Source organism: Urtica dioica, chromosome 11, assembly GCF_054948205.1.
Source record: "Urtica dioica subsp. dioica isolate 48M chromosome 11, U.dioica_male_clone48M_v1_H2, whole genome shotgun sequence".
Taxonomy (NCBI): domain Eukaryota; kingdom Viridiplantae; phylum Streptophyta; class Magnoliopsida; order Rosales; family Urticaceae; genus Urtica; species Urtica dioica.
In genome coordinates this window covers 16,740,601-16,808,216 of record NC_142766.1, presented here as the reverse complement: position 1 = coordinate 16,808,216, position 67,616 = coordinate 16,740,601, and the positions used below count along the sequence as shown (strand labels likewise).

At 37.8% G+C, this 67,616-nt stretch overlaps 11 protein-coding genes across 12 annotated transcripts in view; 6 read left to right on the top strand and 5 right to left on the bottom strand.

Annotated features, from left to right (window-relative positions):
• LOC149381763 (UDP-glycosyltransferase 71K1-like) overlaps positions 1-481 on the top strand; it is a 1,550-nt gene extending 1,069 nt beyond the window's left edge. Inside the window, exon 1 of the mRNA XM_089630815.1 lies at positions 1-481. This exon is cut by the window's left edge and continues 1,069 nt beyond it. Within this exon, the coding sequence (XP_089486941.1) occupies positions 1-414 (414 nt within the window). The 3' untranslated portion in view covers positions 415-481.
• Positions 482-562: 81 nt separating this feature from the next.
• Positions 563-1,356, bottom strand: LOC149381762 (uncharacterized). Its single transcript, XM_089630816.1, has 3 exons — positions 1,092-1,356; positions 909-990; positions 563-818 (listed from the first exon to the last, which is right to left on the bottom strand). The coding sequence occupies exons 1-3, from the start codon at positions 1,170-1,172 to the stop codon at positions 685-687; spliced, it is 297 nt and encodes a 98-aa protein (XP_089486942.1). The 5' UTR covers positions 1,173-1,356; the 3' UTR covers positions 563-684.
• A 6,851-nt stretch (positions 1,357-8,207) lies between these two features.
• Positions 8,208-10,843, top strand: OTP81 (Tetratricopeptide repeat (TPR)-like superfamily protein). The gene has a single exon (XM_089630399.1). The coding sequence runs from the start codon at positions 8,364-8,366 to the stop codon at positions 10,587-10,589; it is 2,226 nt and encodes a 741-aa protein (XP_089486525.1). The 5' UTR covers positions 8,208-8,363; the 3' UTR covers positions 10,590-10,843.
• Positions 10,822-14,330, bottom strand: LOC149381760 (RNA recognition motif (RRM)-containing protein). The gene is made up of 3 exons (XM_089630400.1): positions 13,855-14,330; positions 13,591-13,778; positions 10,822-11,666 (listed from the first exon to the last, which is right to left on the bottom strand). The coding sequence occupies exons 1-3, from the start codon at positions 14,135-14,137 to the stop codon at positions 11,022-11,024; spliced, it is 1,116 nt and encodes a 371-aa protein (XP_089486526.1). The 5' UTR covers positions 14,138-14,330; the 3' UTR covers positions 10,822-11,021.
• A 6,863-nt stretch (positions 14,331-21,193) lies between these two features.
• Positions 21,194-26,704, top strand: VLN1 (villin-like 1). Of its 2 annotated transcripts, XM_089630716.1 has the most exons (23): positions 21,194-21,416; positions 21,704-21,863; positions 21,959-22,058; positions 22,165-22,233; positions 22,321-22,557; positions 22,639-22,816; positions 22,890-23,022; positions 23,124-23,289; positions 23,442-23,592; positions 23,676-23,761; positions 23,845-24,000; positions 24,107-24,175; positions 24,277-24,345; positions 24,434-24,571; positions 24,652-24,780; positions 24,848-24,995; positions 25,106-25,116; positions 25,208-25,348; positions 25,429-25,554; positions 25,650-25,712; positions 25,812-26,028; positions 26,114-26,250; positions 26,341-26,704. In XM_089630716.1, the coding sequence occupies exons 2-23, from the start codon at positions 21,808-21,810 to the stop codon at positions 26,452-26,454; spliced, it is 2,694 nt and encodes an 897-aa protein (XP_089486842.1). In that variant the 5' UTR covers positions 21,194-21,416; positions 21,704-21,807; the 3' UTR covers positions 26,455-26,704. The 2 variants fall into 2 exon arrangements, with proteins under 2 accessions (XP_089486842.1, XP_089486843.1); XM_089630717.1 differs by lacking the exons at positions 26,114-26,250; positions 26,341-26,704 and having other exon boundaries at positions 25,794-26,027.
• A 300-nt stretch (positions 26,705-27,004) lies between these two features.
• NPC1 (non-specific phospholipase C1) lies at positions 27,005-29,612 on the top strand. The gene is made up of 3 exons (XM_089630719.1): positions 27,005-28,221; positions 28,648-28,824; positions 29,041-29,612. The coding sequence occupies exons 1-3, from the start codon at positions 27,123-27,125 to the stop codon at positions 29,355-29,357; spliced, it is 1,593 nt and encodes a 530-aa protein (XP_089486845.1). The 5' UTR covers positions 27,005-27,122; the 3' UTR covers positions 29,358-29,612.
• Positions 29,613-33,243: 3,631 nt separating this feature from the next.
• Positions 33,244-35,149, bottom strand: LOC149381757 (E3 ubiquitin-protein ligase AIRP2-like). Its single transcript, XM_089630720.1, has 5 exons — positions 34,804-35,149; positions 34,164-34,314; positions 34,006-34,072; positions 33,669-33,903; positions 33,244-33,540 (listed from the first exon to the last, which is right to left on the bottom strand). The coding sequence occupies exons 1-5, from the start codon at positions 34,866-34,868 to the stop codon at positions 33,330-33,332; spliced, it is 729 nt and encodes a 242-aa protein (XP_089486846.1). The 5' UTR covers positions 34,869-35,149; the 3' UTR covers positions 33,244-33,329.
• Positions 35,150-38,803: 3,654 nt separating this feature from the next.
• On the bottom strand, positions 38,804-41,533 carry CPT4 (Undecaprenyl pyrophosphate synthetase family protein). Its single transcript, XM_089601087.1, has 3 exons — positions 40,775-41,533; positions 40,627-40,694; positions 38,804-39,451 (listed from the first exon to the last, which is right to left on the bottom strand). Exons 1-3 carry the CDS (start codon positions 41,156-41,158, stop codon positions 39,004-39,006), a joined length of 900 nt encoding a protein of 299 aa, XP_089457213.1. The 5' UTR covers positions 41,159-41,533; the 3' UTR covers positions 38,804-39,003.
• Positions 41,534-48,151: 6,618 nt separating this feature from the next.
• On the top strand, positions 48,152-52,060 carry DDB2 (damaged DNA binding 2). The gene is made up of 11 exons (XM_089602182.1): positions 48,152-48,432; positions 48,536-48,626; positions 48,951-49,078; positions 49,523-49,645; positions 49,739-49,827; positions 49,906-50,026; positions 50,279-50,370; positions 50,540-50,669; positions 50,842-51,090; positions 51,174-51,370; positions 51,450-52,060. Exons 1-11 carry the CDS (start codon positions 48,184-48,186, stop codon positions 51,670-51,672), a joined length of 1,692 nt encoding a protein of 563 aa, XP_089458308.1. The 5' UTR covers positions 48,152-48,183; the 3' UTR covers positions 51,673-52,060.
• A 3,616-nt stretch (positions 52,061-55,676) lies between these two features.
• On the top strand, positions 55,677-63,547 carry ABCG31 (pleiotropic drug resistance 3). The gene is made up of 22 exons (XM_089629905.1): positions 55,677-55,987; positions 56,212-56,332; positions 56,433-56,521; positions 57,024-57,108; positions 57,872-58,034; positions 58,118-58,194; positions 58,289-58,735; positions 59,143-59,424; positions 59,506-59,822; positions 59,897-60,057; positions 60,144-60,247; positions 60,342-60,498; positions 60,580-60,740; positions 60,877-61,209; positions 61,441-61,731; positions 61,824-61,907; positions 61,998-62,131; positions 62,216-62,443; positions 62,538-62,709; positions 62,822-62,909; positions 62,991-63,157; positions 63,250-63,547. Exons 1-22 carry the CDS (start codon positions 55,677-55,679, stop codon positions 63,514-63,516), a joined length of 4,239 nt encoding a protein of 1,412 aa, XP_089486031.1. The 3' UTR covers positions 63,517-63,547.
• Positions 63,548-67,075: 3,528 nt separating this feature from the next.
• The window catches only part of LOC149381753 (NAD(P)-binding Rossmann-fold superfamily protein), a 2,159-nt gene continuing 1,618 nt past the window's right edge, over positions 67,076-67,616 (bottom strand). Inside the window, exon 2 of the mRNA XM_089601663.1 lies at positions 67,076-67,616. This exon is cut by the window's right edge and continues 260 nt beyond it. Within this exon, the coding sequence (XP_089457789.1) occupies positions 67,225-67,616 (392 nt within the window). The 3' untranslated portion in view covers positions 67,076-67,224.

Genomic DNA, 67,616 nt, shown 5'->3' with positions numbered 1-67,616 from the left:
ATGGTGTTCGAGGGGTGGGCCCCGCAGGCGGAGGTGCTGGGGCACGCGGCGGTCGGAGGGTTCGTGTCGCACTGCGGGTGGAACTCGGTGCTCGAGAGCCTATGGCACGGGGTTCCGGCGGTGGCTTGGCCTCTCTACGCGGAGCAGCGTTTGAACGCTTTCATGATGACGAGGGAGTTGGGGATGGCCGTGGAGTTCGGGGCCGGAGAGACCGCGGTGGTGACGGCCGAGCAGATTTGCGGGGCGGTCCGGCGGGTGATGGACGGTGAGAGCGCTGTGAGGGCGAGAGTTAGAGAGATGAGCTCGATGGCGAGGAAAGCCGTGGCCGATGGCGGGTCTTCCTTCGCTGCCGTCGATCGGCTGATCAGTGATCTCCTCGGAAGCAACGAGGCCATAACAAGTATTTCACTTTGATCTTTATAGGTTTCATAATTATGTTTGTGCTTCTTTTACTAGTGATAAACACTGGTTTTGTTGTTCCTTTGGTCTTGTGTTGATCTTATACACCAGTTGATACGAGGAAAATGACTGTTTTTGATGCGTAATTCAACATAAACTTGAGGAATAGGTCCTTGGTCTTGGATATACAAAATCACGAATAAGTATAGGGTTTCTTTCTATATACAACAAAAAAAATACAGATTCTTGAATACAGATTCATTGCGTTAGCATGTACATTAACAATTAATCAGTCCATCTGAAAACCCGTCGAAGTAACGCCTTTTTGTTGAGAGGCACAATATCAAAACGGGTATAACTTCTTCTACAAGTAACAATCACCTTCTTCTCCAATGAATTCACCACCACAGACTCTGTCACTGCCAACACACATATACATGAATTCAATCAAACACTTTCTTCCTTTATATATATATATATATATATACTTATTTCTTTTCTTTTCTCACCGCCCACTCTTGACATGATTTCAGATATTCTCTTCTGGCACTCGCTGCATTTCATATCCGCAGATATCACAATCTCCTGAACCTGCTTCCAACTGAAATTAGCAATCCTCTTCTTTTCTTTTCTTTTGTATTAAAATATATGAAAACAAAACAAGAATGAATTGAATAAAGAAGAAAGCTGACAAGAGGCAGAGATAGTGATTCAATGGAGGCAAGGCTCGTTGGGTGAAGCACAAGAACCGATCTTTTCTTTCCACCACCCATTCTCAATCCCACCTCATTATATTATCATCACCTTCATTCTTCAAGAAACAGAAACAAAACCCCAATTCTCCATATCTTTCTTTTTATTCCCATTCACATAATACATTTATAATCAGCTTTACGGAGTTGGTGGAGAGAGAGAGAGAGAGAGAGAGAGAGAGAGAGAGAGAGAGAGAGAGAGAGAGAGAGAGAGAGAGATACTATCTTTCTTCGATATCCACGTGGCAAAGCAAAGCAAGTGGAAATGGCTTCTTTTATAATCCACCTTTTGCAGAAAGATTCCTGTTTTTTGGCTAGACGGAGTAAAGTATTCATTTTTGGCCCCACAAAAAAAATGGTTTCTCATTTTCTTAGTGCAATAGTATATTATAATCAGACCATTGAGTTGGTTTATGATAGGTCGACAGATCAAGTCCTTCGACCAAGTCCTTTCTTATCCATCTTTTAATCTTTGCTGTCATTCTCAATATTACTTATTATCTACTACAAAGTCAAATTTATGTTAAAGTCTCAAGCTTGGTTTCCCAACTAAATACTCAACAACTCGATATTGGTCAGAAGTCTAAATTCCATAACATGAGTTTATATAGAAAACATCAAATGAATTTCATGGTTTATATGTGTCTACTAAATTAATCAATGCTTCTCTCTCTTCTCCTCCTCCTTCTTCTTAAAGTTATTAAATTACATAATATTAGTCAAATAAGCCACCGAAAATCTAAAAATTGTTAAATACCCATCATTTTGTAATTTTTTTTGTAAATAGTCACCTCAGCTTATTGTTATGCCGTTATTTTCACAAAATAAAAATACACTCCAAGAGCAAAAACGACAAAGCAGGCCTTTACATAAAGCTCAAGCCTGTAAGGCAAAGTACTTTGGTCAAACCTCGAGTCAATCTGAACTCTTGCATTCAACTTGCAATTTGCCTTCAAATTGTTGCTTGCCTTCAACCCGGGTCTTGCATTCAACTTGACTCTTACCTTGAATCCGAGTTTTATCTGCAACCTACCGCATGTCTTTAACTTGCCGTTTGCCTTCAACTCGAGTTTTACCTTAGCCTTACATTTTCTTTCAACCCGAGTTTTGCCTTCAACCTGGCAGGGCGTTCAACTCATTTTGGCCACCAAACATATTTTTCCGCCAACTCATATTGGCCACAAAAACATGTCTTGGCGCCAACCAATTTCGGTCATAAAACAAGTTTTGCCTTCAACTCATTTTGGCCACCAACCATGTTTTGCCGCCAACCCATATTGGCCACAAAACATGTCTTGTCGCCAACTCAATTTGGCCGCTAAACAAGATTTGCTTTCAACTCATTTTGGTCGCCAAATGAGCTTTGCCTTTAACTCATTTAGGTCACCAAATGAGCCTTGCCACCAACCCAATTGGCCACTAAATCAGGTTTTCCTTCAACTCATTTTGACAACCAAATGAACCTTTTCTTCAATCCATTTTGTCCATCAAATGAGCATTGCCGCCAACTCATTTTGGGCACAAAACAAGCTTTGCCTTAAACCCATATTGGCTATCAAACAAGCCGTTCTGCCAACACATTTTGGCATAAAACAAGCCTTACCATCAACTCCACCATGCCGCTATTTGATTTCCCGCTAACAAATCTAATTAATCTAGATGAAGGTGCGGTTAAAAACAATAAGACACAAATAAATAACGAGATAAAAAATCACTCACTAGATTTCCTGCTATTTGATTCTCTACGCCGGTAGACAGTCTTCGTGTTCTTCACGTTCGTCGCGTTCTTCGGGTTGGATCAACACCAAGTCTTTCAAGCCGTTTCTCCGAATGAGATAGAACCAAGGCATGGGCCAACTCTTTGTTCACTAATTATCCCAACAAGGTGTTGGAATAATTATTTATTTCTTTGGGAAGTGGTATGGACGAATTTCTCAACTCCGGGAGAGAAAAAATTCGACCACACCAAGGTGAGAGAGTGGCGCGATTCCAAGTTGTGAATGCACTACTTGCACGTTTTCCCTCAAACCTTAAGCCCATTATTTATAGCTTTCAAGCTTACCCAAATAGAATATGCACTTTCCTAATTTGATTTTATCTTATTCTATTTGATATGAGATATTTATTCTATGAATAGAACAAATCAAATATCTTGGAGATATTTTAATAAATAAAATATTCAGATCATATCTAATATTTATTTACTTATCATATTAGAATATATTATTCAGGTAACTCAATAATATAGAATATCTCCATGATATTCTTATTAAATAATATAATTAATATATTATATGTTTATCACAATAAGATATATTATGCTATAATTAGAATATTAGATAATATCTTCATGATACTCTCCTAAATAATTACTATATTAAATATTCACCAAATTAAATCATATTTAATATATAATATTTATAACTGAGAAAAGCCTCAATTCAATTCGGCTTTAATCAAACAAATCCAAAGCTCATGTATGATGTTGTACACGCATACTACGACTTTATTGGGCCTTGTGGGCTTATTTAAATGGCTCTTTTTAGGCTCATTTAAATCTTTGTGATATTATAAAGTTACTTAATATTTAGTAACTTATTCGTAAAGTACCTTATTACGAATGCGAAAGATATTGCAACCGAGTTGTAGCAATGAATGGGTAGTCAAATTCGCATATTTACTACAAATGTATTCTAACTCATTTTACCAGAGTTGACTCGGGGACTATGGACCTAATAACTCAAAGCTAGATAAACACGAGCGAGATCGTAAACATCGTTACCTCTCTTCTTTCGTTTCATCAAAGTTGGTGATATTCCAATAAAATCCCAATATTGAACCTCTCGAAGTTATCAGAATTATATTTATTTTATCCTTAAAGATAAGTGCCCATTGTTATAGTCAGTACGCAAGTATCTATCCTCTAAGTTCAGAGTGACACGAAAGGTCAAATATACCGTTATACACTCAATAATACAAATATTGGATTACACGACGGAGTTTAGACGACGGACTTCCAAAACCGTCGTCTAAAACCTCGATATCCGACATTACACGACAGACATTCATTCTGTCATTTAAAATGTGTTGCTGAGTGACCTTAGACGACGGTTATTCTTCCGTCGTAGGAAGAGTGTTGATGGGTGAGATTAAACGATCGAAATTAGCTCCACCATGGAAAACAAAATTGGTTGTAACTCGTCGCGACAAGAAGTATTTCGTCGTGACGAGTTTGGGTAAGGAGTGTATTCAACGACGAAAATTATGTCCGTTGTGGCAAAAGTGTTATAAACAAGGATTTTGTCACGACGATAAATGTATCGTCGCAACAAGGAATGATTTTACGACGTAAAATATGCTCGTCTTTTAATTATATAAATAAATAATAAAATTTAAAAAATTACGTCTGGTATCATCGCGAGGTAAAATATGTAAACGACGTAAAATATGCCTGTCGTGTAATTACATAAATAAATAATAAAATTGAAATTTTTTGGACTGGGTTCGTCACGACTTAGATTTTTTGCATTGTGACGGGCCTTTTTAAACGACGTTCTTCACGTTCTTTGGATCTTCGATTCTTCGGACCTTTAAGTCTTCGGGTCTTCGACCTTTCGGGTCTTATTTAAATAATTAAACGACGTAAGATATACCCATCGTGTAATTATTTAAATAAGACCCGAAAATTCGGAGATCCAAAGACCCGGAAGGTCGAAGACCCGAAGACTTAAAGTCCGAAGAATCGAAGATCCAAAGAACGTGAAGAACACGACGAACGTGACGAACATGACGAACAAAGAAGCACGAAGAATATTTATTAACGAGACGAAAACGACGAGAAGAGAAAAACTTCACCACACCTAACTTTGATGCTCTCATAGTATACGGCCCTAGATCAAACAACGGATAGTTTTAAATGCTAATAAAAAAACGTGGTTAACAATTATTATATTAAAGAATGACTAAATAAAAAACGTCAGCCCTATGGATACTTGGAAGCACGTTGGTTTAAGATTGCTTATGGTGAAAGAATCTTATTTTGTTTAATGAAATACCCATAAACCATATAAGATAGAACAAACAACCCACTTAATTACTTACAATGAAGCATATATATATTCGTTGACCCACTTGCTTACAATGAAGCATATATATATATATATATATATATATATATATATATATATATATATATATATATATATATATTCGTTGAATCAGTTTTAGTTATTTGAAACGGTAAACCAAATAACCGTTGCTCAACATATCATTATACATTCAACGTACAATAGATCTTCTGGAGGATGTTAGGCACTAAAAAAGAAAAAAAAAATCGCTATAAAAGATCAATGAATAAGCTTATGAAGTGAAATGATGATAAAAAGACTGTTATTTAAGGTATCGACAACGATTACACTTTTTCTCAAATATCTCATACTAATTCACAAGAACTCCTAAAAAGTAATTGCAAAACTCATTTAGAATTGAGATTTTGTAAAATAATAAGATGACATCTTTTAAGAGTCATCTTAGAACTTGTAATTGGATGCTGCGAACGTTGAAACGCAATCGATGTGTACCAACAAAGTCCAAAGGGATAAAATCTGTAGGATGCAAATGGATTTACAAGAAAAATTGAAGACCGGATGAAAATGTTGAGACATTCAAAGAAGACTCGTGGCTAATGGTTTTTTTTTTAGAAGATATTGATACATTCTCTTTTGTTTTCATGCTTAAATCCACTGAATCTTCCTATACATCACTGCTGCCTTTGATTATGGAATGTGGCAAACAGATGTCTACACTGCTATTCCAAATGGATCTTGAAGAGCCTGTTAGCAATATTATATTAATATTGACGAAAATATATATAAGACAATTTGCATGGAAGGAAATTACACGTAAATAATTACAAATAAACCGGGTAAACCTTAAAACCGGAAAACACAACGGAAAAATAGTCGAGGCCCGTTGGACGGTCTCCTTGAAGCTTTTTATCGCCCTCCCACGGATGCTGGAATACTTGAGCGAAAGCCTCCCAGGATACAACGACTAGCAGAGGCAAGCTAAGCACCACTACACTTGACTCTCGGCGAACTAGGACCTGTGCGAAACTATCACCACGACAAAGCAGAAGAAAAGATTTTCTGGGAAAGAGGGAGGAGCTCGGGAACAGTGGGAAACAAAGGAATTCGTGTGTCCTCTGAATGAGAGCTGAAGCCTCTTTATATAGGCCAAGGTTATGGTTTGAACTTCAAAAACGTCCAGCCATAAAGGCATTAACGCAGGCTATATTACACCCAGCCATTTAACACACCGTTTTGAATTCAAAACCATGCGAACAGTCCAACGTTTTCAGCCTTAATGGCATTATTACACAGCCATAATGCGCACATAAATCTCAAAAACCATTGCATTGAAGCATACAAACCGTTGGCTTTAATTCTCAAACGTACACATGAGTTATTTGAGGTATTAACTTTCAGAAGTGAAATTGGAAGTAAAAAGAAAGCCCGAGACCGAGACATTCCCCGAAGCCCGAAGCCGGCCCGGCTCGGCGGCGGCGCGCGTGTGTGTGCGAGCGCGAGGGGTTAAGAGATAACCCACCCACACTCTCCTCTCTTGCACTTGCTTGACCACTAAAGAAAGATGATAGTATTTAAACACTACCATAACACATATCCCCAACCAATGTGAGACTCTTGGTTTTCACTTTCACAATACAACAACAATTGTGTTTCTTTAGCCTACTTTGAGCATCAATTTCTCATTCATCTTAGGTCCGATTTTGGCAAACAAATATTCAATTGTATAGCCCTCGTTACGAGGAATCCGTATCACTTAGAATTATTCAATTCCGATGAGTGGAACTCACTCAAATTGTTGCCACAAATAAGTCATTCACATGTTAATAAATAATATTTATTAACTTTATTCCAACAGAGCCTAATGTAATGTATATGACCCAACTAGATGTGTTCAAGGAGATAGGCCAAAAGGGCAAGGTTTGTGAATTTCTCCAGTCCAGAACAAATTAAACACTAAAGTCATGGAATATCATATTCAATGAGAGTGAATATTCTTTGATCTACTACATAAGAATCTGTTTGATGACTTCTTAGGCGTATTTGATATTAGCACATAAAATTTAAAACCACCGAAATTTTCTGAAGGTTATGTACTTGAATCGTTTGTTATTTTCCCTCAATTTATTTTAATCTTAATTAAAATTCACCATATGTTATGCATATCTCATAAAATAGACTAAGGATTCATAAATAGCAATTGAACTTTATCAAAATTAGATTTTTTACCATTTTCGTACAAAAATACTTGGTATGACCCAAAAAAAGCATAGAGCATCTTTGAACGTCATAGGGCGTCTTTTTCCAATGACAAAATGGTCCAAAAGATCTAAATCTCATCAAACCAAATCAGACCTATACATGTTACTAAATTTATCATCTTAAAATTATACAAGACCGAAGGCTGGGTGTGGATTGGCTTTCGGTGAGTCTTGGATTAAGCCGGCTCGTTTTTATTAGATTTTAGTCTTGTGTTTGCTTGATATTCCTGTTGATTTGGTTGTTTTTTTTTTTGTTTGTTAAGTACTATTTTCTGTTGGACTTATTGTTTCAGTTTGATTTTGATGAGAGACAGATTAGTTGTCATCCCCTGTCACAGTTTGAGTTTTCAATTAGATTTTGATCTATACCGGCAGAAAAATTATCTTCTTTGTGATCATTGGATCCCATATGATTAGATTATTTAATAATCATTTTGAGTATTTTGAAAGAGCGATATGTGTGCTCGATTTAGAATGTGCTATATGATCTTTCTTTGGTCGAAAGTAAATACAAGATCCGCTCTTAGCTGTACTCAATTTTAGATTCACTTCTATTCGAGTATTCATTACACATTGCAAGATGTTATTATCTTGAGGGTGTTTATTAATGGAAGTTGAGTGCATTTTAAAAAAAAAATGATAATAAAATAAAATAAAAAATTTTAAAATTATATAAGATATTTCTCGCCGTCACTCTCACGACTATTGTTGGGCTTATTTATTCGCGCCACTCGAATGAATCATAACAATGGCATGGATTTTCGTCGTCACTTACTTCCTATTCTAAACACACACCTAATTCCAGACAAGTCGAGAGACTAAACACAACCAAGCATTTTTTTTTTCTTTCTTCCTTTCATTTACTCATGGTTGCTCTTGGCGCCCCAGTTCTCTCTTTCCCACATAACCCACAAATCAAACCCACTAATTCAACAACACACAACAACGACCCTGGTTTCAGAGACTACCGTGCTGTTTCGCTCATCGAACAATGCACGAACATAGACCAGCTCAAGCAAATTCACGCCCAGATGATACGCACGGGCGTAATTTCAGACCCCATGTCAGCCAGCAAGCTCATCAACGCTACAGCTCTGTCGAAATTCTCGAGCCTCGAATATGCCCGCCAAGTGTTCGACCAAATTCCCCAGCCAAATCTATTTACTTGGAACACCCTCATTCGCGCTTACTCGTCAAGTCCCAACCCTAGTGAGAGTATCGCCGTGTTTCTGCGGATGCTTGAACATTGTTCCGATCCTCCAAATAAATTCTCCTACCCTTTTCTGCTCAAAGCCGCTTCGGAGCTCAAGGCTTCACGCCTCGGACGAGGTCTTCACGGCATGGTCGTCAAGTCCTCCATGGCGTCCGACGTGTTCATCCTCAACTCCCTCGTGCACTTTTACGGGTCGTGCGGCGATCTGGACTTGGCGTACCAGGTCTTCGTCAACATACCCGAGAAAGACGTCGTGTCTTGGAACTCCATGATCACGGCCTTCGTGCAAGGCGATCTCCCCGAAGAGGCATTCGAGCTGTTCAGGAAAATGGAGTCGGAGAACGTGAAACCGAACGTCGTCACGATGTTCGGCGTTCTCTCCGCGTGCGGGAAGAAGATGGACGTCGAGTTCGGGAAGTGGGTCTGTCTGTACATCCAAAGGAACGGGATCGCGGTGAAGTTGAACCTCAACAACGCGATGCTCGACATGTACGTGAAATGCGGGAGCGTCGGAGACGCGAAACGCCTCTTTGACACGATGCCGGAGAAGGACGTGATCTCGTGGACCACGATGCTCGATGGGTACGCTCGGTCCGGCGATCACGAGGAGGCTCAGCGGATCTTCGAGGCCATGCCAAGTCAGGATATCGCTGCCTGGAACGCCCTCATCTCCGCTTACGAGCAGAACGGCAAGCCCAAAGAGGCTTTGGCCGTTTTCCACAGACTGCAAGTTAGCAAGAGCGCCGAGCCCGACGAAGTCACGCTGGTCAGCTCTCTATCGGCTTGTGCCCAGTTGGGAGCGATCGATCCCGGCCGTTGGATCCACTCTTACGTGAAGAGGCGCGGTCTCAAGATGAACTGCCACCTCACAACCTCGCTGATCGACATGTACACAAAGTGCGGCGATCTACACAAGGCGCTCGAGGTTTTCAGCTCCGCGAAGAGGAGAGACGTGTATGTTTGGAGCTCGATGATCAACGGCTTAGCGATCCACGGACGAGGAAGAGAAGCGATCGCTACGTTCTCGCAGATGGTGAAGGCGAAAATCAAGCCCAACGCCGTCACTTTCACCAACGTGCTCTGCGCTTGTAGCCACGCGGGACTAGTGGACCAGGGAATGAGATTGTTCTACGAAATGGAGTCCCGTTATGGGGTTTTTCCGGGACTGAGACACTACGCGTGTGTGGTCGACATGCTCGGCCGATCGGGCCGTCTGAAAGAGGCTTCGGAGTTCATAGAGGCGATGCCGATCGCTCCTTCAGCTTCGGTCTGGGGCGCTCTTCTCGGTTCCTGTCGGCTTCACGGGAATGTCGAGCTCGCCGAGCATGCTTGTGCTCGGTTGCTCGAGTTGGACCCCACAAACCACGGAGCTTACGTGCTCTTATCTAACATCTACGCGAAAACCGATAAATGGGACGAAGTTTCGAGGCTGAGGAAAGTCATGAGAGATTCCGGGATAAGGAAAGAGCCGGGTTGTAGCTCGATCGAGGTCGATGGAACTGTGCACGAGTTTCTGGTCGGTGACAACTCTCACCCTCTTTCCAGAGATATTTACACGAAGTTGGATGAGATTGCGGCGAAGCTGAAGGAAATTGGGTACGTGTCGAACACGTCGCACGTGCTACAGTGTGTCGAGGACGAAGAGATGAAAGAGCAGGCTTTGAACCTTCACAGTGAAAAGTTGGCGATTTCTTTTGGGCTTATAAGTACGGCTTCTTCGCAGCCCATTCGGGTTGTGAAGAATCTTCGTGTCTGTGGGGACTGCCACTCAGTCGCCAAGCTCGTCTCCAAAATCTACGGCAGAGAGATATTGCTCAGAGATCGGTATCGATTTCATCATTTCAAAGAGGGCAAGTGCTCATGCATGGATTATTGGTGATAACTGACAAGTAGAAAAAGACCCTTGAAATGTAATGCAGCTTGGAGATTCACTTGAAAACATTCTAGTTGAAGAAAACAAGACCAAGCTATTCGTAGTACTATTTCATGATGGCTCTGTGGAGCAATAATCAAATTGTATCAGTATTGCCTCGTCTACATGGCATTGGGTCTCTCTCCTTTTTGGTGTACTAATTCTGTATTTTTCTAGTTTTGTGTCAAAGGTGGAGCAATTTGATAACTTGGCATTCTCAACTAATGCCTTTTAATGACTCCACGTACTAGAAAATGGTCGCTCAGCAAAAGTTTTTTTTACAGTAATCAGACAAGCATTTTTAAAAATTCCCATGACATACATTCTTGCGTATGTGCACGATCAACTCTTAAGCCATACTAGTACTACACACAAACACGCTAATCTAAATCAGGCATATCAAAATTCCCTGTGCGATCTCGATCTTCTCTCCTCACTTCTCCCATTATCTTCCCTCGGCCTCGATTCATAACGATCGTTGTCACGTCTACTCGATCTCATATCCTCCTTTCGATCTCTCATCCGTGGCTCAACGTCATCGTAATCAGACCTTTTGGATCTCTCTTCGTCTCTCTTGCCTTCATACTCGTCGCGCCTCGATCTCTTTTCTTCTCTTCTGTAAGGATCTTCTCTCGTCTTTGCCACATCATCATCGTCGTCACCAGGCGCTCTCGGTCTCCTATCCTCCTTTCTGTCAACACTTTCCCTCGACTTTCTCGGTATCACGTCTCTGTCCACATTTTCCCGGGATCGGCTTGATTTTGGCAGAAGATCGAAATCGCTACGTCTTCTAGGACTTTTTTCTTTGCCTCCCTTTCTATCGTGATCTTCCCTCGTGTAGCTTTGTTTGGCCTCCCTTTCTAAGGCTTGGTTATTCCTTGCTCTAGGGTGTGAATCTCTATCGCCTTCCCGAGCATTACGCTCTGGACCATAACTAGGTGGGATGTTCTCAGGTTTTCTCTCGCTCTTCTTTTGACCGTCAAACCTGTCGTGGCCCCACCTCGGCTCTTTGTCCTTTTCGCCCCAACCTGTGTTTGCTGCTCTCTGGAAAGGGAAAAAAAATAAATAAATAAACATGAAAACAGGGTACTGAGATGCAGTGCGTAACAAAACCAAACCATAAAAATAACTGCTATCTTGACGAAATTCAACACAAAGAAAAAGAGAAAAAATCAGAAAGTACAGAAATTGCTTCTGAACCATAAATAATTAGGACACGTAACATACAATTTCCAACGCAAGCTCTCAACTTCTCAAATTCTTACCACTCCAAAAATTGATGAGGTACCATTTAAAAAAAATACACTCAAGTAATAAGCTAGCATCAATTTGTATAAGGATCATAATCAAGATTAACGGCTATGCTATTCACCTCAAAAGTAATTTATTTCCGGCCGACAACTCCAGAATAAGGAGTTATCTCTTTTTTTTTTAAGTATCTCAATTCTTTTTGACTTCCAAATTATCAAGAAAAGAGTGACTCCGGATGTTAGACGGTTAGTTAGCATGTTTTTGTATAAGTTTGAGGTTGTTTCTAAATATTGAAAATCTGCCGGCCAAGTGGTAAAAAAAGTTGGGTTTTCGACTTTTCGTTAGGTTGGTGGTTGTGTTCTTCAAGACTAGATTAGCATTTTTGTGAATCGTGATAACTGAAACGTTGCAGGAATCTGAGTCAACTATGATATACCAGTGTCCAACTTTTAGTAGTCAAACCACGCACAGCAGGACCACTGCTCGGGATCAACCATTTTCTGCTGCTTCTGATTGTTGGTCTTCGAACTCGACCACCGTTCCCGACATCATCTCGTCCCTCCGTGACTTTGACTTGCTATTCACGCACGAGCACCCTTCTTGCTCGCCTTGAGGGTTGCGTCCTCGAGGTTGACATGCCTAAGGACCAAGTCTAGAAAATTCCCCGGTTGATCTGCGTGCTGAACGGTGTATGGAGGCCTGTAGGGTTTCTTCATTCCTAAATGTATCACAGTGATATGGCTGTGGGGTTTCTTCTGTTGTATTGGAAAAAATGCTTAAAAAGGCGATTTCAAGGTGCGCCTTGATGCAAGGCGCTCAGAAACCTTGATTTGCACCTTGGACGTTTTAGGCGTACGCCTAGAAACTAAACGCTCTGAAACCGCCTGGAAAAATGTGTGGGCTTTTTTTTCTGGGTCTTTTTGGGTTTTTTAAATCAGAGACAGAAAATTAGGGTTTACGAAAATCAGAAAATCGTAACCTGCAAACTTGCGAATCAAAAACCTTTCTGGGCCGGTTTTTTTTTTTTAAAAAATCGCCGAAATTAAATGTGTGGGCTTTTCTTCTGGGCCTTTTATGACTTATGAGTCAAAAACTTTCAAGGCTTACGCCTCGCCTTGAAAACAGAAATCCCCCCAAGGCTCGGAAACACCCCTCGAGTACATGGCTAGAAGTACACGAGGTGGTCGCCCACGTCGGTTGATCCGTCATACATGTTGAGACGGGGGAGATCGCACTCGATTGGGAACGACACCTGCAGTATCTCATCGGAGAAGGAGCACTTCGCCTCTATAGTCTAGAGTCTCGAGATAAGAGGTATTTTTTGCCCATATCCCCACAAGTCGCTGGAATCAGTTTTGTATTATAACCTTTAGTTCTATTATCTTGTAATACTTTGATAACAAGGGGTCAGAAATATTGTTAGTTATGAGCTAAACCAGAGTAACTAAATCGATTAATAGAACCCTGATACGCGAGTACTGGTTCTTTGTTGTGCGGAGTGTCACTGGTGAAATGAGATTTTAACCATTCAAGAACTTACATTGTTTATTACTTTCTGTTGCTTGGCCGTCGAATTCGTAACTTTGAAAAGTTAATGATTTATCAACACAAAAACTTGTTCATATGAAACCTGAGAAAACCAGTGAAATCCTAACACCGAGGACAATTCAACTAAAAAAAGCTGAACAATTGACAAAGGCCGAGCGTAGAGGCGTACCTTTTCGTCGTGGGAGAACTTGCAGGCGGCGCCGCGAGTGCAGTCGCCTCGCTGGAAGGCGCGGCAGACTCCTCTTTCCTCGCGCTTCCGGTTCTTGGTCTCCTCGTCTTCCTCTTCCCTCTTCTTGTAGCTGCTCACGTGGTCCACCCTGATCGTCCGCCCCAGGATCTGCGCTCCGTTCAGATTGTCTGCCAAACACCACAAACCAAATCAAACACCACGGCACCGAGATCAAGCGAGAACATCAGAGAGAGAGAGACGGACCGACGGCGAGGGTGGTGCTGCGCTGGTCCTGGTAGGCGAGGAAGGCGAAGCCCTTGGACTTTCCGGTGCCGGCGTCGCGGACGAGGTTGACGTCGACGACCTCGCCGTACTGAGAGAACACGGCGAGGAGGTCGCCCTCCGTGAGGTCGAAGGGGATTCCGCCGGCGTAGACGTAGGCGGAGTCGCGGTACTTGGCGTGCCACGACGCGTCGTCCGACAAGCCAAGAGAGGCTTCCTTGGCGGTGATGTTCTGGATCCGCTTAATTAGGGTTAGCGGATTCATTCTTTCTCTTCTTCAAAATGAAATCCTTTTCTCGGGGAGGTTTCGCTGCAACACTGTCGGTATGTACAGAAGTTCCGGCGGTGGCGGGAAGGCGCGGCTTTTGCGAACGGCGAAAATCGGAGGAGACCGTTTGAGCGAGAGAAGTTGACGATTGATAGTAGAGAGGCCTCTTCTGTTTAGTGAAATGAACTTCGGCTGTGTTTGAGCCCTTGCAATTACCCACTTCTATTTATTTTTATTGCAGTCAGGTCCATTTAGAACTTGCAATTGAACGCATTTCTTGATACCCCTCTCAATTGAGAAATTTCATTAATTTGACCTGAAAATTAATAAAATATCAAGACTAGACTTCTTACTTTATAAATATCTAAAAATGAACTTTTGTCCTATTTCGGACAAAAATACCATTCTAACCATCGTGGCATACAAATGGCGTACGATGTCATGCGATGTCATACGATGCCGTACGATGACATATAGTCATAAGGGTATTTTTGTCCAAAATTGAGACAAAAGTCCATTTTTAGATATTTTTGAAATATGAGATTTAATCTTGATATTTTATTAATTTTTAGGTCCAATTAATAAAATTTCTCTTTTAATTTTACTTGAGAAATTTGGTAAATATTACCACAGACACATCAAATTTGGTTTCCATGAGCACAATTTCTTCCTTAAAAAAAAAGAGTGTCTCAATTTCCAAAATATCATCAAATATTGAAAAAATATCAACATTATCCCTTGTGTTTAATGAAAATGCGAGATTTTTCCCCTCAATTTTTAGAAATATCATATATCTCTACTCAATTTAATATAAACAACACATATCTCCCTTAAAAAAATATTATATATATCAAATAACTCAATTTGTTGTTACTAGCTAAGTTTGTCATTCTTATTGAGGGAATAGCCAAAGTTTCATTTTATTAAGCAAATAGCCCATACATTTGGCTCAGACCATAATCCCCTCACTTCCTTCGCGAATAGGTTAATTTAATTAATGTACTGGAGTGAGTTAGGTTAATTAATTAACTTATTGGTTGAATATTAGCTTAGGTTCTGATTTTTTTGTGAGTAAAGCTAATTTATTAAATGATTGAATTAGGAATTAGGTTAATTAATTGAATGTTTTGAATATCAATTGACTTAAGTTCTTATTTTTGTAAATTTTTTGTGAATTTCAAATCATTCACGAATCAGTTAATTAATTAACATAACTCACTCCAGTACGTTAATTAAATTAACATATTCTCGAATTTACTATGAATCAACAAAATCGGAGATTTTTCTTTCTAATCTTCTTTTTCTGCAGAGAGGATTCGTCGAGGCCTCCGTCGAACCGGTTCCACTCGAGGCAGAGAGTCAGCAGTCTCGGGAGACGATCGAGCTCGGTCCACTACTACAAATACTGTTTTCCAGTGCGGAAGACATTGGGGTGCGACTTTTCGCACCAAATAAGGCTTTCAGGTGCAACTTTTCGCACCCAAAACTCAAACAAACATTTGAAAATTTTCGCTGATTTTTTTAACTTTGGGTTCGACTTTTCGCACCCAAAAGTCTATCAAAACTATTAGGTCGCACCTATAGGCTGAAAACATTTTAGCGGCCAACTTTCCCCTGCTTTTTGGTAAAAATATCATTCGGTGCGAAAATTCGCACCCAAAAGTACTGACACGGGTTATTGGGTCGACTTTGTCGCACCCAAAAGTGTAATTGGGTGCGACTTTGTCGCACCCAAATGTCCTAAATTTTTCCGCGGCCAAATTTTCTCCCTCTTTTTACAAAAATCAAATTTCTGCTCGGTTTTCATTCTATCCGAACCAAAACATTTCATTTCGCCTCTCTCTCTCCGATTTATCTCCTATAAATTCTCCGACCACCACCACACTCCGAGCTCCGTCGCCGCCACTACTCCGAGCTCCGTCGTCGTGATCTCTCTCCGGCTAGGTAATCTCTCCCTCTCACTCTTGGATTCTCATCCTCACTTTGTCTCTCCCCCTTCTCTCTAACACACACACTCTCTCTCTCAGCCTCCGACCAGCCCCTCCACGACCGTGTGTGTGGGGTGAGTATTTGTTTATATGTGTTTTTTTGTGTGTGGGTGTGTATGTGTGTGTGTATGGTAATTGAGTGTGTGTGTGTGTGTGTGTGTATGGTAATTGAGTGTGTGTGTGTGTGTGTATCCCTGGTCGGAAGCTGTAGAGCCGGTCGCAAGAGGAGCGGCAACGGAGATCCGGTCCATCTCGAAGAGAAGCACCTACAACCGGATCCTGATCGCGGAGGCCGGAGCCATCCCGGTCCTGGACGGGTCTGCCTCGGAACAAGGAAAACGCCACGACAATCTTGCTGGCTCTGTGCAAGAGGGACGGGGATAACCTGGCCTGTATAAGCCGTCACCATTTTTTTTTAATTTTTGGTGACTTTTTAGGTCCAACTTTAGGTGCGGAAAGTCGCACCTAAATGTCGCACCCCGAAAGTCAAGACTTTTGGGTGCGACTTTTCGAAAGTCAAGACTTTTAGGTGCGGACTTTCGGGTGTGGAAAAGTCGCACCTAAATATATTTTTTGGTGCGAAAATTGACTTTTGGGTGCGAAAAAAGTCGCACCCAAAGGTCTTTTTTGTACTAGTGGTCGCTGGAATCTCACTGGTGAAACGGTTATGTGAGAAATCCAGTCTTTGGACTCGCCGGAGCTTCGAGATCCCGGAGCAGGAGGGCGTGGCGGCGGCGGCGGATGTGGTGGAGGAGTCGTCGTCGGAGAGGTTAGGGGCGGCGGTGAAAGGGAAGGAGTTAGAGTTAAGGGAGGTTATGGATGATAGAGGTAGTTCAAGTAGTCTATTAAAGTTGGGCTATTTACTTTTATCAAAAAAAAAAAAGTTGGACTATTTACTTAATAAAATGAAACATTGGCTAGTCCTTTAATATTGTTGAACCAATTTGGCTATTCTTCAAAATAGCCCTATCAAATACCACCATTTTTCGTTTGTTTAAAAAAAAATTCTCAAAATGCTCTTGAATGAAATAACTCTTTATTTTTTATATATAAAAAAATTAAATAAAAAATATTTCTTAATAAAAAGTTTAGGCTTTTTGCTTAAAGAGAGGTTTTGATTTTTTTTTTAAATAGTAAATAAATATTTATGTTATTAAGCGCATTTTGAAGAGTTCAAATTTTATCTGTGTAAAAAATAAATGAAAATGATGGTATTTGCAATATGATATCTTTTTATTTGAGATATTTGTCATTTATATTAAACTGAAGGGTGATGTCTGATAATTTTGAAAACCGAAGGAATAAATCGCGCATTTAAATTAAACACATGAGATATCAATGATATTTTCCCTCAAATATTACCAGTTCAATAGCAACCCTCTACATTCTCACCCCGATGCAAAATAAAAAAATAAAAATATATGTGGCAATAGGCTATTGAATCATAGTTTAATTTGATTAGTTCGCCTTTCATTATTATTTCGCTCCACATACTAAAATACCGATAATTTTATCGATAACGATATTTTGATTTTACTGATATATCAACTATCGACTAAGATATCGATTGGTATCTTATAAAAATATCAATACTGACTATCGATTATACCGATAATATATCGATGATATATCGTTTACCAATAAATCTACCGACTAATATACTATCGCAAAATATAATCGAATATGTATCTCTATTTATATTTTCAAATTTCTAACAAATTCATCAAATTCAAAATATTATTATAACATTTTGATGGATATAACTTATTAATATTAAAACAATATATATATATATATATATATATATATTTTAAATTCAAAATTACGTATTATAAAATAATTTTCAGATGTTATAAAATAGTATATTTTGTGCAATTGTGCAAATATATTTATTTAATAGGTAAAAAAAATTCATTGTGTGTGTCAATTGAACGTGAATAAATAATTGAACTAAATGAGAAACAAAAAAAGTCCCACATTATTTGTGTAAACCAAATTCATAAAATATGAGTACTATAAAATAAATAAATAAATAAAATACACTTTAAAGCAATCGTGTTGGCGTCTTTCTTTTTTCAACCACAGTTACACCATGGAGTTTTAAAAAAATTAAAAACAAATATTGACATATCGACATTTAGGGAGTTATATGACCCTGAGTGACTTGTAGAAGAGACAATCAAACTTCTTAATATACTATTCTACCCTCAAATTAAAAAGATTATACATAGGGGTAAATTATTCTGTTTGATACGGATAAATACTCCCCTGTAACCGAGTATATTTTATAGGGTGTACGTGCATGCATGTGGATGGATTGGTTTATTTTGTCGATCGTTTCGATATTTTTACCCCAATTTAACTTCTTTTATGCGTTTGAGCCAAAAACACATGTAGTTTTAGTTAAGCCAAAACACATGTCATTGATTCGGCGTCTAATTACACGCGCAGAGCCAAACTTTCGATTATGAGACCGAGAGAGAACACCGATGTCTCAACCTAATGATATTTTAAGTTGTCAACAATGCAATAGTAATTTAATGTGTTTTTCACTTGAGTTATACTTTAGCATGAACACTCCATTGAAGTTGCTCTAAGAAAGCTAGAGACTGACAAGTCTAATATGCGTATAAAATGTCATCATTTGTCTTAAGATTTGAGCCATTCTTTTTATTTTTGTTTGTCAAACTAACTTTGCAATATTTATGTGATCTCTAAACTCTCGAGATCCTTTACAAGTATATAATCAGTAAATGGTGAGATGAGTATAACATAATCTTATTTGTCAGTGAAATCTATTTTCCTGCGGAATATTAAATATTTCAAAATATTTCAAGCATTGGCTCTTTGATTATGTACTTTAACATTATGAAAATCGCAATTTTTAAACAAAATATGGGTTTAACATTTTGACATGACTTCTCAGTGATTTTATAGGATTTGAAAGACTTTCTTATGCTTAAAATTAATCAAGGTTATTGTTAGTATTAGAGAGTAATTTGGAAGGAGTACTTGCGAGTATTATTTTATGTGTGGGTTTGGATTAAAAAAAATAAACAAACTAACACGTTATTGATTTATCATCAATGCACACTTACTTTTTTATTTAGAAATTTTACGGGAAACACGCTTACAAGGTGTTATGCCGTCTTTTTTCACAAGATAAAAATGACACCCCGAGAGCAAAAACGACAAGATTTAGTAAAGCTTGCACCAAAACTTTAAGCAACATAAAAGTAATTAAGTAAAAAATACATAACTATCGGCGAAGTTCAAGACCGAACTATTGGCGTGCTTAAACCATCGGCGAAATTCAAAACCAAAGTATCGGTGTCACAAAGTCTTTGACAAAGCAAGGCTATCGACGAAGAGAGGAATCTTTGAATTATCGGCGGCCATACTATCGGCGAAGTTCAAGATCAAACTATCGGCGTCCCAAAGTCTTTGGCAAAGCAAGACTATCGGCAAAGACAAGAATCCTTGAACTATCGGCGCTAAAGACTATCGGCGATGAAGGCTATAGGCGTCAAAGACTACCAACGATCAAGACTATAGGCGCCCAAGACTATCGGTGTGAAACTAAAAGCATGAAACTATCGGCGTGAAACTATAGACATGAAACTATCGGCGTGAAACTATAGGCGGGCATACAATCAGCATGAAACTATCGGCGGGCATACTATCAGTGAACTTCCACAACTTTGGCAAAAAACGACCTCCAAGGCCCAAAATACCCACAATGCTCACTCAAACCTCAAAATGAAAAACTATAAATACCCCTCTTCATCCACTCTAAAGGGAGGTCTTTCTCGACTTAGAAAATCTTTGTTTCGCTCCCGACTCACTATATTTTCCTCTCTCGACACTCGAGACAAGGCATTAGCCCTCCACCTCGACTAATGTTGAGCGTCAGAGCGCGCGCCAGGGGGAACCCCTCCGCATCTCTCTAGTTCACGTTTTTTTGTATTTTTAGACGAAGAACACGCCGAACACGAAGAACCTGAAGATCACGAAGAGCCCGAAGAACTGAAGGCGACGAGGTGATGAGAAACCGAAAACCTCTTTTTGTTGAGGCAAAAACAACGAGAAGATAATACTTCACCACATCCAACCTACGTGCGGTTAATTATAGGGTCCGACCTTAGACCGAACCATGGACGGTTCTAAGTGTTGACCAAAAAACGGCCTTAACACAAGGTTTTTGTGTACTCAAAATGTTTAACGTTATGTAGTTTGATACTCGCAGAATTTACAGGATTTTATGTGTACATTAATTATCCTTCAACTTATAAACTCGTTAGTTTTGTTTAAGTAGTTTATCTCCACTAGAACGGTTCAAATATCGTGAATGTGGTCGATAATGTTCTTTACCCTGAGATTTTCAAATAGGGATAGAAAAAATCACGCCAAAGACCTAATGAAATACTAATTATATATGTGAATTAGGATTAAACGGGGTTAAGAAAACCATGAATTAGAGATTTAATTAAGAAGAAAAACAACAATATATTTAACAAAATAGTACACAGATGTAAGAATAAAGCATATGCATTGCACATTTAAAACTAAAATGGCCGACCATATTCATTAATTCACATAATGACATTGCAATCGCATTTACTGTCATTCTTAATGTCCAACTTCACGCTTTTACACCGTGATTAGAGGGTTTAATATTTGTTTGACTTCGTAGTTTCTATACATCTTTCAAATGATGTATAATTTTTCTATATTTTATCAACAAGTTGTCAAATAATTGAATCAAGATCAAATGATACTTTATTGTAATAATGTCAATTTTTTTTATTAAACATGGAAACTTGAGTTTATATAATCACTTCTACAGCCAAAAAAGTTTTGAACAAATAGTGGATATTCCAAAGCAAGAACGAAACAAAGAAAGAGAATTCCAAAGTAACAAACGACAAACAGCAAAACAGCAAAACGACACCATTATCGACGTCCTTTTCAGTTTTTCCACTTCTCATATGTTTTGTGGGACCCAAATTAGCTGGACGGTGCAGAAAAAAAATAATAGTAAAAATAAAGCTATCAAAGCAAAGCATGCCGTTTGTTTTTCATTTCTCTATCTTTCCCATTTGTTTTTGTTGTAGTTGTTGTTGCTGTCTGTTGTTTATGTAGTTCTCACCAACATTCTTGGATCGCTTTAACTGTGACAAAGCCATCTCTATCAACCCCTATTAAGAGCCTTTTTTCTCTCCTATGTTCCTAGTCTTTGTACTTTTCTCAACAAGTTAGAACAAACCCAGAGGGAGACACTTAATCTGGTAAGGTTTTTGCTATTTGACGATTTATATACAGTCTAGATGCATTTGTTTCGATTCAGAACAGTATGAATTTTGGATTTGTTTTACCTGCAGTTCATAACCACTTTTTACCTGCTTGATTGTCACTAATTAAATATAGAATCACTTTGAGATAGGAAAATATATCAAAATTTTATCTCAGTATATGGAATTGCAAAATGTGGCTAATTTTTTTTTTATTATGTTATTAAATCTCTGTTATCCCAGGGGCAAAATTGGATGGACTAAGTTTGGACTTAATTATGCAGACTTGACTCTGGTCTAAGGAAGGATTTAGGACAACTAACCAAATTGGAGCAGAAGAAAAAAATTTGGATTTGGTTTTTGTGGGTCATCAAAGATATGCAACACAATGGCACTTTATGCTAAGGACGCGGATCCAGCGTTTCACGGCGCAGGAACAAAACCGTATCCTCTTTCAAATATATATTCCTTTTTCTATTTCTTTCAACACAATGTAGTTCACCAGAGTCGTTTCTTTAACATTCATCTTTTATTGGCAGTGGTTTAGATATCTGGTGTGTTGAGAACCTCCAGCTAGTAACTATCCAGAAATCTCACCATGGAAAATTCTACTGTGGAAGCGCATATTTAGTTCTGCACGTAAGTCATCAACTATATGTTTTTTCAACATTAGTCACAAATACGATGATCGCCGTGTCATTCGATGAATTCGACCGATTTTAATTTTTTTTATCTTCCGAGGCAGACGGTTGTGCCAAAAATTGGTCCCCCTCTGCATGACATTCACTACTGGTCTGGGAATGAGACAACCAAGGTATTAGTCCGTTTCTTCATTATGTTTTTTCCGAGAGTAGTAAAAGCCCAAAGCACTTTGGTAATTAGCTTGATCTCGGTCGATTAGGCGGACTCAGAATTGGCATCAGACAAAGCACTCGAACTCGACGCGGCACTCGGGTCTTGTGCCGTGCAATACAGAGAGATTCAAGGCCAAGAAACAGCGAAGTTCTTGTCGTACTTCAAGCCCTGCATTATACCCGTCGAAGGTCTGTATTCGTCGAGGCAAGGGGTTTCCAACGGAGACTCGTATCAAGTGAAGCTTTTGACGTGCAAAGGAGACCATGTTGTTCATGTGAAGGAAGTAAGTCATCTTTTTGAGTCCCATTTAAAACCCATTATATTCGCTCCTTCGTTCACCGTTTTGGGGAAAAAAAATCACTAGGTGCCTTTTTCTCGGTCGTCGCTCAACCACAACGACGTGTTCATACTCGATACAGCATCGAAAATATTCCTCTTCAGTGGGTGCAACTCAAGCATTCAAGAGAGAGCAAAGAGTTTGGAGGTCGTAGATTATATCAAGGAGACTAGGCATAACGGTGACTGTGAAGTGGCAGCTATAGGTTTGTATGTTCCTCCTGTTTTTTTTATTATTTATTTATTTATTACCCTTATATAATCTACGAGTCATTGCAGAGGATGGGAAATTTGTGGGTGACCCCGAAGTGGGCGAGTTTTGGAGTTTATTTGGTGGCTATGCTCCTATTCCGCGGGACTCGCCTTCCTTCTTTCAGGATCAATTGGATACACAGTCCACAAAGCTATTCTGGTGAGTGAGTGTTTGACTAGTGATTTCCGCTTTTATCCGAACATGTCCCAAGCCAGATGGCATAACAGTAGAGAGCTTTTCTCGGCTTTTTTCTGAAATAGGATATCGCTTCAGGGAAAGTTATGCCAATGCGGAAGCGGTCCGTTCACTAGAGAGACTCTCGAGGCAGACAAGTGCTATATGTTGGACTGCGAGGCCGAGATTTACGTTTGGCTCGGGAGACTCACCTCTGTCACCGAACGCAAGACATCAGTTTCGGCTGCAGAAGTAAGAATGCATATATTTTGAGGTGTCGTTTCGGAAACTTTTAAAAAAAAAAATTTGGTTGCACTAAATGACATGTTTTTTTTTCCTTCTAATTTCGTGTAAGTTAAATGAGAAATTTTCTCTATGCAATGTTGCTGATAACAAGATTACAGGACTTTCTCAGAAATCACAACAGGTCGGGTGGTACTCATTTGTCCTTGATAACGGAAGGTTTGGAGACCGCAAAGTTTAGGTCTTTCTTTACTAATTGGCCTCAAAAGGTTGAACCCCGGTTGTACGAAGAAGGCCGAGAAAAAGTTGCAGGTCTATTTGATTTCCCGACTTTCTTCAGCTAAAATAAATAAATTATATCTTGTACTTACTTGTCTGTCTCTACTTTCTTCCAGCAATATTCAAGCAACATGGTTATGAGGTGAAAGAGCTACCTGAAGAAGATTTGGAGCCACTCATAGACTGCAACGGAACTTTAAAAGTGAAAAAACAAAATATCCCTTTTTGTTAGTGATTCCATCAATGCCGATAGTCCTTGGTAACGAATTCTTTTTGACGTTTCAGGTTTGGCGTGTGGATGGCGATGAGCTGTGCCTTGTTCCAGATACAGAGCAAAAGAAGCTTTTCGGTGGAGATTGCTATGTTGTGCAATACATGTACTCTGATAATGGAAGGGATGAAAATCTGTTCTATGCGTGGTTGGGCCGTCAGAGCGTACAGGTATGCATAATTCTAACTTCTACAGCCCAAATGTGATGATTTGACTGTTGCTAAATTAGATTATAAGATTTTCTTAGTCTTTATTTGTATATTTTTTATCGTTCAGGAAGATAGAACAGATGCTATTGCCCATATGAACTCAATTGTCGATTCAACTCGAGGAGAACCTGTCACGGTTAGTTATTCCTATGTTTAAGATCTTTTTTTTTTCTTTTTTTTTTTCCATTTCAATTAAAGATACTATTTCTCTAATTACGTCAAGTGTATGATGATCAGGCGCAAGTTTTTCAGGATAAAGAGCCAGATCAATTCTTTTTCATTTTCCAGTGTTTAATTATTTTCAAGGTTTGTTTTTGTGTTTTTCGCTTCACAATCTTCGGTTTTCTATTGCGATTTTTATCACGATAATATCTCGGAAAATGTAACTTTTTAGGGAGGAAAAGGAACACGGTACAAGGATTCAATTGCAGAGAAAGGTGTCGAAGATGAGACATACGACGAAAACAAAGAGGCTCTTTTCCGAATTCAAGGAACAAGTCCCGATAATATGAAGGCCGTCCAAGTCGACCAAGTAAGTTTGAAAGCTAAAACTATAAGCATCTGGTATAACTACAAGCATTTTATTTGATTATATCCAAACTATTATGACAGGTCTCAAGCTCTTTGAACTCATCGTATTGTTACATCCTTCAAACCCCGACATCTATCTTCACTTGGATCGGGAATCTTTCTTCCGCCAGAGACCACGATATCCTCGACAGAATGCTGAACTTCATTGATGTAATCTCTCTCTCTCAGTTCGGTCTATGTTTTGAGTAGTTTCTAATTAATTTTCTTTCATTCGCAGCCGACTTGGCAACCCGTTTCTGTTAGGGAAGGGAACGAGCCCGATGGCTTTTGGGCTTCGTTGTGTGGGAAGTCCGAGTACTCAAGAGCCAAAGAGATAAAACCGCATGTCGAGGATCCACATTTGTTCTTGTTGATCATAACCGAAGGTACGGCGAAAAGTCAGTTCTTTGTTCAGAATGAGCCTGGTTGTTAAACAATGTCTAACGGAGGGTTTTTGGTTCTTGGCTGCTCGGTCCAAAATTCAATTTTTTTTCAGGTGGTTTCAAGGTATACTTTTCAAGGCATACTTCTGTAAAATATAACGTACTGTATAGTTTTGACCCCGTTTTCTCTTGGTCTTATCTTAAATAATTTTCAGGTGAAAGAGATATACAATTTTACACAAGATGATTTGAATACTGAAGATGTTTTGGTGCTGGATTGCCACAATGAGTTGTATGTCTGGATCGGAGGCCATTCGAAAGTCAAATCAAAGCAACAAGCTTTTACTTTTGGACAGGTAAAAATTACTATTCACTGTCAATGTCTGTCCAGTTTATAATTGTTTCCCTCACCAATCATTTTACTCGTAACTGGCAGAAATTTCTAGAGACGGACGTACTATCCGAAGAGCTGTCTTTAGAGACTCCAATATATGTCGTTACTGAAGGGCACGAACCGACGTTCTTCACTCGTTTCTTTGAATGGGATTCTTCGAAGGCAAACGTAAGAGAATCGCTCTATTGAAAGTGTCACAAATTAACATTCTATTTATGATGGGAATAAACAAAAAACAAAAAACTGAATTGCTGGCTTTGCAGATGCATGGGAACTCATTTGAGCGAAAGCTGGCAAAGTTAAAGGGAAAAGCACAGAGTTTAGAAGTAAGTGACTCCAAGGAAATATTTATTATTGCTTAACCTCTAAGGCTCTTTCAGGATTTGATTCACTCACAAAATTGACAGCTTGAATGAATAATTCAGGCACCGATAAGAAACTCGTGGAAAGCGTATTCGAGGGATTCCACACCAGACGGGTCGAGAGGCGGGTCCATCGGGCCCAACGCTCGCGGAAGAAGCCCGTCTCCTGCGTCCGGGTTTTCAAGCCCAACTTGGAATTCTCCGATCAATAACGTCCAATCAAGCCCCTCTTCAGTCGTGAGGAAACTCTTTTCCGAGTCTCCTCGTCAAACGGGCCCCGGTAATGTTCCGTGAACCCTAGCTTGCCTGACAAGTTTTCATACTCCTCCCTTGACTCTTTTCCTGTTTCCAACTTCTATTTGCAGGTTCTACAACGGCCGAGAACGACGGTTCTTCCGTGGCTGACAGTGAGATCGGCGTTGAGCTCGTGATCTACGAGTACGAGAGATTGACGGTGGGGTCTAGTGACCCGGCATCAGGAATCGATGTGACCAAAAGAGAGGTACTATTATTTTATTCGAGGCCTAAATTACTCTTGAGATTCGCGGTTTATGAATAACGAAACTGATGGTGTGTTGTTTATTTTCTTCAGGCGTATTTATCCGAAGAAGAGTTCCAATTGAAATTCCAGATGGGAAAACCGGCCTTTTACAAGCTTCCGAAGTGGAAGCAAAACAAGCTAAAGATGGCGCTTAATCTTTTCTGACGCGACTTGGGTCCATTTTTTTCGGACTAATTTCTGTGCGGTTTTGAACGTACCTTCCATGCCAAGAAACCTTTGGACTTGAGAATTGAGACCTGATTAAGTTTTCTTTATCAAGGAACCGTTAATTTCTTTTCTTAAGAGAGAAATTGAACAAAGAATTTCCAAATCCCACATCAAGGCTCTTTATTATATTCATTATTTCGTAGTGTGGTGATAAATGATTTTAATTGAAAGGTTGTACGAAAACAAACCAGTTTTCTTCGCGTGGTGGTTGGCTTGCGTTAGGTTTCGTCTATAGTTTTCTTGTGATGTGAACGAAAAAAATAATTAAAAATATAGAATTTTTTAAAATGGCGAATAGTCAAGACAAAGAAACACAATAATTTACACTCCTTAATAATGAATAATGTAGTCTTCACAGTTGCCACGTTACGTCGATTACGATAATAACATTTACTGAACAATCCTAGTCATTCCAAAAGCATATGTATAAAATAAAAAGATAATTAAATATAATATATTTTCAAACCGTCCTTTTGTCTTTACTTTATTTAAGACATTAATTCCATTTGGTGACCTTTTTTTTTTTTTTGCTGTTAGGATTCCGTTTGGTCATTCCCGCAAAACGAGTACCAATATTCTCTTCCTTTTTTTCTCCGGTCACCAGAATGGCTAATCGCCGGCGAGAAGTTCTCGTCTCAGTCCTCTTCCTATGCCTCCTGGTCTCGCCGTCGCAGTCTCTCTCCAGGCGACGCCAGCACAAAATCAACGGCCCAATCAAGACCGTCGTGGTTCTGGTGATGGAAAACCGCTCGTTCGACCACATGCTCGGCTGGCTCAAGCGGACCCGGCCGGATATCGACGGACTCATCGGAACCGAGTCGAACCGGATCTCCGCCTCCGACCCGGCCTCGCCCGAGGTCACTGTCTCGGACGACGCGTTCTTCGTCGACTCCGATCCCGGCCACTCGTTCCAGGCGATCCGGGAGCAGATCTTCGGCTCGGATCAGGTCGGCTCGGACCCGGCGCCGATGAACGGCTTCGCTCAGCAAGCCGCGGGAATGGGCGAGACGATGCCGAGAACCGCCATGAGCGGGTTCAGACCGGACCGGATTCCGATCTACACAGAGCTCGCCAATTCGTTCGCGGTTTTCGACCGGTGGTTCGCGTCCGTACCGGCCTCGACTCAGCCGAACCGGTTCTACGTGCACTCGGCAACGTCACACGGCGCGACCAGCAACGTGAGGAAGGACCTGATCCAGGGTTTCCCACAGAAGACGATCTTCGACTCGCTGGACGAAAATGCCCTCTCGTTCGGGATTTATTACCAGAACATCCCCGCCACGCTGTTCTTCACCAGCCTGAGGAAGGTGAAACACGTCTTGAAGTTCCACAACTACGCGCTGAAGTTCAAGCTTCACGCCAGGCTCGGGAAGCTTCCGAACTACGTCGTTTTGGAGCAGAGGTACTTCGACATTGACCTTTTCCCGGCCAACGACGACCATCCCTCCCATGACGTGGCGATCGGGCAGAGGCTGGTGAAGGAGGTGTACGAGACCCTCAGAGCCTCGCCGCAGTGGAACGAGACCGCGCTGCTCATCACTTACGACGAGCACGGTGGGTTTTACGACCATGTTCCCACGCCGGTCTCGGGCGTCCCTAGCCCGGACGGGATTGTTGGACCCGACCCGTTTTACTTCGAGTTTGACCGCTTGGGCGTTAGGGTTCCGACTTTTCTGGTCTCGCCTTGGATCGACAGCGGTACTGGTAAGTACAATTCATATATACATATACACACATTTCTTTTTTACTCTTTTTGGAAGCTTTGGCTGATTAGTTATTTTGGGAAACCGGACGAGTTCTGTGGAGGTTTGTGAGTCGTGATAATGATTTTTGTTTTCACGTTCATTATTGGATTCCCTTGTGCCTGTTCTTGAGTTTTGTTTGCTATTTTGTTCAATAATGTTTATGTTCAAGTATACTCGGAGCGTTTATTGCCTAAAAGGTCAGACCTTTCACATGAGCCATTGTTTGGAATCTTGCTCATTTTCATCTGGAAATGTTGATTGTTTTTGGGTCATTGTAATTATTTTCCTTATAAACCATTTGTGTGTCGGAATATTTGAACACCAAGAGTTGCAAAGCAAGAAATTATGCGATGCGATGACCGAAATCTGTGTATCGCGTGTGCAGTGATTCACGGGCCAGATGGGCCAACCCAACACTCGCAGTTCGAACACTCTTCGATCCCGGCCACCGTGAAAAAGCTGTTCAACCTCAACTCAAACTTCTTGACAAAGAGGGATGCTTGGGCCAGCACATTCGAGTCCCACTTCAACCTCCGCGACACTCCTCGTGTCGATTGCCCAGGTTTGTTCCCTCTCACTTCCACTTAAATCGTGGGCTATTGCCCAGAACCGGAATTCCGTTCCGATTCTAATTGGGAAAGAATATTCCGGTCCGGTGAGCAGTGGCGGGACAGAATTTCTGCTCTGTCCGATTTGCCCACGTTTACGTTCCATCCACTAAAAACCCACACAAAGATTACGGTATTCAATTCAGAACTGTGGTTGAACTGAAACGCAGAGACTCTCCCGGAAGTGACGACATCGCTGAGGTCAAGGGGACCCGAAGAGGACGCGAAGCTGTCGGAGTTCCAAGTGGAGCTCATCCAGCTGGCATCGCAGCTCAACGGGGACCACGTGCTCAACGCCTACCCGAACATAGGCAAGAACATGACAGTTGGCGAAGCCAACAAGTATGCCGAAGATGCCGTCAAGAGGTTCCTCGAGGCGGGCCGGGCTGCCCTCAGAGCCGGCGCGAACGACTCCGCCGTTGTTACCATGAGACCCTCGCTCACCACCCGAGTCTCCGCCGGAGGAAGACGCTACACAGAATACTGATCACACTTCATCGCCAGTAGTAGATACTAGTTATGTATATGTATATAGAAACCATATATAGTATCCTGTGTAAATAAATATGTGCATTTATATAGAAATGCCTTTCTGGCATGATGTTGCTTGTGGAACAAACTTGTGCAGATTATTGCTGCTATGGGATTATATTTAAGATCCGTATGACTAGGGTCTTTAAATTTACTCTCGTGACTAAAAATAAAAAATCAGTAAGGAAATTATATTTTTGTTCCCGTTGTACTTTGTTCTGCAATTTTTTTTTCTATTAGAAACAGTTGACTTTTGTTTGCAGGAACATCAGTGTTGAATTAGTGATAAACAGAATACAAAAACTTCTTATACTCTGCATAAACTTATTACAATCAGCATGTCTTTTTTCTTCAATAATAGCTCTTATTTATAAACAAGTTTTAACAATCATATATTTGCATTTCTGGCCTCTGAATTGTACGGATTGCAGCAGATGGACCACTTTTTTTTTTCTTTTTTTTTTTTTCCAGACGAGTTGGCGCCGGTGGTTCTTTTGCCTATCTTCCCTCAATTTGTTTTCAACAGACCCATCTTCCCTCTGAATTGTTCATCACCAAAATCAGCTACATACAATACACTGTTAAAAAAATTGATCCGAATATGATTTTTACCCCGGATCGAAATACCGTTACCGTTTTAGGACTCAAATTATTGTCAAGAAATACTGTCAAATACTGTATTTACCGAGAGGAATCCAGTGAACAAATATTTATAAAAATTCATACCTTACATAAAATAGAAATGGAAATGGAAATGGAAAGTGACCAAGATGAAGCGCAACAACAAATTGATCACAAACTCGCCAAAGAAAAAGTTTTCAATTTAAAAAGAGCACTGTTAAATAGCAGCGGATTAGCGACAGTGTATTTGTATTAAATATGAGTGGAGCACATGAAAATGCATAAGAAAATATATGGCCACTGATAGCGCTTACGAAAATCAATTGGCATGTAAAAATGTCAGTTTCGAGTAAAAGCGTAGTTATATATACCTAATCTTTTAATTATGCATACGATATATCTTTTATTTTTTGTTGAAAAATATACAATAAATCTTCTTTTTACTAAGAATTCAATATTTATTTAAAAAAAATGATGACCAGCTAAAAGTTAAAAAAGCTCAAGATTATAAAATAATATATCATATAAGCAACAAAAAAAAGGGTAAGGATTATATAAATACAAAGTATCTATTGAACCTATAAGGTAAGGTCATAACAATATTGTTATTATTTTTTTTAATAAACAATATTATAATTAGAAAGGGTCAAAACTAGGAGTTAACTGGTTTATTAATGGTGGAAAAAAAATGAAATTGATACCCTTGTTTAAAAAACAATATTATAATAATTTTATGGGCAAAGTGGTAGAGTAGCCAAACTAAAACTTAATTTTAGCAAATTAACCAATGTTTGATTTATTTTGTGGAATAACCAATACACCACATTAATTGACTTTATAAGACTATTATACCCTCCATTAAATAGACAAGATTTTGAATGAAATAAAATAATAAATTTGTAATCAACTAAATTTCGCGCGGAACATAGAAATTATACCAACGTATACGAGGCAACTGCATTCAATGCAAAAAAAAAAGGAAAAAAAAGTCATCATCATAAACCATATATACGAAATTTGAGATTTGACCACGCTGTTGATTATGCTAATTAGGTTTTCTATTTTTTAATGCTAATTATTAAAACATATATCTTATTTAGATCTAGCATTTTCCTTCTCAAATATGATATTTTTGTACAAAACTGTATTGTTGTTCTTCTTATGGACTAGAGTTTTTCAGGTCTATTCCTCTTATGTGAGTCGTCACCGAGGGCTCACCGGAGACAATTAATAACCATCATCATGGGAAAGAATCTGATAGAGAATCTTATGTCCTCCAATGCTTTTACTTTTTTAAACGGCCCAGAATCTTTTAGATATCATTTTTACCACATTTGCATGCAGAATCGACAATATAATTTAATTTCTTAATAGAACACCTGTTAGTTGTTACGTACCTTCCAACTCTAAACTATCACTCAACTACGGTGTTGGATAGAGGACAATTTGGTCAAAGTGAAAAAAATAAAAATAATCAATCTATAGTTTTTAACATTCAGTTGTATAAAAACACAGCCAAACACATGCAATCCACATATTACAGACAAAGGAAAAATGGTACGTAGCAGCCAATTCAAATTATGACTTTTACAAAATAGTCATAGTTTCATTAGGTATAGCAAAATAGCCAATTCAGAATATAAGTTTTCATTAAATTTAATCCTGCATCGATTAATTTGAATTCAGCCCTCATAAAACTTACATTCTGTCTTTATAGTTCGTTGGGATTAAATTTAATCTAGCCTAGATTAATCTTACTTGGGTTAGTTTGATTATAATTGACAAACTATAGCTATTTTGCAAAAACTTAAGTTCTATTGAGCTATATAGCCGCTGGACCCTAAAGAAGAGCATATGCAAATATATATATATATATATATATATATATATATATATATATATAATATACATATATATATATATATGCATCATCTACCAGTCAACCTATATATACACCATAATATTAATATTCCGGTCATCAAAGAAAGAGAGAAAAGAGGAAGCTTGTTAAGCTTGTGATGTCGGATTAATATTCATTAGTGAAGCCATTCTATAAGCAGGACGTAGTAGGACAATGCTACGCTCGTGGTTCTCGGAACTTTTCTCCTCTGGTTTGGCTGGTTCGGGTTCAATCCTGGCTCTTTCACTAAGATTGTTGTTGCCTATCAAACCACCGGTGATCAAGGTACACCCGGTGACCATGTTTGGAAGTACCATTTTACACTCCAACTAACTTATAATCCTGTGCTCTACTGCCTTTATTTATTTTTTTTTTGGCTTTCTAAATTTTCCTCTCTCCTTAACAGAAAATGCTTGAAGGGCAAGGTAACGTATAAAGAGAAATTTAGCTAAATGACTTATAAAAGATTATTTTAAGAAATTAATCTCGTGCTAGCTTCTGCTTTAGGACATAAGTTTGTCCGGTTTAGAATGTCTTAATTAATTTCACTTAAGAAGAGAAAAGTTATTACCACATTTATTTATTAGATCTTAAATAACCTCATTCATTACATGTCACGGACTAATTTTTTATAATCAATAAATTATTCCGGTTTTCATACCTTTTTCTTTATTCTTGTGAACATAATGCTAATAGTTCTAGGGCGGACGGCAGTGACCACGACTCTCGCCGGCTCGACAGCTGGCGTAACGACATTGTTCGGGCACCGGTCGCTGCGGCTTCTTCGCGGCCTGAGTCCTGATCGGGCTCAATGCGTTGGCCGTGAAATTGGGCTATGACAATCCACGACGGCGATGGGATCGGTGGAGGTTGGGGCTTGATTGCGGCCCAAGCTATTGACCTCGTGGTGATCATGGGCTGGGTTAGTTTGACTATGGGCTCATTGTTTATCTGCTTCACAAGCTTGGGCTTTTGAGGATCTCTGTTGCGGAAGAGGTTTATTTTATTCCGACTATGTTCGGTTGCAAAATGAGCGGTCCTTTTGATTACTGTTTGGCATAGAAATTTATGGATTCTCATCCAAAGTCTTGAATGTGTTTTGTTGATTTCTAAGTATGTGCAAAGGAGAGAAAAGCATGTGGAGAAGGAAATATATGATCACACAGTTGTCAACATGATCGATAGTTGATTTCATATTCTGAGTTAAAATATAGAAAGAAACATTCACCTCCACCGGGACCGAGGACCGAACATGAGATCGGCCACAGAAGCATTACATACTCTCTCATAGCTGAAGAAGAACAACAACCACAACAAGCGGTTCAAAACATCCGGAACGGATTTACAGCCGGGGATTTTTTTTTTCCTTCCTTTATATACAAGTTACCGAGTCTCCACGTACAAGGCTCAGCGGAGATGGGAATCGTAGTGAATATATACGTGTTCGGGATCAACGAGAGGCAATTTGTCGATGTACATGAACAACCTCTTGCGATCCTCCTTTAGAATCGTGGACAAGTCAATAATATCCGACTTCTCGGTGAAGACCCAAAGATCTCCCGAGTTCACTCTTTTGAGGCTGTCGCGGCAGAAGGGACAAGACTGGGACCGCTCACGCCTGAACAAAAACACCAGATCGTCGTTAGCTAAAAGACAAAAAAAGACAAGAGCCTATCATATACCCTAACTCAGTTTCTCAAAAATATGAATCTTAAAAGATGTGGTTTTTCCTCTGGAAAAACTTACCAATCGCGGTAACATTTCAAACACATCGAATGGCTGCAATTGGGCAGAACAAACTTGTTGTTCACTTCCATGCAAATCCCACACTCTTCTTCTCTTTCTTTGTCGATTTCAGAGAATTTTCCGCGTTCCGACTCGTCCTTTCTTTTGTATCTCACGTTGCACACGTCCTTCTGTTTCCTGTCCTCCAAATCCGTGATTCCTTTCTGAAGTTGCAATACAGAAGGAAATATGATCGCTGCACGAAGAGATAAAAAAAAAACAGCAAAGAGAAACACATAAATCAAAAATCCAATCCTCAGCAGTTTAAGACATATTTCACTCGAACACTCTGACCCACCGTAAAATTCTCTGATGCTCGCTTTCCTTTCGTACACAGACATTGTAGTTTTTCCATCTGCAAAAGTCTTCACAATGCGCAGAAAAAGTTAATACATTGCTGAAAAGAAAACAAAACAGGACAAAAAACCGGCAATGACAATTCAGGGAAGCTTTTACCATATAAATATGGATCCTGAGCAAGCCGAGCATCCCAGCGAGGTGACAATCGGTCCACTGAACGAGGAATAGGAAAAGATGGGCCACCGAGCTGTAAGACAGTCTCATTTGAAGCCGAGCACCATCTTTCTCTCTCGGGTAATCTAAAGCCCTGAATCAACAACAAAGAGCACCGAAAATGAGAATCATCTACAGATAATAATGATGAAACTATTACAAAAGCTAATAAGCATCGTCCAAAACGAAGAACGAGGTTTGATATCAGAACCAGGCCAAAAACATTTCGTTCTCAAGAGCTAAAAACAAAAGTAACAACTAACCCAGATCACCATTCACCTTGAGCGAGTCATATGCAGTGAAGCCATACACTCAAAACACCCCAATTACTCGATGAACTAACGGATCAGCTTATCCCCCAAAAAAAAACTCCATAGAAATTGTGGGGGAAAAACGAAAAGAAAAAAAAATATATAAAAAAAACGCGACCTTTCTAGGAGAGAACAAAAATTTGGAATCGAGTACATCAAATAATGCTCTAATTATTATGCATTATTTTGCAACCCAAAACACACACAATTATTAGATTTTTTTATTTATAAAATCCAGAGTGAAAAAAGGGGAAAGAGAAAAGGATTCTCACAGTGTGTTGGCGTGTTGAATATCCGCTTCAAGCGCTTTGAGTGAATCCTTGAAAGATTTTCCCATGGCCAGGTTTTTCCCGGGAAAATTATTCCCATCCAACAAACAGAAAACCAGAGCGAAAAATAGAAACCGAACCGACGAAATATAAATAGAAGGAAGGAAAGAAAAAAAGGGAAACCCTATTAAGACTCAATTACAAATATTTTTCATCCGTTTTTTTTTTCTCTCTTTCTCTTTTTTTTTTAAATGAAGATCAAAAAGCCCATAAACCAGAGGAACATGACAAATCCAGAAGAGATCACTGACTCCACTGTCCTTCTTTCTTCTTCTTCTATATCCGTCATCAATATTATAAGAAGAACACGCGTACCGGAATTTACCTATCTACCCTCAGAGTGGGAATTGACTCGAGAAAAAAATCTTATCCACCTAATTGTGGGTTTCCATCGTCTGCTACAGCGTTTAATATTAAGTTGCTACGCCCTCGGTTTTGTTAGGCAAAACCTGTACTATGATTATGACGTGGAGACTCATAATTGGATAGATTGTTGATTGGCTTGAGAGCCAAAACCAGCTATCTCTACCCCGGTTTTAGCTTTTAGATATCTCGGCTGCTTTAGTTTATGTATTTTTTTAATTTATTGTTGAGAAATTTTAAGTATAATTTTGAAGTTTGTGAGACAACCCTTATAATATATATTTCTGCAAGGATTAACCAATACTATTTCTAGAGGGGGAGCATACGGACTAAAATTTAATTATTAAACTTCTATTGGCAGAACTCATAAAGTAGAAAGTACGAACGAAATTATAAATAAATATATCCAATTAATGCTAATTATGGTGATATTTTTGCGCTTTTGGATAAGAGATATTCATTCATCCTAGTCATCATACCAGCAATTTGACAAACTTTTGACACGTGAAACAATCATTGGTTAATGTATATGAGTTAAATCTTCTTTACCTGAGAATAATTGACCCCCTTTTCACGGCTCCTGAATCGTTATACAATAATATCCTCTCTTTTTTTTTCCTTGAAAATTTAAAATACAATAATATCCTCTCGCTACCACAGGAAGCATATATAAGCTCAAAAGAGATATTAAATATTTATACTATTTTATTGGAGTTTTTTAATCATTATTTTGTTTATGTTTGAATTTCGTTTTAAGTTTAAACCAAATTTAAATTTGAATACAAATTTATTATTTTTTTAATAAAGGTTCAAGCTTTCTATCTCTATCTGATGATATAAAGTAAATATATTGTGAGATTAAAGTCAAAACGTATCAAATCATTATTAATTAGAGTTTAAAACTTATTTATAATAACAAAATAGCAAACATCATTTTAAAATAAGATGATATCTTAATAATAATAAAAAGTTGAATAAAAAATAGAGATTCATGCTCTTTCCCTCAAATATCTAACCTAATTTTAAATGAGTTGATATTATTTAATTAATTTTTTTAATAATATCTCAAACCTAATGTATAAAGATACTCTAGACCTTTTTTTTTGTGGGAATTGAACTCCCAACTTCTACTTTGGATATGTGTAGAATTACCAACTAGACTATGTCAACAAAATTAAATAATGTTTATTAAAATTATAATTAAATCATAAATATGTAATGTAAATACATGAGTTTAATTTTAACGGTTAAAGATGGATGTTCTAACCGATTTTTTATTTTAAATAATAGTTTATAGAATGACCAAAATGAACTTATCCCAATTACAACTACATCAAATCTATTATTTGCTAAATAGCTAATATTTTGTTAATTTAATTAATCACTGATTCTATTAATTATAATTAAATTGATCATTGGTCCCAATAATTTAATTAGTAGGCATAAATTATTTGGACAAAGTTGTCAATTTAATTGTAACTTATGTTGAGCTGTATTGTAAATTAGTCTTTAAATTTTATTAATGTATACTCGATGAGAAGGCCTTATATAATAATAATAATAATAATAATAATAATAATAATAATAATAATTCCTTTTTTTTTAGGGATGATAATAATAATTCCTAGAGCAACGGTATTTTGGACCGAATTTTATAAATACGGTGTGTTGCCCAACTCACATAAAAGTACCATGCTTTTACTGTGAATCATATATAACAGCTACTTGAATTAACATTTAAAATTACTGTAAATGAAGATGAATGAAGTTGAATATTGATGTACTTGTCCTTCGTTTCATTGGGGAAATTTTTGTTGGTTTCTCATAAAAATAAAAAAAAATAAAAAAAAAAGATAGGTCAACAACACAACTACTGGAATCACCAAACGACATCATAAGTATAAGAGTATGTTTATTTCCAACAAGAAGCATATGTTTTATTCTTCTTGATAAAATAGCGATGAGTTGTAAGTTGCAAGGCGTAACATGAATTGTGGGCTTAAGCAAAATTAAAAATTATACTTTCAATTAAGATTTTTTATATAAGAAATAATAGGCTTTTAAATAAATAAAAATTCTATTAAAAAAAAAAAAAAATTCAAATTGAAGATTTTTTATATTAACTTAAAAAAAAATGAGATATCAAGGGCTGGCCAAGGTAAGTTGTAATGAGGTATCAACTATCAAGGGTTGCCCTATTCGACATCTTTACCAATTTTGTCTTTATATAATTATATACTTATCTGAAATAGTTTTTTTTTTTATAACGGATATATATAAATGTTATCCTCTGAAGCAACATGAGACCAGCCAAATTTAAAACAATAAAAAAAGAAAGGATCATCTTCAAATTATTCTCGTTGACTAAACAATATTAGCGTATATATAATTTATAATTTAAATGTAATTACATATTTACCCTTGTATAGGTATCTATATAAATATATCTAAAGGAGTATAGTTTAATTATTCCTTACAAATTCAATCCTTTGATTGTTTATAACATCGTTACTGGAACATCATTAATCCTTATCAGCCAATTATTTTTGTCGTCGTTTGTCAAAAGAAGTTGGTGAACATAGCGTAACCAATAATCAATTGCTATTTTACTTGTTTCAAACAAATAGGCGCGTTGCCAAAAGCTCTAATTGAATCTTCATGGCTAAGCATGACAATATTTATATATATTTTCATATTAATCCCGCAATGATTCATACGCTATGCACTCAATTATAATTGTTTACAATTATCAGCTAACGAAAGTTCTTATAAGATGCATATGACATTTAAAAGAGACGTACCCTTCAGACCATTGTTTAAACTTTAAAATGCTGAATAAGCGATAATATCATTTTATTGAATGACGAGAGCTAATGGGAATCTAGACGAACAAAATATTAAAAAATTCAATTAAAAAATGTTTATCTTAATTTACAAAAAATAGGTAGACATTATTTTTACATACATGCACAGTACACTATGGCAAAATGATTAACTACGAAAAATTGTTTGAAATAATCGAATAATTATACTCAATTGAAATTATAATATAATTTATTTAAATATTAAATATTTTGTTATAGTTTATTTATTCAAATATTATATATTTAGTATAACTCTGTTAACACATACATATTGTGACATGACATGCCTAAATATATTGGGTCCAAATGAGCGGGCCAATGTGATCTCTAACTCTCCACTTAATTCCTTGACCTAATTTGAACGAGTATTGCTTGTCAAACGTACGAGTAAAATTAGATATTTATTCATCCTTAGATGTGTGATATTGGTTATATTTAGTTTGCCAATAAATGAGCTAAATTAAATTACAATTGATGCTAAACACTAGCTTCGAACCATGAAATTTCTGAATGAAAAGTTACAAAAAAAAAAAAAAAAAAAAATCATACTGCAAAGGTTACCTAATCTGAGAGCGTTAATAAGAAAATGCTTGTAAACATGTGAAGCTAAGATGCTCTATCTCACGCACACTTGAGACGCAAATAGCATAATGAAATTTATGGACGAATTTTTCTATTAAGAAAATCACAATAAGAGAAAATTGTTAGTTTATATTTATTAGAAGTGTGAGCTCAACTCACACTAAAAAACTATTTTAAGAGTGGAATGATTGACACACACTTATAAAAGAGCACATTGTTCAAGTATCCAACCGATGTAAAACATTTTAATAATATTTTATATACAAGTATACAATTGGATTGAGCTTTGATTACTTTAGGAGTATAGTATTACGATATGAAATTAGTTAATTAGTCAATTAATTCTTTGGCCATATCGCCTCTGGCGGTTCTGGAACGAAACCAAGGCCTCGACAAAGCCGTCTTTCCCGAAATCTGGCCAAAGATCGGGGGCGAAGAAGAGCTCGGTGTAGGCGAGTTGCCACAAGAGAAAGTTGCTGACCCTGAGCTCGCCGCTAGTTCGGATCATAAGGTCTGGGTATGGAAACTCTGTGCAATTCGTCTCTAGTTCTTGCTCTACTATCACCTCGTCGATCTCGTCCACGCCCATCTCGCCGTCCCTCACTTTGGCGGCGATGCTCTTGCAAGCCTGGACAACGTCGTACTTCCCACTGTAGCTAACCGCCACTATGATCTGAAGCCTCGTGTTGTTCTTCGTCCTCTCCTCTGCTTCTGATATTAGTCTTTGTAAGGATTCCGGTAGCCTCGTCGAGTCTCCGATCACCGATATCCGAATGCCTTCCCTGTACCCCAAAAAGTATTATTTAGCTTATGTTTGGAATCTAAAGTCTACATTGGAAATTGAAAATCAGATTATCAAATTTTTTATTTTGGGAACTTGGAAAGTCATGAAGATTTTGAGTGAAAGAAAAAAACAAAAGATTGCTAGTATAAATTCCACTTTTAGTTATATATTTTTTCTCAAATTTTTTTTTTTGCGAGTTCTCTTAAATCCAAACGGCACAGTTACAAATAATTATAATTTACAGAATTATAATCCTCCCGATTTCATGAGTTCCAAACATATAATAAGATGCTCCTCTTATTTTCTCTATAAGAGTCCGTTTGGAATTCGGAAATATGAGCGAAAAAATGAGAATCCGTCGTGTTTTTCTAACTTTGTTTGAATTGGAAAAAAATAAGAGGGAAATTTGATTTTAACCACTTCTAAACATAACAAAAAAATCTTTTATTTTCTAATATATTCTCTTTACTATGTACTATTTTCATTTGTCTTCAAATTTTAATCATTCTCTCACATTGGGTTCTAAACAGGCCCTAAATAATTCAGGTTTATTTTTATTTTTTTTTAGAAACCAACCACTTTATGAATATTGTACCTCCCATTGGAAAATTGTTGGTGGTGGTCCTAGCCACTTATTGTTTTTTCTTCGACACCATACGGAAAAAAAAAATACTGATTTTGAAAGTCTAGGTATAAATATTTTAATCAAAACTTAAAATTTGACCATTCTATAACAAAATGAATTGTGCTCTTATAATTTTTTGACAGTTTGATCACAAAATTATGTATTTCACAAAAAAAATTTAAAATTTTAAAATAACACGAGAGCAAATCTTGTGTCAAAATATATATAGTCAATGTTTGAATTTGCAAAATAGTCAAGGTTTGTCTTAATTTAGTGAAATAGTAAAAATGTACAGCAATCTGGTTTAAAAAAAAATTAGACCCCAAGATTAATTTTTTTTAAAGTGATAAATTGTTTATAATAACCGTCAAAAATTTTAATTTTTGCTATAAAAAAAATTTGAAAACTTAAATTTGATTATTTTGCTGAAAAATTGAAACTTTAACTATTTTGCTAATAAATAAGTTACAAATAACTATTTCCTACAATTTTTCCTATACATTATACATCTTTCAAAGAAGAGCATATATTTAGATTTAGTTAACTACCTGGCAAATTTGTCTAGCTCTGACTTTATAACCCCCTCAAACAAACTCATCAAGAACTCAACCTCAACCTGATCACCAAAACCAAAACCACCATTAATTAGCAACTTACAACACAGAAAAACTTGAAAGTTTTCATCACATTCACTACCTTGGGCCTCATCCAATTATCGTATGAGAAGGCGAAAACAGTGAGGACTTTGATCCCCCACTTCCAGCACAGCTCCACGCACGCCTTCAGCGACCGGATCCCCGCCTCGTGCCCCGCCCCGGCAGCCAGCCCCCTCTGCCGGGCCCACCGCCCGTTCCCGTCCATTATTATCGCCACGTGCTTCGGCATCCCCTCCCTCCTCAGCCCCGCCGGCAACTCCTCATCCTCTACCTTCTCCGCCGCCGGACCGGCCACCTGTGCTTTCACCTGCTGACGTGGAAAGCTATTGCGTCGCGGGAGGCGTGCGTGTTTGGTGGAGACGCGCTGGCCGGAAAATAATGACGCCGCGTTCTCGCTCGGGATAGGCAATCGCAGGGATAGCATATTGTGTCCTTTGTTTCTTTATTGTTATTATTTGCTACGCTGATATAGTAAGGAAGAAAATAAAGATTCGACAAAGAGGCTTCTGGAAACAATTTGAAGAGGTGTTGAACGAATGTACGTGTGTGTGAGACCGGTACTTTATAATACGAGTGTTTCGCGAGCGAGAGCGAAACATTGTCGTTTTCAGGATCGTCGTGTCGTCTGAGAATCTTCTTTTTTTTTTTTTTTTTTTTTTTTTTTTTTCTGTGGTGAGTTTTGAAGATGTTGGAGATTGAGTTCGGAAAACGATCAGGGAGGAAAAAAATTGTGGGAACTTTTTTTAACCAGAAAAATTAGTCATTTGATGAGTGAATTAATAAAATTAAGTGACGTTGATGTGAGATTATTTTGGCGATGTGAGCCTGTGGAGGCGCAAGTGGGGATTTCTGAAGGTTCAGCTGATTTGTACAAGTCCATGATAATCTGATAGCAAATGATCGAGAGAAAAATAACCACAAAATTTATGTATTTATCTTGTCCCGTTTTGATTTTTTTTTTTTTTTTTTTGAGAAGTGGAAAATTGAAATGGAATTGCAGCACGACAATATCTGGAACTTTCTTGATTTGTCAAACAATTTTTTTTTTTTGGCTGAATACTCATCGACAGTTCATTCTAGTATTTATCAAGTATATGTAAATATAAGACATTTTTAAGAAAAAACATGAAAAAAAATATAAAAATCTACTATTGTCACAGTAGATGTAATTAATGCCGGCACTTTTCATTCATGGTCAACTAATGCCTTGATTTTTAGTTTTGTACAATTAGTAAGAAATTTTAAACCAAAATCAATGCAAGACTAGTCATTGTTTGTAATATACAGTTCAAATATAATCAAACAAAAATTTTGTTCAATTTTGGCCTAAAGAATCTACCGAAATTAAATTCTCATATGAAATTTTAGTAACCCGTTCGACATTAATGAAATTAGATTTTTTTAAAATTAGGTTATATTTTAAGTTTAATTTTAATTTCTATTTATTAGTGAATAGTATTAGAACTAGCGGAAACTAAGTATTCCGTTCCAGTTCAGCCGAAATACAAATATTCAACCAAAATTTCGATCAGGTATGAATGAGATTTCGCCGGAATAATTCATTCCCAAATTTATTGTAATCCATGAGTTTCAAAATATCATCTCCTTCACATGATGAGTAACACTCGGTGTGCAAATCATTATCATCTCCCATATAGTATAGTATGAAATTATCATAAAGTTAAGTTCTAAAGAACAAACAAACTAGCATGTACACTTATATATAATTTTTTTTCACATAAATACACATGAACACATTGATATCACCCTGCGTTTCGACATGGAACCTCATACTAAGTAACTTACTCAAACAGCCCCCTCTTTAAAAATTGTAGTCCAACTATTAACATATTTAAAAAATTAGTCAATTCCCTTTGCTATAATAACATTTTAATATTCCAATAATACCTTTAACGATTAATATTATAAATTGTCAGAGTAAATAATATTGACCTTCGTATAATTTTGACTATTAATTTTAATAATGGTAACAAGAACAATAATAAATCTTATTAATGGTAACAAAAATAACAGTCAATCTTGTTAGCAGTAAAAATAACAATGGTTAATATTATTAACGGTAACAAGAACAACAATAAATTTATAAATAGTAACGAGAACAATAATAAATCTTATTTACAGTAATAATAACAATAGTCAATCTTATTAATGGTAACGGGAACAACAGTAAATTTTATTAGCAATAATAATAACAATAGTAAATCTTATTAATGACAACAAGAACAGTAGTTAATTTTACAGTTAATTTTATTAACGGTAACAAAAACAATAGTAAATCTTATTATCGGTAACATGGACAATAATTAATCTCATAGTTAATCTTATTAACAGTAACAAGAACAACAATCAATCTTATTACCGGTATCAAGAACAATAGTTAATCTAACTGTAAAAATACCAACAAACAATCTTTGACGGAAAGAGAAAAATAACAAATAATTGTCCAAATTAATTTTGACAACTAATTTTATTATCGGTAACAAGAATAACATTAAATCTTATTAACGACAACAGAAACAATAGTTAATGTTATTAACGGTAACAATAACAATAATAAATCTTATTACTGATAACAAGAACAATAATAAATTTTATTAGCAGTAACAAAAATAATAGTTAATCTTATTAATGGTAACAAAAATAATAAATAATCTCATAGTTAATTTTTTTAACGGTAATAATAACAATTATTAACCTCAATAGCTGGCTTGAAAACTATTGGTTCACCGGAAACATAATCTACCATTTTGTATGGTCATGAATTCTATAATAGCAGAAAAATAAAATCATTGAATTTCCTTTCCAAAACTTCGTACCAAAAAGGCTAGAAATAGAAAATATCACAAAAATTTTCCAATCTCACTAGAAAATCACTTCCAATAACCCTAAGGCGTACATTGTAGATATTCTATTATATTCAAAACTAACCAAACAAATATCCAGACACATTAGCACTCCCTAAACCAAACATATCAGTCACTTTAATCTTCAAATTAAATAAAGGGTAATTAAGCTAAGTAGCCTCCTGAAAATAGCCAATTTATTTTTAGTCAACGTTCTGTAAATAAGTGGTAAATAGCCCGGATGATTTATTAACAGCCAAAATTTGACTAGACTACCCTTTTCTTTTTCCCGCCCAGTTTCGTAATTAATCAGCTCAAAAATTTCGTTATTAATGCTCGCGAAAATCTAGGAAGTAATTAAAACCGTGTATATGCGTTCACACACAACCGCCCACATTAATTTCCATAAAAAAAAAAAGAAGAAGAACCCCAAACGATAATGTCCTCTCACGAATCTGTTGCAGCGATTTCTGCAGACCTCGAAGACGAGTCCATCGCAAATGGAGGCTGGTGCTCGAGCCGCGCCTGAGAAGGAGATCCTCGACCGGGTCAAGCTGGAGTGGCTGGCGACGCACGCGAGGGAAGCCGCGACAGACGATGGCGGAGATCGAGTCGCGTCGGACCGTCGGAGAGCGCGCGTGAAGGAGATCGCGACCGGCGATGGCTGGGAAGCGCAGATCCGAGCGTCCACGAGCGTTGTTGAGCGACCACGAGCCAATCCAAGATCCAAGCCGCGAGCGACGCGCGAAGGAGATCGCGACCGGCGATGGCTGGGAAGCGCAGATCCGAGTGTCCACGAGCGTTGTTGAGCGACCACGAGCCGATCCAAGATCCAAGCCGCGAGCGAGTCACTATCGTCGGTCCATTTTGATGGCGGTCAAGTCACCATCGCTGCCGGTGACCTCCGAGGTCCGCGTAGGAAGAGACAGACATATGATTAAATAAGAAGAACATTTTTTTTTTGGTTGCTGTTCATAGAAAACATATTTACAGTATATTCGTGTAAATAAGAAGCATATTTACAGTATATTCATTGTAAATACAAAGCATATTTATAGTATATATACTGTAAATAAGAAGCTTATTTACAGTATATTTGAACTGAAAAAAAAATTCTGGAAATATTTTGAGCACGAAAATTCTGGAAATTATGAATTTTGAACTGCATCCACGTCTTCAATAATTTCGCCATTTTGAATATTGAATAATTAAAACTTGCCGAAATTTTTTTCAAAATTCAAACAAAAAAACTGCCTAAAAAAGAAGCACGTCTTCAATAATTACGCCATTTTGAATATTGAATAATTAAAACTTGCCGAAATTTTTTTCAAAATTCAAACAAAAAAACTGCCTAAAAAAAGTTACAAAATCGGTCAAACAAGGGCATATAAGTAAAAAAAAAAACCTTCTTAAATGAGCTGCCACGTAATCATCTAGGCTATTTACGGATTATTAACAAAACGTTGGCCAATTTTAAATTGCTAGACATTACGTGGCTTACGCAGCCAATTTTTTGTTAAATAAATAACACAGAGTTTTGCCAATTCTATATCCAGAGTTGGGCATAATGAGAATAGCCATGAACCCAACGAGCTCTGATTTTATCGCCTTCGGAGCGATAATAACCGTCGCCGGCTCTTTCATCCACCGTGGTCTTCGTTGGCGTCGCCACCGGCGCTCTCCTCTTCATTGCTGACCTCATCCGTGGCATCGATTTTCCGATCTTTGTCGACCATTCCCGCCGAGTCTTATTGCTCTGCCACCGAGCGAGTTGAGCTCAGGTGCGCTGGAATTGAATCCGTTCCAGTTATCGTCGTTGAACTCCACAACATGTTAAGATTCCAACGATTTGAATTCGCCGCAGCCGACTCTGATATCGAAGTTTTTCCTCTATCCGGCCCTCTTTGTCCTATACGAGCCACTCCAAATGGAATCATTGAGCGAGAGGTTCGCGAGGTGGCTTAGTGGCAGAATTAAAAAAATTGATTGTTGTTGGTTTTCATGAGGAATAGAAGCCGTCTCTCAAAGCGACAATCGTAGCGATCTTAAATAAATGAGTACTGCTATTCAGCACGTTTCACGATTTGAAACGATCCACTCACAACATGACACGTGGATGTTCAGTGCCACGTGTCACGTTGTGAGTGGATCGTTTCAAATCGTGAAACGTGCCAAAAATCATTTCCCTAAATAAATTGATAGTTTGACTAGTATTTTAATCTCCCTCCTATAAAGAGGCTACTTACTAACAAATCTCACAATAATATCAAGTCCGGTGACTCAAACTCACAAAACCAAACCTTGACATATGGAATGGACCATAATCAAAATTTTGTTCCGCTATTGATGAAGAAATATAATTTGTTATGAATATTAAAGCATATTTTAGATTTCTAATTTTTCTTCGTTATATAAATAGTGCCGCAACAAATTTGAACGGATTCTGTTTCGGTTTGGCGAAATTCGAACACTACTTGGAACGAAAACATTACGACCATTAAGAACATGAATTCCGATAAAACAGGAACCATATTTGTCAGAAGAAATAAAAAAAAAAGTTTTTATCTCTAAAGTGGATTCTCTTTAAAAATAGAAACTCTAGTGTTGTTGTTGCCACCTCCCCCTTGGGCCACGAATGTCGTTTATACGACTCTGACCAGTCATGATGGCTCTGTGCCTTGCCGGCCCCTGCATAATGTTCTCGAGAAGTAAGCTTTTCCGGCGGTTATTTTGCCTTGACGATGTTCGGCTCCCTAGTGCAGAGCTTCTCCTTCGTCACAGCCTTATCAAGCTGACCGGTGCTTCTCTCTGAATTCACAAATGGGTCACTGGAAGGCATCTCAGTGGTAAGGTTTGAGACCGAGCTCAAATCTGATATTTGAGTCGACACGGCGCGTGGGTGTGGATCCCGTGGCCTCTGTTTGCTAGCGTCGTTATCTTCGGTCCAGGTAAGCTACATCAAAGGCCGTCTTCGGCTCTGACGGAGATCTGAGATCGGACTGGAGTGGTCTCGATGTTGAGCTCAAGTATAGGCGTTTGCGGCGTCGATCCGAGCGTCGTCTTCTATGCTTTGAGAGGTCTTCAGCAGATCTGCGACGGAGATCCATCGATGTCATCCTCGGAGCCGCGGGGAGCCGTTTCAGGTTGAGACTTATGGTGGGAAGGAGTAGAGCTCGGTCGAAGGAGTCCGGGGGGAACCTGGGTGAGAGGCCTTTTGTTATTTGAGTTTTCTTTTTATTTATTAGTTCCCGATCGGTTACATTAGTAGTTGTAGTTTCTGTGTTTGAGTTTGGTCAGCTTAATTTTTAGGTGGGTTTGTTAGTTCTCTGTTTTGTGGTTGGTTGTGGTAGTCCACTTTTGGTGGTTTTTGAGAGTTGTAGTGCTTCCCTGTAATTTTAAAAAAATATATTTGTATGTCTCGAGGGAATGTTTGTTTCTAAGCCTCAAGTAGGTTTGGAGCTCCTCGGAATGTCGAGGGTGGCGTAGTAATCGCACTAAAGTCTATCATTGGCATTGCATTTTTCTCGTTTCAGGATCTGCATAAGACGTCTATTGAAGAAGTCTAAAGAAGTTCTTGGCGGGATTAGCATTTCTCGGTAAAATAGAACTTTGTCTTTCTTTATTTTCATTGTCAATCTTCTGCTTTTCATTTTCAATTTAGGACATTTATTATTTGAATGAGGTACCGACCTCTGTCCGGAATCTTTGTATGGCTGAAGTCAATTCTAATTGAAAATGAGAATTCGTCGGGTTTTCCTTCTTCTATTGATCTTCCTTGAATGATCAAAGAAGTTTGAGGAGGCCTATTTTTTTATATATAAAAAAGAAACATAATGGCCATAATATTTTTCCCAATTTACACGACATAATGCATGAAATAGCATATATGTACACGGACAAAGACACGACATACAATGTCCCCCGACTATAAATTTGCCTGTAACAAGTTTAACCACACATCAATTTTCAACAATACATAAATATACGTAGAATTTTCAAATCAGGCCAAGCTCATTTATTAAATTCAACATCTTGATAATAATAAATTTACATGCATCCAGAAACTATCTATATAGTTTTATTTTTCCTCCCAATAATTTACTAAAATTCTCACAAAAAAAAAGAAAAAATCTTCATAAAGTTATTTTACATTGGTAACTATTTTTTAAGGTACATTGGTATTTGGTATTAACAATTTGAATGTATAAAAGACTGCATGAATAGAATAAACGACACGATATGCATGCAGAAAAAAGAAACGACAGAGCTCGTCAGAAGCTTTAGAAACGGCAGCGTTTTGCTTGCACGGGCATTGTGGATCGGGAAATGGGCCGGAGATTGCCCAGTAAACCACGACAGCAGTGAACGGGCGGGATTCAAATCTGGGTCCCACGGTTCCCACCAGCGGTGCGTGTTGTGCCACGTCGTCTCCCGCCACAACGGAAACGAAATTCCAATTAAACCCTTACTACCTCTGCAGACGTGTGTGGGTATTTCAGTAACTTGAGGCCGTTTTTCTTTCTTATTGGAAACCTGGGAAGTCGGTTGGTATATTTTCTTTTTCCAAATTTGCAGACTCTCGTCAATGGCCCCGAGGACCAGAAGAACGACGCCGTTTCCGAGAGTGATCGTTGAGAGGGACACAGACTCTGAGAAAAGTTCTTCCGACGACGAAGAAGAAGAAGAAGAAGAAGAAGAAGAAGAAGAAGAAGAAGAAGAAGTAGAGGAAGAAGTCGTTTCGGAGAGAGAAAATGAAGAGGAAGTCGAAGAGTCTGTTGATGCCAAGCGAAAAGGAAAATCCGCCATTTTGATTAGCCTCAAGAAAGTTTGCAAAGTAAACCTGGAAAAGCAAAAAACTTAACCTTTTTTTTTTTTTTTTTTTTTTTCCGTTTCACTAATACAATGCCTATCTTTGATTTGGGTGAGAATTGGTTTAGGTGTGCAAAAAAGCGGGCCATGAAGCCGGGTTCAAAGGAGCGACGTATGTTGATTGCCCAATGAAACCGTGCTTTCTCTGCAAAATGCCCGGTAAAATATTTTAAAAACGGCATATCTAGTCAACATGTCCGTTTTGCTGAGTAGCCATGTTAGATTGTAGGACTTAGATACCGATCCTTCATCGCTTCATTCATTCAGTGCTTTCATTTCCCTTTCTTTTGTAAATGCGCACGAACTATATGTTGAACAATGATTAGGTTTAGTTACAAACAACTACGTTTGGAAGTTTTGAAGGACTAGTAATTTTTTTTTTTTTTTTTTTTTTTTTTAAATTAAGGAAAAAGAGTTTCAAGAAATATCTGAAAATTTGATCTTCACATTTGGTTGCTTATTGATACGTGGATTTTTTGGAAGGCCACACAACAATGTCATGCCCACATAGAATCGCGACCGAGTTTGGCGTCATCCCAGCATCTTGCAGAAATAGCCGAAATCCGATCAACTATGTCTTTGAGCGTCAGCTTCGGCCTCGGCGTTGTCAAGTAAAGCTTTACGTTTTACTTGTTTGTTTGTTTGTTTGTTTTTTTTTTTTTTCCAATTTCATTTTCTTATATGTTGTATGAGAACAGTTATTAAAGAGTTTTTGTACATGCCAGTGATAGATGCGTTTGGTGTGCCACTCGTGTTTATATACCAATTTTACTGTGTGGTCCCATTCGTGAGGAGAAGTATGTAATTACCTTGCATGAAGTGCTTCGAGAAGATATATATTCGAAGTTCATTTTGGTTTTGTTTTCTTGTCTTGAAATATTGAGTTGGTGCTTCGTGTAGGATAGAGTTTATAGAATGATAGGCTGTTATATAGCATTATTACCACCATTCCCTGTCACTTGATTCAATTTTCAATTATGTTTGGGAAAGAAGTATTTTTGTTTCAAACGCTGTCACAAAACAAGGGCTTACATTCATTATTTCTTCTATACTAGGTGAAATTAGCCCATGTTATTCCGGATAAAGTGGATTGTGCGGTTATCAGATACCACAGTAGACGCATTACTACGTTGGAGTTCCATCCAACAAACAATAACATACTTCTATCAGGAGACAAGGTTAGTCTGATCCAAAAATACTTTTAGTTATCTAGTCCTAATGTGGTTTTCTTCACATTATCCACACTTGGTTTTTTTATTGCGTGGCAAAAGAAAGGACAAGTTGGAGTATGGGATTTCGGCAAAGTATATGAGAAGACTGTCTACGGGAACATACACTCATGTATTGTTAACAACATGAGGTCAGTTTGCTCAAACTTTCACATTATGCATTTCATATCATAACGGGTGACCCGCTAAACTACCTATGTTTTTTGCAGATTTAGCCCTGCAAACGATGGTACAGTCTACGCTGCTTCTTCTGACGGGACTGTCACTTGTACTGACTTGGAGACTGGGATGTCATCTTCTCTGATGAACCTAAACCCTAATGGATGGCAGGTATATCTATACCTTCAGTTTATGTTGCTATACTGTTATTCCGGCATGGATTCTGATGAGAAGTTTGTGGAGAAAATAATGTTGTTTTTAGGAGTTTGCTTATTTCTGAAGCTAGTTAATTACACGGTCCTTTAGAAAGTAAGAGAAACAAGCAACTGGGAGGAGGGTTTGTATTGAAGATTTTTTTTATTATTATTTGGGTTAGTTTGATTTGTATTGCTGTGGAAGTTTATAACTGGAGTGACTTTTTAGGGCCCGGGAAGCTGGAAAATGCTGTATGGAATGGATCTCAACAAAGAGAAAGGTGTTGTTCTAGTTGCTGATAGCTTTGGCTATCTCTATTCGTAAGCTTCTCGAAACATTTTTCTCTAATGTGATATATCTAATGAGTTGTTAGTTTTTTCTGAAATTCCTAGTTGAAACAAAACAATGCTTACCCATCTTTACGATTTAGGATATTTATCTCGAGCTAATTTTTATTTATTTATATAATGTTCTCTATGGAATATAAAGGGTGGATATACGCTCCAATACCAAAGTTGGAGAGGCAGTCTTGATCCATAAGAGAGGGAGCAAAGTTGTCGGACTTCATTGCAACCCTGTTCAACCAGACCTTGTCTTGAGTTGCGGAAATGACCACTATGTAAAAAATTTACACTCTGATTCGTTTTAGTCTTAAATCTTTAAATGATTGTTCAGTTCTATGTGCTATGTATAACGATTGATGGATACCGAAACATTCATAGATGCCTTAACTCAGCCTTTTCAATTCAACCCTGTATTTGACAATTTATTCCCTTTTATTACAAAACCAGGCACGGATATGGGACATGCGTCGAATTGAACCGGGATCTTCACTTTTCGAGCTTCCTCACAAGCGCGTCGTAAACTCGGCCTATTTCTCTCCGATGTCCGGGAGCAAGATCGTTACCACCTCTCAGGACAACCGTATCCGCGTATGGGATTCCATATTCGGAAACCTCGATTCTCCGAGCCGTGAGATTGTCCACAGCCACGACTTCAACCGTCACTTGACTCCTTTCCGAGCCGAGTGGGACCCAAAGGTGACACACAAATCTCTGTCTCTACTTCTTCAACTGCTTATCGTTTTATTTCTGCGAATTCTGAGATGGCCTTTTTGGCGTAGGACCCGTCGGAGTCCCTGGTTGTGGTAGGTCGTTACATCAGCGAAAACTATAACGGTGTCGCTCTTCATCCGATCGATTTTATAGACACAAGTACAGGGCAATTAGTTGCTGAGGTCATGGATCCAAATGTCACGACGATAAGCCCCGTGAATAAATTGCATCCCCGGGAAGATGTTTTAGCAACCGGTAGTTCAAGGTTTGAATATGTTTTTCTCTTCTTTTGCTCTATTATTTCCCTGCTATATTGGTGTGCTCATAATGTGTTACTCGTACAGATCTCTCTTCCTCTGGCGGCCGAAAGAGAAGTCCGAGCCTGTCGAGCAAAAGGACGAAGGAAGGTTCGTTGATTGTGGTACGCCCGGGAAAAAACGTGGTGCAAAGTCTGCACACGAAAGCGACGATTCCGATGGCGACACATTCGGCTCCAAGGGCAAGAATGGAAAGTCCAAAAAATCCAATCTTAAATCCTACAAGTCTGCTCAGAAGGCCAAACGATAATCCGGGCAGCGTGAAATCTGGATTGAAAGATACGAGGAGTTTGAAAATAGTTAAATGTGCTTGGGAGATTTTGTCCCTTTTTGAACATGGTCTTCTAATGCCCTTCTCCCCCATTTTTGTTCCATATGTATATATCTATCTATTTACCAGTCCTAGCACATGTTTGATATGTTACTTTGGTACTTTATAGTCGGATATATCAGATGGGAATTTTCTCTTCTTTTTTCTCACTAAAGACGTCCATTATATATGCTAGCTGTGGCGTTACATTACGTTGCTCGAGAATCTGCATTTTTTTCAAGTAAATTGTTTTCACGCAACTCGAACCTTTCTTCTCATTTAGAGGTGTGGGGTGCTTTATTAGCTTTGTAAGCTATGACTATTTTGCACTGGGACTCGAACATAGTAAATTTTGTTTATTGTTTATTGGTATTCAATTATATTGATTTTTTAAACGAAAAATAAAAACAAGCACTCTAATCTCTTTATTTCTGTTTTTTTTTTCATAAAAGAAATCAATAATAAAGTCAATGAAATATTATTTTGGTGCAAAAGTAGCTTGGGCTATCGATATAAAATATGATCATATATTTTTTATTTTTACTTTTGTCAGGAACATAATTCAAGACTCGTAAGAAATCTCACATTGCCAAAAATATATTAGAGCATCTCTAATGCAAGCAATTAAAGTTACTTTACATGTACTAAAAAATAATATTTTATATAATTGAGTTGAATCTCACTCAAACAAAAGTAGTGGTTGATTTAATATTTTATTAATTTTTTATGAGAAGAATGAAAAGCATCGGTGCCAAAAGTGGCAATTAGCATAAGCATAAAAAATGATGTGACAATTAGCATAAACAACAAAGTAACTTTGGTTGTTTGCATTGGAGATGCTCTTAAAGATAAGCAAAAGAGATATAAATTTTAAAGCAATTTCAGTTTCAATTCATATCTTTTGCTACATTTTCGGCTACTATCTTCTTGGTTCAGGTTAATTTGGATTAAAATAAAACAAAATTAATGTGAAAGGTAGAAATATTTAAAAATTGAATTTAGCCTAATGAAACATATAACAAAAAAAACATGAAAAATTAGAATTGCAAGCTAACCAACATTTATAATCTTTTAAATGAATAGCCAAATATAATGACGTCACATACATCTCATTTTTTTTTTTTTTTCTATTTCAGTACTAACTTTAAAAAAATTGTGATTATAGTCCAACGAAATTATAGTGGCTGATTAGGATAATTTATTAATAAACAAAAACTCTTAATCGATTATAAATCTAAAGTAAAATTAAAAATTAACGATAACACTATCAGTACTCAAAACTTAAATTTCACAATTCGAATATATATATATATATATATATATATATATATATATAATTGAAACCCTAATTTTGCAATCAAATTGTTAAATCTGGATGATTACGACAAGCATACATACCTTGAATCTTCAATATGATGTTTGCTCCTTCTAAAAAAAGTTGTTCTTCAATGGCGTCAAGTTCTTGTGTTCGAAATTAGGGTGTAGAGAGTAATTTAAAGACATTTTAATTTGAGTTTTTATATCCGGGTTAGCTTCTTGATTTGTTGTCATATATGTATGACTATATTCTAATTTTGCGGGATTTGGATTTTTTTTAAGTCGGTTTTTTCGTCTATTAATTAATTAAGAAGTGCAATATAGTCTATAAATTATAGTTTATTTTGGTTAATGACTATTTTGTAAAATTAACAGAATGTTGGTTATTTATTAAAATTTAAATTTATATGTGGTTATTTAGGTATAAAACTTATATATATATATATATATATATATATATATATATATATATATATATATATATATATATATATATGAGTTTCAATTTGACTGGATAGCTATATTACTATCCTATGTAATCTATGTTCGTTATAATTTGAAGTTGAACCCAAATAATTCAGCTAATCTATGTGTAACCTATTTTTTATTTACACATGTCTCATATTATCGACGTAATTGCATTTTCATTTCCGTTTAATTTCATATTATTTGTAATGGCTTTATTGGCTTTGACGATTATAAGCTTTTGTCTGATAGCTTGAACTAAATAACAAGCACTTTACTTATATTATTGATCAAAATTACATGATATATTAGCGATGAAAATATTAATTAAAATTATATAAATTAAGATAAATTTTAAGGGACATGCATATCTTCTGTCTATGAATCTTGAATCCAGGATCTCTCAACTGATGTATGTGTGGAATTACAACTAGATCAATCTACTATCGCGGTTTTTTTTATTTTTTTATTTTATTTTTATTTTTATGAGAACACAATAATAGAGTTGTTACTTCTTCCTCTCAATGGCTTTAAGCTCTACCCGAACCTAAAGATAACCATACAGATCCCGCAGGATCTCATTTTCCGTATTATTTGTACCATATGAGAAATGAGAAAAAACCGTATTATGAAATGTGGTATCGGGACTTTATCCCAGAACCATCCGAGAAATGGGACGGAACTGGGATCCCCGTTTAGTACCATATTTTTAAAGTTGTATTTTTTAATTGAAAACATAAGAATTTAAAAAATAAAATGCATTCATGATTAAAATAAAATGAAAAAAATAAATATGAGAATCCCGAAACCGCGAAATATAGTACCGGAAATTCCCGGTACCGTGAAAAATGGTTCCGGAATTTCTCGGTAACATTTTTTACGGTTCCGATAGTCTCATTTCCCGCAAAATATATGGGACGAGACCAGGGGATCTCATTTATCGAGTTGTATATGACAGCTTTACTTAAACCCAATCACTGGTTTATCACGTTTCTCATGAACAGAACTGCAATAACTCCATGCTTCTAAACGCCGTTGAGTTTATAATATTTAATTCGGGTTTGACCTCTGTACATAGTCTCATCATACTTATCTCATTAACTGTTTAAGTAGTGGTTACTTTTTTTTTTTTAATGCCATCAGAGATTATCAACTTCCGATGTAACGAAGTCTTAAGGATTGTGTTTTTTTAGTTTTAAATATTCAAGATTCGGGAACCGTGACAATTTAATTTGGTAGTTTAACTACGAACAATACAAATTATAAACATTCATAATGGCGTCTTAAAAATACTCACGGGTTTATTTGACGTCTCATTGTCTACTGGATTTTTGACCACGTACGTTGGTTAGATTTTATGGTGTCATTTGAATGCTTTGAATTCGAAAGATTATTGGAAGAACATTGGTAATCTAATAATGAGATACGGTACATATGAACGATTACAAATTTATGGCGCACAATTATTACCATTTTAATTAAGCACAACACAAATAATGTACGTTGTTGAAACTCAAATGCAACAAGTTCATAATATTACATGCAAACCCTTGACATGAACAAGAAGACACGTGAGCAAAGCTCTATATATTCCATAAACGAAGTAACTTTGTGATCTCTAATACGAAACGAGCTAATATATACTTGCACAATCGATCTACATGGAATAATATTTAATTGGGTGATGATAATATGGAATAATATTTATTAAATTGCATGAAAAAATGTTGTATTATATTGTATGGAATAGTATATGAATCGACGACGTAAGACCTTTAGCAAAAGCACAGCGAACGAACAGGACATCCCGTATATTCATATAACTAACTCCCTCTCCCGCAATAAACGATTTCTTCTAGAAGCAACGCACAAATAAATAACACGTTTTAAGAGCATGCCACGTCACGTGCCTCTAAACTTAGGGGTGATTTCGTTATTTCATGCGGCTTCAAAATTCGCGGGGATATAAAACCCTGACGAAAAAAAACTTCTGATTCGACTCTATTTTTTTTTTCTTTCTTTCTTCTTTCTGTTATATCGATTTCGCTCTCGGAACTGCACGGCCAGCTAAAAGTAAAACCTAATTATTTCATTATCATATATTTTTTGTAATATAAAATTAGAGGTTCAATCAATTCGTATCAGAGCATAGAGAAATTCCAATGGCGACTTCGAATGGAAGCGAGTACTACGAGTACAAGGTGGGTACAGAGAGCGAGAGTTTCGCTCGGCCGTCGAACGCGGCGGAGGACGAGGAAGAGCTTCTCTGGGCGGCGATCGCTGAACTTCCTTCTCAGAAACAATCAAATTTTGCTCTCCTTAGAAAATCGCCCTCCGAGGATGGCCGAACGGAGACGATTGACGTCAGGAAGCTCGACCGCCATGGCCGCGAGCTTCTCGTCAAGAAGGCCTTCGCGACCAACGATCAAGACAATCACAAACTTCTTTCCGCCATTAAAGATCGCCTCGACAGGTACGTCATAAATATTTATCTTATTTATGGCAAGGTTTTATAATTTTATTTTATGAAAGTCGTATTCGTATCTGAGATTTTGACAACTTTCCTTGTTCATCATCGTTAAATGTAAGGTTTTTGTTACGCATTAGTAAAACCTAATTGATTTCTAGATGTAAAAAAAAAAAATAGTTAATACGTATTTAACAATCCAATAATTATTTTCTTAATTTGCATAAAAGAGTTGGATTGGAAGTGCCAAAAGTCGAAGTGCGGTTCGAGAACTTGAACGTCGTCGCTGATGTTAAAACTGGCTCAAGAGCTTTGCCTACTCTGATTAATTTCAGTCGTGATGCTATAGAGGTAGATTGCTTTATTATTATTAATTTTTGTAATTAATTTATGGTGACTATAATGTGAAAAAAAAAACTAAAGCATTATCGATGCATTTATCGTAATGCAGAATGTATTTACCAGTTTGAGGTTATTTCGACCGAAGCGACATTCCTTAACAATATTGAACAACATTAGTGGAATCGTGAAACCTGGAAGGTAATGCCAAATTTAGAGATTTTGTTTGGAATTAATACTTTTTTTTCGTTTTTAATAGAATGTGTAAATTAATTTATAATAACGTGGTTGTCTTTTATAACATTATGGCCAATGTACTCGCGTTCTCGACGTATTAAAAGTATCGATCGTAATGTTCTAAATACAGAAAAATATAGTAAAAGAGACGTCTGTAATTCGTTATTTTATTTTATTTTTTGACGGGAAAATTCGTTATTAATTCTAGCAAATAATTAGAGACGTTTCATATATGATGGTCAAGTTTATTTGTCAATAACACATCATTTAATGGAATTGATGGATGAATTAATTAAAGTAGACTTAAAAAAGCAAACGACTCACGTTCTTATATGGAAAGATAAAAATGTAACTGAGAGGTCGTTTTCATGAAAATAAATAAAAATCACTATTTTCCTGTGCTTGTTTACCATAAAAAATCTCATCATAGGTTCACGTTTCTAAGTTTTTTTTTTCTTTTTTTCAGGATGACTTTGTTATTAGGTCCTCCAAGCTCGGGAAAGTCTACTTTGCTTTTAGCTCTTGCCGGGAAACTTGACAGCACCTTAAAAGTAAGCATTCCTTGCTATATCTATTTCATTTGCATTTATAATCACATGTTTAGATTCCCCAGTTGCGTAATTAATTTTTATTTTCTAACCTTTGCCGTTTGGCTTTATTTTTTTCTTCTTTCCTTTTACCTACCTTGAATTGAATGTTGTCTTACTAAAAAAGACATCTATATATATAATGGCTTTGAGTAGTTCCTTGATACTGATGAGTGCTGACTCGTCCAAAATAGAAGAGCTAGATATGAACATTATTGATTAATTATCCAAAATATAAGAAGAGTTATCTTAGGTGGTTCCTTGCAGTTTACTTGATGAATTAATGATATACCAGCCAAATAGGTTTTTTTTTTTTTTTTTTTTTACCATTATTGTGTCCTAATTAGTTGTCCTTTGGAAGTAATGAGTACGTTTTAGCGAAGTTTTATGTACTTTATTTACCATGCTTAATTGAGCTATCACCATGCTTAAATTAATGGGTTATTAAATTATATAGCCACACGGTTATAGTGAATTGAGATATAACCCATCTTTGATTAATTTCTTGTAATTAGCCAAGTTAACTTATTAACAGATTAGTAAAAGACTTATTTAACTCAGCCAAACATATAAAAGATGTAGTTAATAAGCTGCCACGTATGCAAGTTGACTATTTATAAAGTATTTACGAAAGGTTGGCTAATTTACAATTCATATAGTTTGGGTGGCTTACGTAGCCAATTTTTTGTAAATTAATTAACGAGCTAAATTGTTTGTTAAATGTCAGACAACCGGAGAAGTGACGTACAACGGCCACACGCTCGATGAATTTTGTGTTCAAAGGACTTCTGCGTATATCAGCCAAACCGATAATCATATCGCAGAACTAACAGTGCGCGAGACTCTGGACTTTGCGGCTCGGTGTCAAGGTTCAAGTGAAGGCTTTTCAGGTGTGTACAGCCTCAAATAAACTGAATAGGGCACAAACAGTTTTCAACACTGACTAACTCTAGTTTTGCTTTTTTGCTTGTAGAATACGTAAAAGAACTCGTCAAGTTAGAGACAGAGCAGAACATTCGTCCCAGTCCAGAAATCGATGCGTTCATGAAGGTTGATGCTCTCATGATCTTTGATATTTGCTTGGTTTTGCATTCATACTTATTACCTGACAGGAAATTTTCGACTGAATCCTCTTACTGCATAGGCATCGTCTGTTGCTGGTAAAAAGCACAATGTAGCGACGGATTACTTTCTGAGAGTGCTTGGCCTCGATATATGCTCGGAGACCATCGTAGGCAACGAGATGTACAGAGGCATATCCGGGGGACAAAGGAAGAGAGTCACTACAGGAGAAATGGCTGTAGGGCCAAGGAAGACCTTATTCATGGACGAAATATCGACCGGGCTCGATAGCTCTACGACGTTTCAGATCGTGAAGTGCATAAGGAACTTTGTTCATCAGATGGACGCAACTGTTCTGATGGCCCTTCTCCAGCCAGCACCCGAGACATTCGAGTTGTTCGATGATCTTGTGCTATTATCTGAAGGACACATAGTGTATCAAGGTCCGAGAGAAGACGTGTTGGACTTCTTTGAGTCATTGGGTTTCAGACTCCCACCGCGGAAGGGTGTAGCGGATTTTCTACAAGAGGTATGCTATTTCAATATTCCAAGATCATCTAAGCCCTAGATTGTGTTTCTTGCAACCTGAGGTCATGATCCTTGAAACTAATTTGATAAAAAAAAGGTCAATGGATAATTTGTAGCAGTAATCTAACCTCGAACCTTATCCATTATGTTACAATTTCTCTAAAGTCTTTACCTATACTTCTCACTAGTTTCTCTCGAACAGAATATTTCTTAGATGATCTTTTTACTCAAGTGTGCTCTTATAATATCACATAAACGGAAAGAAAAAAACAGAGATAACTTGACACTTAAGCTAGCTCTTCGAACGATACAATGGTCGGCTGGCGTATTAAAGAAATTCGGTTATTTCTGTCTTTTAACTATATCTGAGATCAGATAACAACAGTTACTTGCGTTAATCGTTTTCAGGTAACATCTAAAAGAGACCAAGCTCGGTACTGGGCAGATCCTTCGAAACCATACGTTTTTCTTCCCGTTTTGGAAATCGCTGAAGCGTTTAGACATTCCAAGTTTGGAAAATCGACAAATCTCTGTCTTTCCACTCAGTATGATAAATTCAACAGTCATCCTTCAGCTCTGTCAAGATCAAAATACGCCATTTCGAAGTGGGAACAGTTCAACGCATGCTTTTCAAGAGAAATTATCTTGATCAAGAGGAGCCGTTTCTTGTACATTTTCCGAACAGGGCAGGTAAACAAACAAACCATAATAATGAAGCAGAAATAACTCTTTTGGTTTGTTAAATTGACGAGTCTCCTATGTTTGCTAAAGGTAGCGTTTGTTGGGCTGATAACGTGCACGATGTTTCTCCGAACAACTCTACACCCAGTGAACGAAGTAGAAGGAAACATGTACCTATCTTGCCTGTTTTTCGGCATGGTCCACATGATGTTCAATGGATTCTCCGAGCTACCGATCATGATATCTCGGCTACCGGTGTTTTATAAGCAGAGAGACAATCTGTTTCACCCAGCGTGGGCTTGGTCCTTATCTAGTTGGCTTTTGCGCGTTCCTTACTCGATCATCGAAGCCGTGGTCTGGTCTTGCGTCGTCTATTACACTGTCGGCTTCGCTCCCGGTGCCGGAAGGTTCAGTTTTCGCGTTTTTGCATGTCATGATAGGATTTCTTGACCTCCACGCTAATATGCAAACATGTTTGCAGGTTTTTCCGATTCATGCTTTTACTCTTCGCTGTTCACCAAATGGCGCTGGGTCTCTTCCGAACGCTGGCATCGGTGACAAGAGACATGGTTATTTCCAATACGTTTGGATCGGCTGCCCTTCTCGCTATATTCCTCTTGGGTGGATTTCTCATTCCGAAAGGTTTGCACATTACTTAATTGTTCAAGTAAAATTTAATTTGTTGAAGGATTTTGCTCACGGTTAATTTTTTTGGGGTACTATTTCAGACATGATTAAGCCATGGTGGATCTGGGCCTTTTGGTTGTCACCGCTGTCTTATGGGCAGCGCGCGATTTCCGTTAATGAATTTACTGCAACAAGATGGATGGAGGTCTGCTCTGCTCTTTTCTGCTCCATGAGAAAATTACTTTATAATGGAAAATGAATGCACAATGAATGTTTTTTTTTCCTTCCTTGATTTGCAGAGATCTTCTATTGGAAACAGCTCAGTCGGGTACAATATCCTTCATTCCCATGGCCTGCCAAGCGGTGATTATTGGTATTGGATTGGAGTCGGAGCTTTGTTTCTTTATGCGGTGCTTTTTAACAACGTTGTGACTTTGGCCTTGGCGTACCTCAATCGTAAGTTCCAAAGTTACTTGGTTTTAAAGCTCTGCACTGGCTAGTGAATTCTAACATACCCTCTCTTATGCCTCTTATCAGCTCTTCATAAGGCCCGGGCAGTGAGTTCAATTGAAAACGCCGAGTCAGGCCAGACAGAAACAAAAAAATCTGCCAACAACAAGCAGAAGGGAATGATTCTCCCATTTAAACCGTTGACCATGACTTTCCGCAATCTCAATTATTACGTTGATATGCCAAAGGTAGGTTGGCCATCCTTCAGTATCCATTTTCCATTTTCTTCTCTCTAACATTTTCCATCCATTTTGAGATTTTCATGTTGCGAACATAGCCTTAGTCAAAAGCGGAACAATAAATAAGTAATGTGAATGTGATCAGGAAATGACTTCGAAAGGAATACCGGAAAGCAGGTTGCAGCTTTTGTCTGATGTGAGCGGAGTGTTCTCGCCGGGCGTTCTCACCGCTTTGGTGGGTGCGAGCGGTGCCGGGAAAACTACTCTGATGGATGTGCTCGCCGGAAGAAAAACCGGTGGCTACATCGAAGGAGAGATCAAAATCTCTGGTTACCCGAAAGAGCAAAGCACGTTCGCGAGGATATCTGGATACGTAGAGCAAAACGACATTCACTCTCCTCAAGTCACTGTTGAGGAGTCTCTCCTCTTCTCCTCTTCTCTCCGCCTTCCCAAGGAAGTCAGCAAAGAGAAAAGAAAAGTGAGTTTGATTTACTATGACTAGTGTTTTCTTAATTTTTGCAGCATGATCACGTTTGAGACCACTCACATTTTTAAAAAAAAACTGGGGGCTACTTTGCCAATTTGTTCAGGTGGTGAATTACATAATTTTTTTAAGAGATCAAAACGCTACAAATACAATAGTTCAATGACTGATTGCGTTTTTTTTTGTTTCAACTATCTTTTGATCCCGTGATTCGGATTTGATTAGGAGTTCGTCGAGGAAGTTATGAGATTGGTGGAGCTTGATAAGCTACGTGATGCTTTGGTGGGGCTTCCCGGAACCTCGGGGCTGTCCACAGAGCAGAGGAAACGGTTGACCATCGCTGTGGAGCTCGTGGCTAACCCTTCCATTATTTTCATGGACGAGCCCACGTCTGGACTCGATGCTCGAGCAGCGGCGATTGTGATGAGAGCGGTGCGTAACACCGTCGACACGGGAAGGACCGTCGTGTGTACCATTCACCAGCCCAGCATTGACATCTTTGAGGCATTTGATGAGGTCTCTACTCTCTCTCAGAAAAATAAACACATTTTAGTTCCTTTTTGTTTACCTTAGCTTTTAGGTTGCTTAACAATCGGATGTACCAACAGCTTCTTCTGATGAAACGAGGTGGTCGGCTTATATACGGAGGAAAACTCGGCCTGCATTCGCAGACAATGATCGACTACTTTCAGGTAATTCGAATTTTACACGCTGTGCTTCTCATCATTACATCATGGTTTAGAAGTTTTGTAAGAAGTTAGTTTCCTCGTTTCATTTTATAGGCAATCAATGGAGTTCCTCTGATTCCCAATGGTTACAATCCCGCAACTTGGGTGCTTGATGTTACCACGCCAGCTTCCGAAGAGAGAGTTGGCATAGACTTTGCGAATCACTACACCAATTCCTCACAATTCAGGTGTGTGTGTGTGTGGTGCGAGGATTGAAACTGATGTTTTAAGGCTGTTCTACGTCTCATATCTGATTCACGTCTTGTTTTCAGGGACGTGGAAGAGTCAATCGTCAACTTGAGTACTCCAGCTGTGGACTCACAACCCCTGAAATTTTCCACCGAGTATTCGCAGGACAATCTGACCCAATTCTTCACCTGTTTATGGAAACAAAATCTGGTATATTGGAGGAGTCCCAATTACAACGTCGTGAGGTTGTTTTTCACCATGCTCTGCGCCTTGATATTTGGTACCGTCTTTTGGGACGTTGGTAACAAAAGGTATGCAATCGCAGACCCAAAATTTAGTTACTCATCATCCACTTTTTATTTTATTTTATTTAAAACATGACAAATATGCTTTTTGTTTGTGTAGAGACTCGACGCAGGATTTATTCATGGTCATGGGTGCTCTCTATTCAGCCGTATTGTTTCTCGGAACGAATAATGCTTCTTCGGTGCAACCGATCATCTCGATTGAGAGAACCGTATTCTACCGAGAGAGAGCGGCCGGAATGTACTCTCCGCTGCCTTATGCCTTCGCACAAGTAAGCAGAGCTTTTTCACCCAATTTTTTCCATATATAACTTGCATACCAAGTAATCAATAAGAATGACACTCTCTCTCTCTCTCTCTCTCTCTCTCTCTCTGTCTATCCAGGGCCTCGTGGAGATCCCTTACATTGCAGTGCAGTCTATAATTTATGCCGTCATCACTTACACCATGATCCACTACGAAAGAACATTTGGTATCACTTTGTACAATCCCGTTGTTACATTAACATGATATAATTTTTTTCTAAGCGAGATTATTTTGTTTTGTTTTTCAGTGAAATTCGCTCTCTACTCGGTATTCATGTTTTTGACCTTGTCGTACTTCACTTTCTACGGAATGATGGCCGTGGCTCTAACGCCTTCTCAACAACTGTCGGCGATCGTCTCTTCCGCGTTTTACTCCATATGGAATCTCCTCGCCGGTTTCCTCATCCCAAAACCAGTAAGCACTCACTAATGACGCTCTTAAAAACCATATTTCCCATGCAAGCATGCCATGACTAGATCGTAACTTACACGCGTGTGTCCTGACAGAACATCCCTGTGTGGTGGGCTTGGTTCTACTATCTATGTCCCGTTGCGTGGACGCTGAGAGGGATCGTCACTTCCCAGCTTGGTGACGTGGACACCCCCATCGTGGGACCCGGGTTCGAGGGCACCGTGAAAGAGTATCTTGAAGTCAGCCTCGGCTTCGGACCAGGGATGATCGGAGTCTCTGTGGCGGCTCTTCTCGGCTTCAATGTCCTGTTCTTCGTGGTCTACGCTCTCTCGGTCAAGTTCCTCAACTTTCAGAGGAGATGATGAATTATATTTTTACCAGAAGAAGCACAAAGGTGGCGTTTTTTTTTATCCTACGATTAGGAAAACGTTCATATTTTTTGGAATGGATAGCGTCGCTGCGAGTTTTGCAGAAAGCTTTTCCGTTTTTTTTTTTTTTTTTTTTTTTTTAAATTTTTTTATTATCGTTAAGGTCGTTGAATCCACATTTACGTTACGTCTTACTTACCACCAACATGTAGTTTCAACTTTTCTTATTCACTTCCAATAGAAAACAGGTAGATAAACGACCGGTCAATTTTCTTCTAAATGACGTAAGCCTAAGCGTCAAAGATTTTTCCTTCTGTAACAAACTAGGTATAGTAAAGTTTGATTTTTTATAATTTAGACAGCATTAGATAAATAATAGCCATTGAAATTTTTTACTTTGAAAGTATTATGACAACCAGATCATAATTTCCGAGAATTTCATTTTATTTTTTCTCATAATTAACTGCTTTACGATGTTGTGAATTGTGATCACGGATTGATATAGAAATTCATCAAGTAGACTATTAATGTATCAAAATTCTTATGATGTTTTGATATCTTTTGATCACGGTACATGGTACTCATATAGTTTTACTTTTTTTAAGAAGAAACGTATGAAATATCTAAATAGTTAGCTTTAATTAAGATTATGATAATTATTCAAACTTTAAAGAAATAAGGAAAAATGGTATGAACTAGTTAATCTCAAAATTCATCAAGTAGACTATTAATGTATAGAAATTCATCAAGTAGACTATTAATGGATTGATATAGAAATTCATCAAGTAGACTATTAATGTATCAAAATTCTTATGATGTTTTGATATCTTTTGATCACGGTACATGGTACTCATATAGTTTTACTTTTTTTTAAGAAGAAACGTATGAAATATCTAAATAGTTAGCTTTAATTAAGATTATGATAATTATTCAAACTTTAAAGAAATAAGGAAAAATGGTATGAACTAGTTAATCTCAAACTATTGCTTTTGCAAAATAGCCATAGTTTCATTTGTTTGGTAAAATAGCCATCTCTCAAATAGCCATCTTTCTGGACCACGCTGCGTTGCTCGCCAGAGCCCCCACGCCACCACTCTCATCGGAAAGCGGACTCTCGCCGAGTTCCAGTCTCACCAGGCCTACGGCGGAGGACTCAAAATCCCTAACCAGGCGAACTACCTCCGCTCCGTGAAGCCCAGGCTGTACCAGCACTCCTCTCCGCGATCTCGCCGCCCTCGCCGTCTCCGTCATCGCCGCCTCCGGTGACGCCGTCTCCGTCGAGTCTTCTCCCGCAGCGATCCGGTTTCGCCGCCGCCGTCGGAGCGATCGGGAACATCGCGAGCGTCGAGGACGCAAGAATCGCGTCGCCGAAGAAGGAGATGTTTCGGTTCTGCTTCAGATCCGTTGGATTTCCAGATTGTCATTAAATTTAATCCTGCCTCGATTAATTTTAATCCAGCCATCATAAACCTTACATTCTGTGTTTATAGTTCGTTGGGATTAAATTTAATCCAACCTAGATTAAGTTGGCTAGTTTGCTTATAGTTGACAAACTATGGCTATTTTGCAAAAGCTTAAGTTCTATTTGGCTATATAGCCGCTTCAAGCTTTTGCAAAATAACCATAGTTTGTCAATTATAAGCAAACTAGCCAAAGTAAGATTAATCTAGGTTGGATTAAATTTAATCCCAACGAACTATAAAGACATAATGTAAGGTTTATGAGGGTTGGATTAAAATTAATCGAGGCAGGATTAAATTTAATGACAATCTGGAATCGAGGATCTGAAGCAGAACCGAAACATCTCCTTCTTCGGCGACGCGATTCTTGTGTCCTCGACGCTCGCGATGTTCCCGATCGCTCCGTCGATCTTACCTCCCGTCGGACTCTCCGTCACGGCGGCGAAGGCGAGGAGATCGACGGAGATTCGGGACTCTCCATCACGCTACGGCGACGAGGAGGGCTTCCTCGCTGGAAAGGTTCGTCGGACTTTGCCTCCGGCGGCGGTGCCGGCGTTCTTCTTCGGAGTGATGAGTCCGAAGTTGCAGAGAAGAGCTCTTGGAAAAATCTGGCGGCGGTGCCGGCGTTCTTCTTCGTTCTGTGGATAATTTTTTTTTTCTTCCTATTAGAGGTGACTATTTTGCCTAATCTAATAAAACTATGACTATTTTGCAAAAGTCATAGTTTGAATTGGCTAGTTCATGCCATTTTTTCTTAGCATATTTCATATATACATTTTTATAATATGGCACATGTGTGTTATTTTAGTTTAGACCATTTTCTTAATTTTATGTTTTGACTACGATTTACGATAGACTATACGTCTAACTCTCTATTCTTTTAATTTACATGTAGTTTGTTGTCCTTGCATAGCATGCTCATCACAACTATTTTTATAATTTATTCATTGCTTATGCTATTTAAATAAAGTATTATCACTTCTGAATAAAATAACTTCTATATTTATGTTACTGTGCTACTTGAACTTTTATTAAATTATTATAGTATTGAGTATTACTAAAGAAGATAATCAAGCTATTCCATATGTTATCATGGAAATTTCCTAATATTTTCCCCTTCATATCTAATAACAGTGGAAGTATATTAATTTCCGCTACAAACACGTAGAAGTCAACGTTTAAATTATGTCTGGCAATCTGGTATCAAGAAACATGTTCCCAAGATAAAAATATAAAACTGTAAGAAACAATATATCATTATGAATTTAGTATTGACAAGATTGCTTTGGAGACTATACATGTCGATTCAGTAACGCCTCGATAGAATATAAGCAAAGAAGAAATGTATATGGAATACCCACCACAGCCACAGAAGCGGAATAAAAGATTGTGATTTCTCATCCCAAAAAACGTTTGGTGTTGCAGAACATGCAGTGAGTGAACGTGTGCATAAACCCAAGAATCGGAAATTTGGAATCACCACATGTTTGGGCTCGCAAAAGTACCCAAAAGACAAAAAGCAAATTAAAAAACTGGAGAGGCACTTTTAAATTATTGAGAAAATTAATTAGTGGTGTATTCACTGCTCAACTACTGTATCAATGTTATCTGCTAGTAAGATCTCGGGACAAGAAACAACAACAAACCTGAAGTATGAAACATGATTGATAAATTAGAGGCCAGTCAACGAACATGTAAACGACAACTTCCCACTAGCTCAACTAGTTGTGTCTAGCTTTTCTGGTTACAGCAAAAGTTTGTGGCAATCCACATTTTTCAATGCAACCATATTATATATAATATTTATCATTTGTTTGAAGGAAAGAAATTAAAAACAGTCCACCCTGTCTCAAATAGATGATATTATACACACTAGGATATATGATCTTTTTAATATTAACTCAATATTATATAAATCATTCGTTTTCACCTTTTTCAAGTCAACGAATTTTATTTCTTTTCACGGTGCTTACCCAGTTTGTATGCACCGTTAAATTATAGTTATTCAACGTTGATTATATTTTTCTTATGTAATTAACTTACCAATAAATGAGATAGACAATTTAGATTTATCATGCCAATCATAACCCAGAATAAAGTTTTTATTTTATTTTATCATAATGTCGTTTTCATATCGTATTATCTTCGTAGGATATATATAGTAGTTCATGCACACACGTCATACGTACTCAGAACAAAAGCAGAGAGAATATAAGATATGAAACACATCATTCGACGTATTTCAAGGGATTAGCTTATCATTTCTCATGGAGCGAAACCAATACAAGATCGAATCCAGGGTGTTGTATCTGACGGTGAATCCAAGGCGGTCAACTTTCTCTCTCCTCCCCAGCAACTTCATCGGACACCGGAAAAGAACATCCATAAACTCCCAGTTGGCCAAGTCCTCAATCTTGGTTCTCACCAACCCTTCCCTCTCCGCGATCTCCTCCCAAACCCCACCCATCCCGGCCATGGCCTCCGAGTATCGAAACTCCTCCGAGAACACCGCCTCTCGGGCCCCGAACTCCGCCGCCAGCGCCGGCCAGATCTCCCGCCACGTGTACTCCGGCCCGTTGACCGCGTTGAACGCCTGTCCCTCCTCCGGCGAGCAAGCCGTCGCGGCCCACAGGT

What these genes read in the sequence shown, in the direction of transcription:
- LOC149381762 (XM_089630816.1), bottom strand. Translation starts at nt 1,172, where the DNA reads ATGGGTGGTGGAAAGAAAAGATCGGTTCTTGTGCTTCACCCAACGAGC. An exon ending in AATCACTATCTCTGCCTCTT is followed by an intron (nt 991 to 1,091) that starts GTCAGCTTTCTT and finishes AGTTGGAAGCAG; the next exon opens with GTTCAGGAGATTGTGATATC. An exon ending in AATCATGTCAAGAGTGGGCG is followed by an intron (nt 819 to 908) that starts GTGAGAAAAGAA and finishes GTGTGTTGGCAG; the next exon opens with TGACAGAGTCTGTGGTGGTG.
- OTP81 (XM_089630399.1), top strand. Translation starts at nt 8,364, where the DNA reads ATGGTTGCTCTTGGCGCCCCAGTTCTCTCTTTCCCACATAACCCACAA.
- LOC149381760 (XM_089630400.1), bottom strand. Translation starts at nt 14,137, where the DNA reads ATGAATCCGCTAACCCTAATTAAGCGGATCCAGAACATCACCGCCAAG. An exon ending in CAGCACCACCCTCGCCGTCG is followed by an intron (nt 13,779 to 13,854) that starts GTCCGTCTCTCT and finishes GGTGTTTGGCAG; the next exon opens with ACAATCTGAACGGAGCGCAG. An exon ending in AGTTCTCCCACGACGAAAAG is followed by an intron (nt 11,667 to 13,590) that starts GTACGCCTCTAC and finishes TTCCCTTTCCAG; the next exon opens with AGAGCAGCAAACACAGGTTG.
- VLN1 (XM_089630716.1), top strand. Translation starts at nt 21,808, where the DNA reads ATGGCACTTTATGCTAAGGACGCGGATCCAGCGTTTCACGGCGCAGGA. An exon ending in CTGGGAATGAGACAACCAAG is followed by an intron (nt 22,234 to 22,320) that starts GTATTAGTCCGT and finishes TCGGTCGATTAG; the next exon opens with GCGGACTCAGAATTGGCATC. An exon ending in AGGCCGTCCAAGTCGACCAA is followed by an intron (nt 24,572 to 24,651) that starts GTAAGTTTGAAA and finishes CTATTATGACAG; the next exon opens with GTCTCAAGCTCTTTGAACTC.
- NPC1 (XM_089630719.1), top strand. Translation starts at nt 27,123, where the DNA reads ATGGCTAATCGCCGGCGAGAAGTTCTCGTCTCAGTCCTCTTCCTATGC. An exon ending in TTGGATCGACAGCGGTACTG is followed by an intron (nt 28,222 to 28,647) that starts GTAAGTACAATT and finishes TCGCGTGTGCAG; the next exon opens with TGATTCACGGGCCAGATGGG. An exon ending in TCCTCGTGTCGATTGCCCAG is followed by an intron (nt 28,825 to 29,040) that starts GTTTGTTCCCTC and finishes ACTGAAACGCAG; the next exon opens with AGACTCTCCCGGAAGTGACG.
- LOC149381757 (XM_089630720.1), bottom strand. Translation starts at nt 34,868, where the DNA reads ATGGGAAAATCTTTCAAGGATTCACTCAAAGCGCTTGAAGCGGATATT. An exon ending in ATTCAACACGCCAACACACT is followed by an intron (nt 34,315 to 34,803) that starts GTGAGAATCCTT and finishes TTGTTGATTCAG; the next exon opens with GGCTTTAGATTACCCGAGAG. An exon ending in TCAGGATCCATATTTATATG is followed by an intron (nt 34,073 to 34,163) that starts GTAAAAGCTTCC and finishes CGCATTGTGAAG; the next exon opens with ACTTTTGCAGATGGAAAAAC.
- CPT4 (XM_089601087.1), bottom strand. Translation starts at nt 41,158, where the DNA reads ATGCTATCCCTGCGATTGCCTATCCCGAGCGAGAACGCGGCGTCATTA. An exon ending in ATAATTGGATGAGGCCCAAG is followed by an intron (nt 40,695 to 40,774) that starts GTAGTGAATGTG and finishes TTTGGTGATCAG; the next exon opens with GTTGAGGTTGAGTTCTTGAT. An exon ending in GAGCTAGACAAATTTGCCAG is followed by an intron (nt 39,452 to 40,626) that starts GTAGTTAACTAA and finishes TTTGGGGTACAG; the next exon opens with GGAAGGCATTCGGATATCGG.
- DDB2 (XM_089602182.1), top strand. Translation starts at nt 48,184, where the DNA reads ATGGCCCCGAGGACCAGAAGAACGACGCCGTTTCCGAGAGTGATCGTT. An exon ending in TAAACCCTAATGGATGGCAG is followed by an intron (nt 50,027 to 50,278) that starts GTATATCTATAC and finishes GTGACTTTTTAG; the next exon opens with GGCCCGGGAAGCTGGAAAAT. An exon ending in TTAGCAACCGGTAGTTCAAG is followed by an intron (nt 51,371 to 51,449) that starts GTTTGAATATGT and finishes TTACTCGTACAG; the next exon opens with ATCTCTCTTCCTCTGGCGGC.
- ABCG31 (XM_089629905.1), top strand. Translation starts at nt 55,677, where the DNA reads ATGGCGACTTCGAATGGAAGCGAGTACTACGAGTACAAGGTGGGTACA. An exon ending in ATTAAAGATCGCCTCGACAG is followed by an intron (nt 55,988 to 56,211) that starts GTACGTCATAAA and finishes TTTGCATAAAAG; the next exon opens with AGTTGGATTGGAAGTGCCAA. An exon ending in TCTTTGAGGCATTTGATGAG is followed by an intron (nt 61,732 to 61,823) that starts GTCTCTACTCTC and finishes ATGTACCAACAG; the next exon opens with CTTCTTCTGATGAAACGAGG.